General features: G+C 38.6%; 1 protein-coding gene across 1 annotated transcript; it reads left to right on the top strand.

Annotated features, from left to right (window-relative positions):
* The first annotated feature begins 41,130 nt into the window (after positions 1–41,130).
* AGR3 (anterior gradient 3, protein disulphide isomerase family member) lies at positions 41,131–55,979 on the top strand. The gene is given in 8 exon segments (XM_047754239.1): positions 41,131–41,239; positions 44,862–44,925; positions 52,401–52,453; positions 52,966–52,989; positions 52,992–53,041; positions 53,711–53,774; positions 54,465–54,548; positions 55,930–55,979. Coding segments are annotated over 8 exon segments (498 nt in total).
* The last annotated feature ends 16,110 nt before the right edge of the window (positions 55,980–72,089 follow it).

Below are 72,089 nucleotides of genomic sequence, written 5' to 3'. Positions count from 1 at the left end.
TCCTAAATTACTTGACCTTGGAGCTCTCTTTTGGTGTATCCACTTTGAGAAATGTGGCACCTTTCTATTTAATTCAGTTTGGTAGAGCCCAGTAGCTTTACCTACTTGAAGTAGAGAAGGCAGAAATCAACCAAATCTGCCGAATTTGAAAGGAAAATAATGTAAGTACATCACATTTGGAAAAAAAAAAAAAAAAAGAGTTCCTGTTGTGGCACAGCAGAAACGAATCCAACTAGGAACCATGAGGTTGTAGGTTCGATTCCTGGCCTTGCTCAGTGGTTAAGGATCTGGCATTGCAACGGTGCGATCCTAAAAAGATTTTTTTAAAAAAAGACAGGTTTAGGCGCATACATCACACTTTTTTTCTTTCTTCTTCTTTTTTTTTTTTTTTTTTTTTGTCTTTCTAGAGCCACACCCACGGCATATGGAGATTCCCAGGCTAGGGGTTGAATCAGAGCTGTAGCTGCTGGCCTATGCCACAGCCACAGCCCCGCCAGATCTAAGCTGTGTCTGCAAACTACACCACAGCACAGCAACATCAGATCCTTAACCCACTGAGCGAAACCAGCGATCAAACCTGAGTTCTCATGGAGACCAGTCAGTGACAGGAATTCCTTTTTCTATTATTTTTATAAATTACAGATTCACTGTAAAACAATTTAGTCAAACACATTTCAAGTATTGACCACCAATTAAACTCCCTTCCCCAGATATCTTCAGATAATATCAGATATAATTGGGTCCATTTACACCTTGGTCCTACGTTCTTTGCTTGACACAGTGTGTGAATTAGACATGGCATGTGTGCCTTCCTAAAACCAAATGGTAAGGAAGGCAGAGCTCATAAACCACAAGACAAAGTCCGGCACACACCTGCAGCAGTTGAGGGGCCAAATATAGAGGTGCAGAAGGCAGACAGAATAACTCAATGGATTCATTTTTAATACTAGCAAAAAACAAAATCCTGATCACCTTGTTCTGAATAGAGCAAAAGAGCTTCAATAATTCAGGAGAGTAGGGATGTCATTAGAGGGATAAATTTTCTTATATACATATTTTTTTATTTTAAGCAATATCTTTATTTGATAAGGATCCTAAAAGAACAGTCTTTCACAGTTTAATTTTTTTTTTGTCTTTTGTCTTTTTTGTTGTTGTTGTTGTTGCTATTTCTTGGGCCGCTCCCGCGGCATATGGAGGTTCCCAGGCTAGGGGTTGAATCGGAGCTGTAGCCACTGGCCTACGCCAGAGCCACAGCAACGCGGGATCCGAGCCGCGTCTGCAACCTACACCACAGCTCGCGGCAACGCCGGATCGTTAACCCACTGAGCAAGGGCAGGGACCGAACCCGCAATCTCATGGTTCCTAGTCGGATTCGTTAACCACTGCGCCAAGACGGGAACTCCTAATTTTTTATTTTATTTATTTTGCGGCCATGCCTGCAGCATGTGGAAGTTCCCAAGCCAGGGATCAAATCTATGCCAAGGCGGCAATCTGAACCAGAGCAGTGACAACACAAACTCCTCTACCTGTTGTGCCACAGAGAACTTCTATAGTTTAATTTTTTATTAAAGCAATATGTGTATGTGGTTTTAAAAAAAACAAGCACTATAAAAGGATCTTAAAATAAAAAACAACAGTCTTGAGCTCCACCCCACCCCACCTCACATACCACTTCCCACTTCTATTAGTTTTTCATTTTTGTCATGGTTCCCTATCCCACTTACAGCTTAGAGCACAATTTTTTTTATTTAAGTATTTAAGTCACAGTTTCTTCTCTGAGAAAGAATGTTCATTCATTTTACTGTTAGTTACATTTGTATCTGTTCATAACACCCTTAAATATTTTGTTATTCTATTTACCTTAAACCTTGATAATATTTACGTTCTGTTCTAGTCCCATTTTTTTTACACCTTCTCTATTTTGCCTGTAGGTTGATTCTAAAGGGTGGAAATAAATGATATCCTTAGTGGAGGATTTTGCATGTAGGTAATCCACATGTATTCTCAGTCTAAATCTGCCTGTTATTCCAGAGGTGAGACACCTCAAACCACATGTTCCTGACACTCCCTCACCAAGAGGGTTCTAGAATCAATTTAGACTGGATCAGTGAGATGTATTTGGAAAAACATTGAAAGGCAGAAAGTAGGAAGAAGTCCTTTCTCTGGCAAATGTGATAGCCGGTGCACTCAGCCTGGCTCACTTGAGTTTGTAGCAGGAGGCTAGATGCCCTGTGCCCTGCCAGTCCCCAGCTCTGGGGCCAGCAGAATGCCTAGTAACTTCCGTGATGATTCCCTAGAGCTTTCTCTCCTCTGGAGCACTTGCAGCTTCCAGACCTCTAGATCCCACCTTTGAAGGTGAGACCAAAGATTCAACTTGCGGTGGCTTAATTTTCACTCTACCAGCCCTTTCAATGATTAGGTAAGCACCTAATGCCCTGCCTTAAAAGCCATTCCCCTTAAAAGACTTCAGTGTTTTCTTCCCAAGACGAGATCCAAGTAGTACATGTTTATGTATATTTAATTCTCAGGAGAACCAAGTAATGTGTTAGGAGTACGTTTTCTTCTCCATAGGTTTGCTGTCATCACCGTCAGGCCTCTCAAGAGAGAACCTTCTATTCCTCCACGTCAGGCACTGAGTATCACCCCCCATTTATGCTTGCTGCACACTTGAGCTCCGGATTTGTTTATCATGAAATTGGCCTGTTTTCTTGTTGAGGAAAGAACGTATGCTTTGGTACCATGTTATCACTATCATCTAGCATCTAAATCATTATTTGTTTCAGTTTTCATCTTTAAAATAACACAACCTATTTTTCAGAACTGCTGTTTTCCAGGCCTGCTAATACAACTGCAATCTTAGGATTAACCCACACCAAACTCCCTGATCCTCATAGCCTTTGCTAGTCTCCCTTCCTCTCTCCCTCCCTCCTGTCTTCCTTTTTCTAGTCCTTTTCTTTCTTTCTTTTTTATTTAGGATGTTTCTTTGTGCAACCTCTTCTAAATAAAGGTACGTGGAAACTACGGTTTCTAAATCTCTGTGTTTGGAAGACATTTTAGTTTGCTTCCCCACATGATTAATAGGCTGGTTGATCATGAGCTTTTAAGCTTAGACTATTTTTTTTTCTTGGAGTTTTTATGGCATTTGGTGTTGTTCTCTGGTATCCAAGGATGCCTAGGCTACTCTGGTCCTTCCTGATGTATATGAGCCTCTCCCTGCTGGGTCTCCAGAAGCATCTAAGACCTTCTCTTTCTCCTTAATATATGAAATATCACAAATGTAAATCCAAGTGTCTTTTTCTTATTTACCCAGGCCATCAGCAGCCTTTACTTTGAAGACTCAGTTCTCTCTTTAGCTGTGGGAAATTTCTTTCTCACATTTCTTTGAAAATTTCCACCCCGCACTTTTCTTTGTCCCCCTTTTCTGGACCTCCTATGTTATAGTGTTTAAATGAGTTTTTCTCTGTTTTATCTTTTCTTTCAAGTTTCCTTTATTTTTGTCATTGCTTTATTTCCTAGACAATTTCCTCGGTGTTTTCTTTGAAATCTTGTATGGAAGATTTTACTTTACCAATGATATGTTTAATTTCTAAAATTTTTGGTTTAATTTTTCATATATTCTTGATGTTTGGGGTTTTTTATTATTATTTGGTTACATCATCCTTTGTTACTGAATTATGTTTCCATAAAACCTATTCAATTTCTTTCTCTTGGTTTTTCTCTTTCATGCTATTGATGTTCGTCATATTATTTTGCATGTTTTTCCAATTTGAGCTGAGGGCCTGTGTTATATTTTCTGTATTTAGTAAGGATACTTTGTCTGGGCTGTGTTGACTCCCTTTACTTGGATATATAAATATATGCATTTATATTTTAACTTTAGTTCTTTTCAGTGTGTACAAATGTGTGTACATGAACAGGACTTGGAATTGTCTGACTTTGCTTGGGTTCTCAGATCAGAAGTCAAGCTTTAGGCAAGGAAGTCCTCCAAATGCCAGAATGGGGAAGATTTCGATCTAGAGCAGAGGTACCCACCCTGGGAGACTTACATTTTAGGACAGAAACATATTTTTTGCCTGCTCTGAACACAATGACAGGAATGAGGGGACGGCAAGAAATGCAGGAAGCAAATAGTTGGACAAAAAATTGAGATCTACCTCATGAGGATGTTTAGAGGGAGTGTGGGTTGGAGAGAAAACCACAGCAAAAGAGCCTCAGACATCTTCAAGAGATATGGATAAGAAGTGATGTAAAAGGAAAAGCAATGTCTCGATGCAACAAAATACACTAAAGTGCCCAATAATTTAAATATTCAATAAACAATAAGTGCATACCTCCTCTATGCTTAGCCTTGTTCAATTGTTATCTGTGCTTTCTCTTGATTGTTTCATTGCCTGTAGGCAAGTAACTCTCTTTCCCAAACTCTTTATCTATCAAAATAAAGAGTTTTCTTCCTGCTTCCTGCCTCTCAGAAGATACAGCACAGCTAAATGTAGCCTAGACACGTCCTTACTTGCTGGAATGATGCTGGCATGTAGGAGAGGCAGAATCTTGACACAGTTGACTTTTATATCACCAGGGCTTTAGAAAATGAGTTGTACGAGGAAGTTGCAAAAATCAGAACCAGCCTGGGGACTGCTCCTGATTTTGAACATGTTCTGTGTACTTCCAATTACACATGTTATTTACATGGTATTGTTTGAAATTACTGTAACAGCATGTAAATTTAGTCCTTGATTTTTATGAGCTTTTTCATATACAGGAGGTCTCCACGTTATATTTTTATTATCAGTGTGTGTCTGTATTGCCTTGGTTACTCTTTACTCCCTGGAAAAATCAGATGGATTTTTTTCACCTAAAAAATTTTTTTCCAAAGTTCAAGCTTTCATAAAGTGTGACCTCTGACTCAAATCACCAAGGGGCTTGGTAACAAAGTCATCTTGGGGAAGTTACTCCAAACTCAGGCTAGTATAATTGGGCCTCCTGTGTGTATTTTAATGTGTTTCCTTGTGGTGACACAGTGGTTCTTGAGTCTTTGTGTGCATAATTAAGTACTGTGGGGGAGGTGAAAGAAAAATGCCATGAGCATCCCATGTGCTGTGGGAATGGGACAGTGTCAGGAAGAGCCCATCAACACCTACTGTCACATGCAGAGGGAGTGGCAATAACAGCTGTACACCCCCTGGCATCAATGCCCTTAGGCCTTTGGAGTGCAATAGCTGGTGTGGAAGTGTGAGCTTGAAGAAGCTCAGGGGAAATGAGTAAGTGTTGAGTCCAGGTTTTGTCAAGGATAAGCCTGGACAGGAAGGAGAAAAAGTGGTTGGTCAGCATTAGCACTGGCAATTTCTTAATTAGGAAGTCACTGTTTCCCTTTACTGCTTTACCTTAGTATAAACTATACACACACAAAGCAAAATCCCTTCCTCCCTACTTGCCAGGTGATTGGCATCTTACTAATATTTTCCAGAAGGGGCATGGGTAGTTCAGGACTGCAAGTGTATATACATAAGGAGAATTAATTAGCCATATACCAGTGTGGCCAAATCCCCAGATGACAATAAACATTTATAATTTTTTTTTTAATATGGGGATGTTGATTTTCTTCCTTAAAGAGCAGAAAATAGGTTTGTTTTGCTTATGACTGTGGAAATGTAAAGATGCATAAACTGGTAGGCGTTTTCATGGTGCTCCCCCCCCACCACCACCTTCACAAGCCAAATGTGTAGTCCTATTTCCTCCCATGTTCCAAAAAAAAAAAAAAATCAGCAAATATGGTAGGTTATTTTAAGGCAGAATCAAATGGAAGTGAGTGGGCATTTTAGTGTTCCCACAACAACCACCTTATAAATAACTAGTCTTTTGAAAGCAATGGACTTCCCAGTTAACAGGTGTGGATTCTCATGAAACAAAAAAAAATTTTTTTTCAAGTTTTCATAAAAGATGAGTCACAAACATTTTGGATGTGGGAAGGGAGGAATTATACTGAGGAGAAGAAGCCATGAGGGAAGAGGAAGCTGGATGTCAAAAAGGGAAGCAGCCTGGAAGTTCAGAAAGATGGCCGGATGAGGAGGCAGGGCAGAGGAGGTAGCTGTGCAGGGCCCCAAGCCCACAGTCATTCATCTAAAAGACAAACATCCCTCCAGCCAAGGCACAGAGATGTAAAAAGGGCAGCCATTTCCATGCCTTCCTCTCAACATCTGGTTTATAACCTGAAAAAAAAAGGCACCATGAAAATGCCTACCAGTTTGACAGTTTTCGGGCTCAGATGAAAACATATAGGAGCCCTTACTCGAAGACCCGAGGTGTTCTTAGTTGCTACAGTTTCATTTTATTGTTGGCAGGATACAAACAAACACAGCTAAGGCTTTCTTTGCTCAGAGGGTTGGGGCACATATTCCAATCTCGTCACTGTGGTCTCCAAAGTTGAGAAGCGAGAAAAGGCAACATGAGGACAGAAACAGGGATGTAAAAAGGTCCAAGGCTCCAGGTCCCAAGGAGTCATCTCTCATCAGGTCTCACCAGTGATTTTACAATAGTCTAATCCACTGAGGAATTTACTTAAAGTTGTTTTTGTGTCATCTAAGGTAGAAGCCATACCTCTGTTTTATGTTTCTGTTTTTTTCTCTCTCTTGTGCTCAGAGAGAAACCAACTCACACGGTCCTTTTTGAGAAATGCAAGCCACATTCCTCCTGAGACAAGTAAAGAAGAAATGGATTTTTTATTTTTAGCTCTTGTTTCTAAAATAAAACAGAGCATTATAGGACTGTTGGCAGAAAGAAAGAAAAGGTCAAGCAACAGTTAACTCACAACAGATCCATGCTACCTCTTCCCATCAGTGTGGACAACTGTCCCACCCCCCACCACACACCTCACCACCCTTACCCCCTTTCCCCCCCCCACTCCCTGTGGACAATCTTCACAAACTAATAGCAATACTAGTCCTCTTACTCATCCAGCTCTATCTGGTAGCAGCACAGAAAAATACCCTCCCATTTGTAATAGTGAACCAGTTGTAAAAAATATCAGCAAAAATGCAAACCTCTCCCTATAAGTTCAAAGCATTCTGTACTGAGTGGTAATACTTAAATACAAAAGAAATTATGTGCTTCATTTTGTTTCAAGCATGTATAACCATAACCAACTTATAAACTCAGAAAATGCCTATCATCGCCACTGTTAAAAAAGTAAACTCCCCTGAAGAAGAAAACTAAGGCATTTGCCATCTTAATCTAGACTTTTAAAAATGTGAATATTATTATTTGAATTTTAAATATACATATTTATTATAGAACATTTTAGAAAATATTTTAATTTCTTGCAAAAGATTTTGTGTTTCTGTCATATCTCTGGGTAGTTTTTTTTTTTTTTTAATTCTAAATCCTCCCCATGGCAAAAATAAAGCATTCAGAAAATCATGTTAAAATCAGAAAACAATGATTATTTAATTTTGAGACTCCTAAATGAATTGAATGGTTCTGAAGGAGAAGAAAAGCTCCAAAAACCTTCCTCTTGATTAGCATTACATTTCTTAATATAAGGGGGAAAGTGTTTGCATTATTTTCTCATGAGATTTCATCCTAGTAACAGTAAAATGGGTTATGTTAGTCAGATCAAGGCCTTTAGGGGAAAAGTAAGGATGGAATTTGCAATAAACACCTCAAATAAGAAAAGTAGAAGTAAACTCATATTTAGGATGACAAGAGAAAGCTTGGAATAAAGGTAGCAGAGGGCTGAGTAATAAGAAATTACTGGAAAAAAAGTTCCTGTAATGTTGTTGGCTCTTCTGACGTAGTGAGAATTTAGAGGACAACCACACTGGAAAGATGATCTCAAAGAGCAGATAGGGAACTCATGAATGAGATCCCAAACCAGCCTGGACACTCAAAATGCTACATGTAGGAAAGTTAGGAAAAGCATGAATTCTTCATGGAATTCAAGGAGCAGGTCAGGAAGTAGCACCACCTCATTTATAAAAGAAGTTCTGGAATTTGTGGAATCAGCAAAATACAAACATTGGGTGCTGGCAACTCTACTTGAAGTTGGCTTCCTATGGCCCAGAGAATTGATGGACTGCTTCTTTTCCTGAATGTACAGTGTCTACTTTCTCTGCACCCTAATGTGCCCTTCTTGACATGTTTAACTGTCTTGGACAGGTATCTAAACTCCTACCAATAGACTTGTAGATTCTAGGGGGAAAGGATATGTCTTCAGTTTCTGGACCATCAGCCTTTACAACATAGAGATAAATGTTTGGTGTTAGTGGTATCTCTTAAAGTGTTAATGGAGAACATTGTGTCTTACTTGTAAAGACATCTTTAAAATTAAATGCTTGATGTTCAATAGATATCCAATGACTGGACTTCCTACTTAGAATAACTCTAGTTGAGAGATTTAAAAAACTAAAGAGGGCGATGGGGGAAAGAACATAGGTAAGTGCATTGCACCAAATTCTTGGTAAAGCTAATGTGATTGGATCATTTGATAAGTACTATATATATTGTGTCATCTCTCATTCCAAGGGTGTAAAAATAAAGGGGGGTGCATTCTCTGTATATACAAACTGGACTGAAAGGGAATGCAAGAAAATAAAATTGAGGTGATAGGATTTTAAAAGTTAATATACTTCTTTATGAAATAGATTTGATCACAAACCATCACAATTACCACTAAGAGATGAAATGGTAATAATCACTAATATATTTATTGCTAAGATTTCCTATGTCTATGGTTTTGGCAAAGCCTCAAAATACTGCTTTTCACATTTTTTTAATTCATTGCTTTAACCAACTTTTGCAGAGCACTTTTTGCTGGGCATGTGATCCATACCAGGTACCTATGGAGAAGCAAAACAGACACAATTCCTGCTTACTTGTGAGAGAGGGAAACAGAAGATGATGGTAATGATGTCTTAATTCCTCACTCATGCAACAGATAGTCATTGAGTGTCTAATACGTGCCTCGGTTCGACCTTGAAACACAGTGAACAAACTCCTTGCATTCATGGAACTTAAATTACAAGTGAGAAAGAGATACCATCAATAAAGAGATTAACTATATAAAATGTTTTAAAATGCTATGAGGATAAACAGGTCTGGCCTGAATTTCAGGAGGGAAACCCTCCTGAAGTAAAGGAAAGAGGAGAAAGCAAATGTACAAGGGAAGAACGTTTCACTACCCAGAGATGGTGATGGTGATAGCACTAAGAATGACTGACAGGAATTGGGGTCTTATTATATGCCAAGGGCTGTCCCATACACATCACATATACTAACGTGTTTATTCTTCACAACGACCCAAAGATGTAAATAGCATGCCCACTTTACAGATGAGGAAACTGAGGTATGGAGAGTCACAAGATTAATCGAGGTCCACAGTTCACAATATGTACAGCAATAATTTGAACACTGAGAGACTAAGACAAAATTCCTTTTAAAAATAACTAAACAGGAGTTCCTGTCATGGCACAGTGGTTAACAAATCCGACTAGGAACCATGAGAATGCAGGTTTGATCCCTGGCCTCCCTGAGTAGGTTAAGGATCCAGCGTTGCCATGAGCTGTGGTGTAGGTCACAGATGCGGCTCTGATCTGGAGTAGCTGTGGCTGTGGTTAACAAATCCAACTAAGAACCATGAGGTTATGGGTTTGATCCCTGGTCTAGCTCAGTGAGTTAAGGATCTGGTGTTGCAGTGAGCTGTGGTGTAGATTATAGACACAGTTCTGATCTGACATTGTTGTGGCTGTGGCGTAGGCCAGCAGCTACAGCTCCAGTTTCACCCCTAGCCTGGGAACTTCCATATGCTGCCTGCGCAGCCCTAAAAAAACAAAAATGTAAAATAAAACAAAATAAAGAGGAGTTCCCATTGTGGCTCACCAGTTAACAAACCCAACTAATACCTATGAGGATACAGGTTCGATCCCTGGCCTTGCTCAGTGGGTTAAGGATCTGGCATTGCCCTGACCGGTGGTATAGGTGGAAGATGTGTCTCGGATCTGGCGTTGCTGTGGCTGTGGCATAGGCCAGCAGCTGTAGCTCTGATTCTACCCTTAGCCTGGGAACTCCACCTATGGCCCTAAAAAGACAAAAATTTAAGAAGAGAAAAAATTAAACATTTAATTTTTTAAAAAAACTAAACACAACAAAAATAACTACAAACTTTGGTAAGCAGATAAATGTTGGAGGGTGGGGCTCAAAAACAAAGCAAATGTCTGAAAATAAGAGGGAAACCACTTAAGATAGGGGTAAGGCCTCTCCAAGGAGATTGCATTTTACCTGAGAACTTAAAGATGAAGAGGAGTCATCTAAAGAAAGACCTGCAGCAGGGCTTCCAGGAAGAGAAAAGAGCACGTGCCTGTGTCCTGAGGCCAGAAGGACATGGGCAAATTGGAGGAGCTTGAGGAAAACCAGGGAATCTGGAGCCTCAGGAATAAAGAGAAGTGTTGCGAGAGAGCAGGCAGGAGAAATAGGCAGAAGCCATGCAGTGTTGGCCCAATAGGGAGCATGGCTTTTATTATGTCATTAAAAAGCCATTTATTTGAGATTTTATCTGGTCTTGCTTTTTAAAAAATATGACTTTATTTCTTTGTGAAGAAGGAATCAGATTTTCACAGAGAAAATGTGCTGGGAGGAGTTCCCATCATGGCTCAGCAATAACGAACCCGACTAGGATCCATGAGGATGCGGGTTCAATTCCTGGCCTCTCTCAGTGGGTTAAGGATCCGGCCATTGCCCTGAGCTGTGCTGTAGGTCTCAGACACAGCTTGGATCTGGCGTTGCTATGGCTGTGACTGTGGTGCGGGCCGGCAGCTGCAGCTCCAGTTCGACCCCTAGCCTGGGAACTCCCATAAGGAAGATGTACTGGGGGTGGTGGTTGAGACTCACATTTTCTTTATACAATATAAGGGCAAATAAAGGACAGGCATTAGCTTCGTAAGTGTATATAGAGACACACATAAGATATGAACCCTGGTGTCCAGTACTGACTTATAAATAAATCAAAACTATTTTAGGAAAACTGCCTGGTTGTGCTCATCTTGTGCTTTTTAAACAGACCTCATGCAAGAGAGATATCCTGCCTATGGATTTCTGAATCCTTGTCATCACTGGATTTCATAAGTGAGGAAAAGAATACTCTTTGTTCCCTGTGAATTTGATTCTTTAATATTTTGACCATTTTTCTAACTACAGAAGGTCATTAGAATTCCAGTCATGGTTTGCTTGGACTTGACATGCTAAAATAACTTTTAGCCACAGCTTGTATTTATAATTCTCTGTTGTGCAAAGAGGCTGTTGACAGGAGATCATTCTGGAACCATACAAACGAACTCCACCTCAAACTGTTTTCTCAGGAATGTTCAAGGTTTTATAGTATACTGTGGTTTCAAATTTAGGATCAAATTTGGAAATGAACCACTTTTTGTTCAGTAAAGCAGAACTAAAATGTCACAGCTGTGAAGATGTGTGTCTTTTCTTTTTTCTTTACAGAGAGTCATCCTGTCACGAGCACCACCAAGTGGCCTGTGCAGATTTTACAAACCTCCCAAGATGTCACTTGATTATAAGGTTCCATCCAAAGACCTCTGACCATCTGTTTACATGGAGAGTAACTAGTTTTTAAAAATTTTTTAGTTTTTATACATTTTTAAAGGTTACATTCCATTTACAATTATTACAAAATATTAGCTATATTCCCAGTGTTGTACAAGGCATGCATACCTTTTGAGAGTGAATGACTCAGAAATCCATTTGTTAGACTTCCTCAAAATTTAACCACTGACTAGTAATCACTGCTGTGGCACTAAGCAGAGCTGTGTAGTCACTGACTGTATTATCAAAAGTAGATGCAATGATAGAAGGGGGTTAAAAGTAAACGCAACACTTTAGAGGGCGTTGACGTTACTGATGCAGGCTAGCCCCCTTCACACACATGTAGCTACACATCCCTATGGGTTCCTGGGGCAAAGCCCACCTTCACTGAGCAACTCTAACCTAGGAATAGGAAAGAGATGAATTGCTGTATTCTCCTTTTCACATTGTAACAGTTCTCATCCCAAATACCAACCCACATAAGGTTCAGAGATTTTTCAGCTGATATCCCACCTGACCTTTTTTTAACCTATTCAAAATCAAGGTTTAGCAGTACTATAAAATGAGAAAATGATGCTTAGAGGACAGTGCACCAATGTCATCCCCTTCTCTGGTTACTGATATAAACCTTGTCTGTCCTGTGGGGGGGGGGGGAGGAGGGTCACCCTGGGTGGCTTTAGGTAGAGTATTGACTTGAAAGCAACACCTTGAAGAATGTCTCCCAGAGCCTCAAATCCTCGGCCCTGCCCAGGCCATTCATGCCTCACTTCCATTTTGACAAACAAAACTAAAACAGATTTTAATGGATCAGGATTTATTCAACACCTAGGAATTTGGTTTCACTTTAAGTTCAAGGAATGTTGCCTGGAAATCATTTCTAACAAAAATTAAGATTTCATGAACCAATTAAAAGCAAATGTCAATACAGTTGAAGAAATCATGTCACAACACATTTGCATAGTATTTCTGAGTCTGAAGTATTGCTGTTATTAAGAAAAACACATATGTGTATATATGTATCTGTATAAACAGATTTCTAAATAGATGGTGATTAATTGTTGCCTCAGGTCCCAATAAGGAATTAGAGGCCTAACAAGTGCCTGATTTGCCTGATCACACAGAACAAGGAAGTAGTAGAATCCTCTGGTGTCACTTTCACACTCATGGGGTATTTTGCAGTTTATAGGATGCTTGCAGCTCCTTTTGTCCCTTTCATTTGAACCTTAGAAAAAAGAGTGATATATCACCCCAATTAGAGTTAAGGAGACTGTGATTCAGAGAAAATAAATGACATGTTAGTGGCTGGAAGCTGCAGGCTAGAACCCAGCCAGGCTTGTTCCATTCTGCAATAATTTGCATTGATTTCATCATTTTCAAACACTAGAGTCTTTCATTTTTTTTTCTCCCAAGAACTGAGCAAGATGGGTAAAGCAGACATCATTCCTAATTAATTAGTAAAATGACTGGTATTACAGGGTTCCCACTGTGGCACTGTGGGTTAAGGATCTGACTGCAGTGGCCCTGGTCACTGCCAAGGCTGATTAGATCCCTGGCCTGGGAACTTCCATGATGTGCCACAGGTATGGCCAAAAATAAAATAGAATAACTAGCATTAAAGGGAGGAAGTGGTTTGTCCAAGTCAGGCAGAGCTAGAGCTGCGAACATAACCAGGTCTCCTGGATTCTCACTCAGTTTCCTTCCTAAGATTCTCTACTGGCACCTTTTATATTCTAATAATCATCTACTATAAGAATCAAAGCTGAAGTGATTGAAACCCAAAGAAACAGGAAAACATATTGAGATGAAAATTTTCCAAAGAAAAAGTGAGTTCAGAAAAGGAGATTACTTACCTTAAAAGTTTTTACTTAATTAAAAAAAAGGTTTTACTTACATAAAATCATCAAGAGGGAGCAGAAGAGGCATAAAATGCACAAAAGTCATACTTGAAAGAAAAATGTCTGAGAAGGGTTCTAAGTTAGAAGATGGTGAAAAAGAGAGAAGTGGGGAAGTCTGAAACTCTTTAAGTGGTTTTTGGACTTCAATTTCTACGTGTCACTTTAATCGCAAATACTGACCTGAGAAAACACCCCGGTCTATAAAAAGGCAAACTTGCCTGGAGATTTTAAATTTAGTAGCAAAAGATTCAAAAGAAATGGATATCCAGAACTGTGTCTTCCAGTCTGATGGATAATCAGGTTTGAAAGTTACATTTGCACTTTCATGTAAGGCAAAGTAGGCTGATGACAGGCAGCCCTGGACAGTGGAGTGACCCTCTTAGGAAGCCCACCACGAGACCCAGGGCTACAAAGTTCTTTCAGAAATGGGGTCAGACATCCTGGGTCCAGGTCTGTTGTAAAATGGTGTGAATAATGAGCTTCATCACGGTGACCCCATTTAAACCAACCAAACACTTACCTGCATTCTCCCCATCAATTTGCTTACAACCCCATTGTGTAGGTACCATGCTGATTCCCATTTGATCAAACCAAGGCCTCAGACCAGAGGCACTGCTTTAACCTCTCCTGTTGGAAACTAAAATGTTTTTCATGCTAAATGATAAACTGGCTTTCAGGTTTTGTTTAATGAGTCTTTCATGAACTTTATTTATAAATCCATCCCTACAAGTTCAGTTCCAAGAGTGATATCCAATATCTGACACGTCAAAGCTCCAGATGGAATCCCAGATATGGTAACAGGGAAGCACTTATGTAATTGGCCGGGGAGCCAGTCACTGGAAGCAACCCTCTAGGCCTATTTCCAGTACACATTTTGGCATCTTTCATCACACTGACATCACCTTTTATAAACTGTAATGGAAGGGGGGAAAGAGGTGGGATTCCAGCTGAGTTCCCATTCCCAGGCTGGGTATGCGCAAACCCAGATTTATCATACAGAAACTGCTAGAGTGAAGAAACTCAGCCCCTTGAACTTACTCTGATGAAATATCCTTGAGACCGCAAAAGAGATCATTGGAAAGATAGAAACTCAAAGACTTATTACCAGAAAGATAAATTTGAACTCAGCTCTGGTAGCATCCTGTATTCTGTGTTGCTTGGAGATGTGGAACTTGGCTAAGGAAAGCAGAACAAATGCTGGTTTTACAGTGAGACGTGCTCAGACTATTTCAGGCTGAGGCCACCAGCTCCCATTTGCTCGTGACAGACAGGGATCTAGAGACCAAACAAAGCCCCCACCCATTTTTCCAATTAAAGCAGAGAAAAATCAAGGTTTTTCATGCACAGGTTTGGGGTTATGTAGGCGGGGGTGTGGGGAGGAGAAATGTGATCAAGTTGAAATGAAAGGTGTTATATGTGTTTGTGTATGTTTATATGCATGTATGGTTTGGTTTGGTTTGGTTTGGTTTTTTTGTTTTTTGTTTTTTGTTTTTTGTTGTTTTGTTGTTTTTTCCATATGCACCCACGGCATATGGAAGTTCCCAGGCTAGGGGTCAAATTAAAGCTACAGCTGCCGACCTGCACCACAGCCATAGCAATGTGAGATCTGAGCCATGTCTATGACCAATACCATAGCTCACGGCAATGCCAGATCCTTAACCCACTGAGTGAGACCAGGGATCAAACCCACATCCTCACTGATATGAGTCAGATTCATTTCTGTTGCACCACAATGGGAACTCCTGTGTATATATTTAAAAAACATTTACTGGGCTAGAATTTGGGTAGTTCTGGAGAATCGAGGTGGGGTGATATATAAGCAGAAAGAAAAATTCGTCCACTAGAGAAAACTTTTGAACTTAATTTCAGGTAAAACACATTTCCTACTACTCCATAGGCAAATATTTAAAACAAACAGAAAAAAAAAAAAAAAGAGGTGCTTTAATCTGCCTTGTATAGATAGATAACACTACACCCCATTTCTCCAAGACAGGTTGGCGATAGAAAAGGTCTAACTAGTCAAACACCGATGGAATGCTGTACAATTTGTATCATTTCACTCCTCTCTTCATGTCTTTCGGGGTTTGGACTATCAGGTAAAAAAAGAAAATTATGTGGGAAATGATTTGCTTGAGAAACCAGCCCTCGTTCCAAGCGTGACTTCTGAGACCCATGATTATTTAAGCTCTTTCAGAGAGAGCGGACAGTCTTCCATTTGTCAGCTGATCTAGAGTAAGACACTGTGCCTCCTGCAGTGACATTTGTTAAATATTAATGAATCCGCAAGGTATAAAGAACTCCTGGGGTGGCCTAATTGCTTTTAGAACTGCTTAATTCCTGTGAGTAATCCACTTCATTAATTTTGCCAAGCAATATTTACTGTGTTTGACTTTCCATGGCTCACTTCCAAAATGTGAACATTAAGGCAACAATAGTGTTTGCAAACCAGAGTCTGGCAAATAAGGCACTAAAAGAAACACCAGAAACTGGAATTACTTTCACTTGCCTCAACTGCTTTAAACACTGAAACCCTTTGGTCTAAGCTGTCTAGTTTTTCCTTACTATGGCTCCATGGTAGAATGAAAACTAACTCCTTCAAAGACATCCACCATTTAATCCCCAGAACCCTTGGGTGTTACCTTATGTGGCAATAGGGACTTTGCAGACATGATTAAGCCAAAGATCTTGTGACAGGGAGGTTGTCCTGTATTATCCAGAGGGGCCAATATAATTACAAGAGTCCTTGTAAGAGGGACACAGGAAAGTCAAGTAGAGGAGAAGGCAAGTTAATGGTAGAAGCAGAGACTGGAGTGTTGTCAGGCCAGCAAATACAGCAGACCCTGGAAGCTGGAAGAGACAAGAAGAATTCTCCCTGAAACCTCCTGAAGGATCCAGCCCATCCAACACCTTGATTTTGACTCCCTAGAACTCATTTCCGACTTCTGACCTCCAGAAATGCAAGACAAGAAATTTATGTGTTTTGAAGCCCCTACGAGAATGGTGATTTTTTTCCACAGCAATAAGAACATTAAGCCAGATGTTCTTGAAGATGTCTGAAAAATTTGAAACCTTATAGTAAACAGCCCATGAAACACCCTCAGCAACCTTTTGATCACAGTGCTCAGTCAGTTCCTCAGGTAAAACTGTACCCTGACTGGGCTACATCTGATGAGACCACCTATAATTGTCCTAAAGTAGGCTGGAGGCTATGAGGAAGCCTGGGATGAGGCGTGATTCTCATGCCCAGAGAGATGTTCCATTATGGATGGTGACCAAGCAAAGAAATTAGATCCCCTCCATGATCTGAGTTTTTGGGGGGTTTTTTGTTTGTTTCTTTGTTTGTTTGTTTTGTCTTTTCTAGGGCTGCTTACCGTGGCATATGGAGGTTCCCAGGCTAGGGGTCGAATCGGAGCTGCAGCCACTGGCCTACGCCAGAGCCACAGCAATGCCGTATCCAAGCCGTGCCTGTGACCCACACCACAGCTCATGGCAATGCCAGATCCTTAACCCACTGAGCAAGGCCAGGGATCGAACCCGCAACCTCATGGTTCCTAGTCAAATTCGTTAACCACTGCACCACGACAGGAACTCCCTGATGTGAGTTTTGAGTGCAAGACACCAACAAGGCAGTCAATGTACATGGAAAAGAATAGGAGTGAAAACACAGAGATAAAGGGAACAGAGAAAGAAGAGCTGAGGAACAAAGAGGACAGAGTGAGGAGAAGAAGGGGCAGTGAATGCCAAATTCTGGGGACCAGGTCACCATACTTCTCCATGGTTCCCAATGCCCACAGTGGTTCTGTACCAGGAAGGGGTGGGGCCCTCAAACAATGGTTGAATGGATAAATGTAGCAAACTGCCTTCCAGTTCTTCAGGACACCTGGATTGCTGTTGAGGTTCCTATTTATGCTGCCTTCTTTCCCCAAGTAGCCTTGCAATTACCACACTCCACCTGAAATAACCTGAGTAGACTCATCCTTTACAATTGTGTTTTGCTGTTGTTGTTGGTCTCTCCACAGCATGTGAAGTTCCCAGGCTAGGGATCAGCTCTGAGTCACTGTTGGGACCTATGCCACAGCTGCAGCAACACCAGATCCTTAACCCACTACACCAGCCAGGGACCAAACCTACATCCCAGGGCTCCAGAGATGCCACTGATCCCATTGCACCACTGCGGGAACTCCCTGTCCTTTACAGTCTTAAGTCTAATCATGATTTTCTCTGACCTAGTCTCATCTTTTGAAACAACCACCGAAGGCAAAGGACTAGACATTTTTTCAAAGAAAATATGCAAGTGGCAACAAGTACTTGAAAATATGCTTCATGTCATTAGAGAAATCCAAATCAAAACCACAGTGAGATACTGCTTCATATCCATTAGGACAGCAATACTAACAATACTCAAAAAAAGTTGGTAAAGATGTAGTAAAACTGGAACTCTCATACACTGCTGGTGAGATGTAAAATGGCACAACCATCGCAAAAAAACAGTTTGGTGAATGTTCAGTAAGTTAAACAGTATTACAGTATGACCCAGCAATTCCACTCCTAGGTATGCACACAAAAGAACCAAAAAAATAAGGGTTCAAAATAAACATGAACATTTACAGTGGTATTATTCAGGAGTTCCTGTCATGGCTCATCAGTTAACAAACCCAACTAGGATCCATGAGGAAGCAAGTTCAATCCCTGGCCTTGCTCAGAGGGTTAAGGATACGCGTTGCCGTGAGCTGTGATGTATGTCACAGACGCGGCTTGGATCCCACGTTTCTGTGGCTCTGGTGTAGGCTGGCAGCTACAGCTCTCATTCGACCCCGAGTCTCAGAACCTCCATATGCCGTGGGGTGGCCATAAAAAGACAAAAAAAAAATTCAGTGGCACTATTCATAATAGTTAAAAAGTAGAAACAACAATAAAAATGTTCATCAGTGGATGAAGAGATCAATAAATTTGGAATATACACAGAATGGAGTATTATTAATTCATAAAAATGAATGAAGAACTATAGATGCCACCACATGGATGAACTCAGAAAACATTATGTGAAGCCAAAGAAGCCAGAACCAAAAGGCCACATATTATATGATTCCATTTGTATGAAATATCCATAGTAGGCAAGTCCCTATGAAATGGAGCAAGACCCTGTGGGGCCCTCCTGGTGCAAATCCCTTCCATGGCTTCCATTTCTGATAGGTAGGAAATAGCCTTCAGTCAGCCTCCGTGACTTTCCCTGAGTTCCAAAGGGCAGTTCAAATAGTTGTTAATCAGGGAAGGGAAGGAATGCAGAAATAAGGGAGGAGCAGTCAAGAAACAATAGTGCGGTCTTGGGGCAAGGACCTGGTTCCTGCTCAAAGGAGACATGTAACAACATCTTTAAGTTCTTCTGCAGGAACTAAGGCCCCCACCCAGGTGGAGGATGGTAACTTCAGGCTGAGCACCAGATTCCTAGAGCAGCGCCCTTCTGCCTAACCACTAGCCAATCAGAAAAAAGTCACGCACTCTACAGCCCTCCCTTCAAATTTTGTCTAAAAACTTCTTTTCCCAAAACATGGGGAATTTTGTGGTTTTTGAGGGTGAGCCATCTGCTTTGTAAAATATTCTGGAGGTGTTTTTTTCAATCAGCAGATGGCGCTGCCAACATATTACGGAAATTAAAATGGCAATGGCCACTTTATTTAATCCTTGTATTATATAGGAAATTTGGAGTAAGTTATTAATTTTTTTGGTCAATGTCATGCTTGGAGTAATTTTTTGTCATTGCTATACTTCACCACTCTTGGTACTAGGAGACCACCTCCAAAGTTCTAAAATCCTAAGAAATTTAATCAAATTACTACATAGAAAGGATCTTTAAAACATCATATTTTATTAGTAATAGGGGAAACTGGATATAAGGTATGGGGAACTCTCTGTACTAGCTTCACAATAATTTTATAAATCTAAAACTGTCCTAAACTAAAAATTTTTGAAGTCCATTTCACAGAAACATCTTTCTTATTATTAATATTAACTAACATGTACTGGGTATTTTCTGTGGGTAAGTACTTCACTGGGTCTTCACACAAGCCTCTTACTTAATCCTAACAAACTGAAAAGATGTTATTTCCATTTTACAAAGGAGAAAACTAAGGTTTAGGTAAGTTATATTCTTTGTTCAAGATACATATTTCTGTAAGAGATAGAAACAAGGTTCAAAATGAGTTCTGACCCCTTCAAAGTCCATGTCCTTACCCACACTGCCCCCAAGTAACACATAGTGTCATAGTGCTACAGTATTGCCAGCATTTTGGAAAAGACGTCTCAGAGACAGGCTTACTAGATGAATATAGAGACAGGAAATCTTAAACCACCCAACATGCAGATGACCCTAATTCACACCATTTAAAAAGCTAATTTATCTTCTAAATCCTGCTTGTATCCAGAATCCATTCAAAGCTTAAAATGAGTTTGACCTTATTTCTGTTTTAAGAAAATTAGGAATAAGGAGTTCCCGTCGTGGCGCAGTGGTTAACGAATCCGACTAGGAACCATGAGGTTGCGGGTTCCGTCCCTGCCCTTGCTCAGTGGATTAAGGATCCGGCGTTGCCGTGAGCTGTGGTGTAGGTTGAAGACGCGGCTCGGATCCCGTGTTGCTGTGGCTCTGGCGTAGGCCGGTGACTACAGCTCCAATTCGACCCCTAGCCTGGGAACCTCCATATGCCGCGGGAACGGCCCAAAGAAATAGCAAAAAGACAAAAAAAAAAAAAAAGAAAATTAGGAATGAAAAGTGATATCCCATTGAGTGGAAGGAGACAAAAACTTTGAAGCATTCAGAATAAAAGGCAACCTGAAAAAGAAATAACGCAAATTCCACTGAGCGCATGAACAGAAAGGAGATGAGTTAATGAGACAGTCTGTCTAGTTGCAAAGAAGCAAAGAAAAGGTAGAGAAGTAGGCTGTCTGCATACTCAAAATTTGACCTTTGTATGATCAGATATTTTGCTGAACCATTAACGGGGAAAGCCAGAAGTTTGCCTGTTATGACGTTACTCTGAGTCAAAACTTAGATGGGTAACACCAAAGGTGAAGAAAAAGCTGGTAAGTCGCATGCATAAGCATTCAAAGTTTTCTGATAGACAAATCCTCTGTGTTGATTTATAAAGGTTATCTGATAAAAATAAACTCAACATATTAGGAGACTTCTTCTTTCAATTGTAAAAAAAGAAAAGTTAGTCATGTCTGAAGTTAAGTTGAGGACTTAGAAGCCAGCACTTCATATTTCCGTTAAATGGTTTAATGCTACCACCTCTGGGACAGGAAAGGACTCTCCAGGGTGAGGCTTTCTCCCCAGGCACCTGGAATGGACCCTAGGCAAGGCCCTGTTGTTGCTCTCATTATTCTCTGTCCTAACACAAAACCCAAAGGACTCCCTTTACCAGCAGCTGTACTTCAACATTGGCTCTTGACATTTGCCTTTTCGGGAGCAAATCAGGACAGACCTGAGATGCCAGAAGCTTCCCTGGGGCTTTCCCAGGACAGTGAGGCTCTTCCATGCCTGACAGGTCACAGAAGCTACTTGGGAGGAACCCAAGGACAGGGCCCCCCCACCCTGCCCCCCGCCCCAGAGGCCTTGCCACAAAAGCACCACTTCTGATTTATTCATTCCTCACACTGGCCTCCACATGCCAGCTGCAACAGTCAGTTTTCTTCCTTTCGATGGTATTTCTGGATTGCTGACCAAGCATAACTCATGTTGTAGTCACAACACAACTTGATTTGGGGGGCTTCTCTCACTCTAAAGTGTACTTAGTGGAAAGAACCCTTTCCTGTTCCTGGAAAAATAGAAGGATAAAAGACTGGGCTGCTCAGTCTTAGGTCATACGCAGTTCTGTGTACATTGGAAGTTGCCAACAGACTATTAAAATTAAAACTTCCAGCCCCAAATATTAATATTAATGTTCATTAATATTAATACATGATATTAATAAATGATTAAACATCAACACCTTCTCCCTTCCCCTCACTTAAGCTAGCTTCAGACAAAGCCTATGATGGGGAGAAAAAAAAACACAGTTGGAGCCTCTCTTTCTCCCACATCCTCATTTCTTCCTCCTTTCTCCTTCCCTATTTCCTAGTTCGTTTCATCTTCCTTCTGAGAGGGGGAAAGCATGGGGGAGTGAGGGAGGATGGGGGCAAGATGAGAAAGAGGGAAGGATAGAAAATGGCTGGGGAAGGAGTTCCCATTGTGACTAGGTGGGTTAAGGACCCAGCATTTTCTCTGTGAGGATGCACATTCGATCTCTGACCTGGCTCAGTGGGCTAAGGATCTGGGGTTGCTGTGGCTGTGGTGTAGGCCACAGCTGCAGCTCTGATTAGACCCCTGACCCAGGAACTTCCATGTGCTGTAGGTACAGCCATAAAAAGCAAAAAAAGAGAAAATGACTAGGAAATATTTCACATGAACTGGCGCTGTTTTAAGCTGGTTTCCACACTCTGGCCCTAGCAGAAATTTAAGACTAACTCTCTTGCAGCAACACAGTGGTAGGAGCTTTTGGAGGGGCTCCTCACTGGGGACTTCTTTCCTACAAGAAATATCCCCTGACTATGCAGATATTTCTACGTGCTGTGTGGTTACTTTGCAAACTCCTTCCTCAGCCCTTTTAGTGCTGGGTTTTTCTCCCAGAAACGTGCTGTTCCCCTCCAAGCAGCTCTCTTTGGACACAAAATGTTGCTGTCAGTAGAGCCCACACCTAGACCACAGGAAACAACAATGCATCCCTTGTCCTTCCAGCAAACTTTGGAGTGAGGCTCTCAGCACATTGAAGCAGAAGCTTCATCGACAGCAAAGATAGCCCATCCAAATACTTTATATTCATGAAGATACTAGGGCTCCAAAATCACAGAGCCAGTTCTGACCTATTCTGAACCCATGGCCTATGAATACATCACCCATTTTAACACTTTGTGATAATGCTTTGAAAAATGTTTTAACCAGTTCTATACTTCTTCATAGTAAAGAGTCATGGCTTCTAAGAGTCTGCTGAAGTAACACGGTGAACCACTCTGACTTGCAGATTCAATTTTTACTTACTTCATGACACAAGCTGGCATCACCAGAGCAGTAAAGGAAATATCTTAATTTCAGCTCAAATAATAGTATTCATGAAAGTTAGTATAGTTTAAACTCTGCTCCACTTTACAGTACCTTTCACAAAACACCTTTCCTAATAATTTAGACCCTAAATAATCAAAATCTTAAAATAGAGACTCTGAGAATTATTTTACCTCAGGAGTATTTTCTGGTGATTATGGAACCCTTGATATGTTAATGCAAATAGCAAAAGCCAATGAACACCTGATAGCTGAGTGGATCTAGGTACCCCAGCTTTCTTGATGATAGAGACCTTACTCAGAGCTAGAGGGCTTTTCCCCAACATCAACAGACCCTGCAATTGTGGAGCAATGTGTTCACGGGGATGGGGTGGAGAAGTAGTGGCTCTCATGCAGTATATTTACCATTGCTAGTCTAGGAGCAGAGTACTGAGTTAACCATATGCAATAGAAGAGAGCCTCTGTTGTCTGAAAGAAATGTTCAGAGAGAAAATAGAAGTGAAAAAGGAGCAAAGACTAGGTTTGGGGGTTTTACCAGTTTAGCAATAAATCTCAGTTTTCCACAATCTCCCATCTGTAAACTCAAAATGAACTTGGAGAACTCTATCAAGAGGTAAATGGAAGATTCAATACAATTCCTGTCAAGATATTAAGGGCATTTTTCACAGAACTAAAACAAATCATTTTAATATTTGTATGGAAATCCAAAAGACCCTGAATAGCCAAAACAATCTTTAGAAGAACAGAGCTGGAAGAATCATGGTTCCTGACTTTAGACTATACTACAAAGCTATAGTCATTGAAACAATATGATACTGGCACAAAAAAATAACACATATAGCTCAATGGAAATGAATAGAGAGTCCAGAAATAAACCCTCATACCTATGGTCAATTAATTTGTGACAAAGGACGCAAGAATATAAGATGGAGAAAAGACAGTCCTTTTAAAAAGTGGTACTGGGAAAACTGGACAGCTCTATACATACAAGAATGAAATTAGGACATTCTCTAAGACCATATACAAATATAAACTCAAAGTGATTAAAGACCTAAATATGAGACTGGATACTATAAAACTCCTAGAAGAAAACATAGAAAATTATGATTAAATCATAGCAATATTTTTTGGATATGTCCCCTATATCAAAGGAAATAAAGGGGAAAAATAAACAAATGGGGCCTAATTAAACTTTTAAAAAAGGAGGTGTACTTCACTTCATGGCTTAGAAGTTAACAAATCCAACTAGGATCTTAAGGATGCAAGTTCAATCCCTGGCCTTGCTCAGTGGGTTAAGGATCTGGCATTGCCATAAGCTGTGGTATAGGTTGTAAATGCAGCCTGGATCCTGAGTTGCTGTGGCTGTGGTGTAGGCTGGCAGCTGCAGCTTCAATTAGACCCCTAGCCTAGAAATTTCCATATGCCATTGGTGCAGCCCTACAAAGACAAAGAAGAAAGAAAGAAAGAAAGAAAGAAAGAAAGAAAGAAAGAAAGAAAGAAAGAAAGAAAGAAAGAAAGAAAACTAGTAATGAAACAAAAAGCCTATTTAGTGAGAGAAAATATTTGCACATGATATATATGACCCATAAGGGATTAATATCCAAAATATGTATACATAGCTCATACAACTCAACATCAAAAATGCAAACATCCAGATTAAAAAAAATAGGCACAGGGAGTTCTCACCATGGCTCAGTGGGTTAAAAGCCCAATATAGTGTCCATGAGTATGCAGCTGAATCCCTGGCATCTTATGTCCAAGATTTAGTGCTAAAGAAGCCAACAAGCCAAAAATGCCAAATGGCATGGAGCAAAAAGAATCCCAACAAAAGCCAGCTCACCCTAGCCAAAAACAAGAAAGGGGAAAACTGGTTATAAAGAAAACGTTTAGACAATATCGACTTTACTCCACAGAAAAACAAACAAAAACAATTCTACTCCTACTAGCAGAAGTTGAGTGAAGAATTTAGACCATATCAGGTTGGAAAAAAGGTACTTCACCTCATTGTTAGAGTGATGTCAGAGAAAGCCAAGAAGGCATCTGGATTTTGAAGTGAATAAGGCCCAATCCTGCAGTGAGAGAATATCATAAGGAAGTGTTTACCTCCACACCCACCTAAAACAAACTCTTCCCATTCCCTACTAGATTAGTGTCAGAGGCCCAGAGTTATGACATTCACCATCACCCAGGGGTAATGAGACCATCTCCCTGGTGCATAAGTGGAAACCACATGGGCAGAAGAAACAAAGCCCTCCTACTCTTCCAAGGCAGAATAGTATTAGTGAAGGTATAGCAGGGAGCTGGTATGCCTAACTCAGTTGTCAACTGGGGCCAATTGGGGAAACTGGACTTCCATCTTTCCCTAGAAATAAGGGACATTATTCTGTAATTCCTGGCTCTATTAAAGTGGAGTCAGAGGACAACAGCTAAAACAGAACATTTAATAAATAAAACAAAATTCTCATACAATACCAAACATGTCCAAGTTTCAATGAATAATCACACACCAAGAAACCAGAAAATATCAACCTAAATGAAAACAAAAAATCTAAGGATGCCAACACTGAGATGACAGAGAGCATAGAGCTATCTGACAAGGATTTTGAAGCATTAAAAATTATTTGATGTGCAATACCAAATATGAGAAAACAAGTGGAAAAAGTAGAAATCCATACCAAAGAAAGTCTCAGTAGATAAATAGAATGTAGAGAAAACCAAACAAAATGCTAGAGTTGAAAACTGCAATAGCTTGAATAAGAACTAATTGGACATACTCAAGAGCAAAATGGAGGGAACGGAGGAATAAGCCAGTGAGCCTGTTGATAGAATAAAAGTAACTACCTAATCTGACATGCCAAGAGAAAATGAACTATAAAAATAAAATAAATAGAGCTTCAGAGATCCTTGAGACCATATAAAAGATCTAATATCCATGTCATTGGAGTCCTGGAAGAAGAGAAAAAGGGTGAGGCTGAAAAGTTTTTAAAGAAATAATGGCTGAAAATTTTCCAAAACAAGTAAAAATCATAAAACTAACAATTCAATGTTTTGAGTGAACAACTAACAGAACAGACCAAGAAAAATTCACCCTAAGACATATAGTAAAAGCTCTAAAACTTAAATACGAAGAAAAAAAAAATCTTGAAAGAAGGAGAAATTACACATTAACTAAAGGTGAAAAATACAATTGAGATGACAACAGATTTATCATCAGAAACCATGGAAGTCAGAAGGACATGGACATTTTCAAGAGTAAAAGCAAAAGAAAATTATTAGTCCAAAATCCTATACCTAGTGATATAACCTTTCACAATTAAGGAGAAATCAAAATATTCTCAGATAAGTGTAAATTAAGAGAATTTGTTGCCAGTATATTTACCTTAAAAGAATGGCTAAAGGAAGTTCTTCATACAAAATTGAAATGATAACAGAAGGAATACCAACTAGAACATCAGGAAGGAAGAAAAAATAACAGAAAGAGTAAGACTATGTGTAAATACAATAGACTTGCCTTATATTGTGGAGTTTTCTAAATTATATTTGAAGGTTAAAACAAATATTACAATACTCTGAAGTAATTTTCAATTTATATAGAGGAAGTATTTATGATAATTATAAATAGGAGAGAATAAAGGACTATAAAAGGAAATTAGTGATTGTCATGGGGTATGGATATAGATGAGAAGAGGACAGGTTGTGACTACAACGGAAGATTTTTGTCTTTTTAGGGTTACACCCATGGCATATGAAGCTTCCCAGGCTAGGGGTCGAATCGGAGCTGTAGCTGCCAGCCTACGCCACAGCCACAGCAACACAGGATCCGAGCCAAGTCTGTAACCTACACCACAGCTCACAGCAAGCCAGATCCTTTACCCACTGAGTGAGGCCAGATATCAAACCTGCATCCTCATGGATATTAGTTGGGTTCGTAACCACTGAGCCACAATGGGAACTCCATATTTCTGTATCCTGATTGCAGTAATTGTGACACAAATTTACACACATGATTAAAAATTACACAGTACTACACTGCACACTTTATAAACCATGTCAAATTTGTGGTATTTACATCATACAATATAGTTAAGTAAGAAGGTATAACCAATATGGGAAGCTGGATGAAGGCTACACAGAACCTCTCTGTACCATTTTGCAATTTCTTATAAGTGTACAGTTAATTCAAAATAAAATTTTTAAAACATTTTTCAAACTCTTCACTAAAAAAATTCCAGATATAGATGGCTTTATGGTGAGTTCTAATAAATATATAAAACAAAAAAGTTTCAACACTCATTCATTATTTTAAAAAAAAATTCTCAGAAAACTAGTACTAAAAGAGTAATTTCTCAATCTGATGAAAAGGCACCTATAAAAATTTATGGCTAACATCATTTTAATTATGAAAGATTATATGCCTTATCTTAAGGTAAAGAACAAGTTAAACAGCTCTGCTTTCACTACAACTCTACAAAATTGTTTTGAAGACATAATAGGAAGAAAAGAAACATCAAATTACAAATAAATAAAACTATATTTATCCATAGAATCATAAATACATACATGGAAAATGGTGAACTATCTACAAAAAAGCCAGTAAAATTTATAAGTGAATTTAGCAAGGTCACAAGCGTATAAGGACAATATCCAAAATCAAATTGTATTTCTTTTTTTTCCTTTTTTTGCTTTTTAGGGCTGCACTCAAGGCACATGGAGGTTGCCAGGCTAGCAGTCTAATCTGAGCTGCAACCACCGGCCTACACCACAGTCACAGCAACACCAGATCTCAGCCGTGTCTGCTACCTACACCACAGCTCACAGCAAAGCCGGGTCCTTAACCCACTGAGGGAGGTCAGGGATCAAACCTGCAACCTCATGATTCCTAGTCGGAATCGTTTTCCACCGCACCATGATGGGAACTCCCAAATTGTATTTCTATATTCTAACAAGAAATAATTGGAAGAGGAAGGAAGACTTGAAGATATGCAGAGATATACAAAGTTTGTAGATTAGAAGACTCCTTTTTTAAAATGACAGTTCTTCCCAAATTAATCTGGAAAATTAATATTAAATTAATATTCAGTGCATTCTCAATCAAAATAAAAAAACCTGTTATTTGCAAAGTTTTTCAAGAAATAAAGGGAAAACTTTAATTCTTTTTATGTTTTACTCCATGACAATACTAAAAAAAGACATTATAAGAAAACAAAATTACTAACCAATATATGCTGTAAATATCGATGCAAAAATTCTTTAAAATATATTAACAGGAGTTCCCGTCGTGGCGCAGTGGTTAACGAATCTGACTAGGAACCATGAGGTTGAGGGTTCGGTCCCTGTCCTTGCTCAGTGGGTTAAGGATCCGGCGTTGCCCTGAGCTGTGGTGTAGGTTGCAGACGCGGCTCGGATCCCGTGTTGCTGTGGCTCTGGCGTAGGCCAGTGGCTACGGCTCGGATTGGACCCCTAGCCTGGGAATCTCCATGTGCCGTGGGAGCGATTCAAGAAATAGCAAAAAGACAAAAAAAAAAAATTAACAAATTGAATCCAACTATATATAAAAACAATAATGTTTCATGACCAAGTGGAACTCATACTAGGAATGTAAGGTTAGCTTAGCATCTGAAATTCAGTCAATGTCATTTATTATATTAACAGAAGAAAAAAAAACACATATGGTCATCTCAATAGATGCAGAAAAAGGTGTGTGCTAAAGGCTCTCGAATAACCAAAACAACTTTGAATAGAAATAAGACTTACACAGCCTGATTTCAAGACTTACCATACAGCCATTACAATCGAGACCATTACACAGGTATAAAGATAAATATGTAGACCAGTGGAGCAGAACAGAGAGTCCTTAGACAGACCCACATCTATATGTTCAATTAATCTATTACAAATGTGCCAAAGTAATTCGAAGGAGAAAGACCAGTCATTTCAACAAAAGGTGCTGGAACAACTAAATAGTCATACGTAAAAAGAACAGAAACATCAACCCTTTCCTTCTAACAACTCAAAAAATTATTTCAAGATGGATTATAGGGAGTTCCCATCATGGCTCAGCTGAAACGAATCTGACTAGTATCTATGAAGACGCAGGTTCGATCCCTGGCCTCACTCATTGAGTTAAGGATCCAGTGTTGCTATGAGCTGTGGTGTAGGTCACAGACGTGGCTGGAATCTAGAGTTGCTGTGGCTAGGCAGTTACAGCTCCAATTCAACCCCTAGCCTGGGAACTTCCATATACCACAGGTGTGGCCCTAAAAAAAAAAAAAAAAAAAAATGGATGATAGACCTAAACATAAAAGTTAAAACTATATAATTTCTAGAACTAATATAGAAAAAATTACAATAATTTCACAATAAGAATAATTTGTATAATTTCCCAAGCAAAAATTGGCAGCAGGGACCATTATCAAGAGAGAAACAAGACTGAACTTTGATACTAAGTATTTGAAGTCTAAGCTAGAGCTCTTATGGGCCCTTGATAAGCCCAGATATATACACACAAGGCTGATATTCAGTAAGTACTGATACAGCCATTTCCGCTGTTAAATTGCAGAAATACTTCTTCCCTGAGCTGATAAATAGATGCTGTCGTCATTGCTCAAGTCTCCTCCCACACACATATGAAGCACATTTGTTTTCCCCTTAAACACCTAGCCAGTACTAGGGTTAGCGTTCATTTCGTCTGTCAGTACCTATGGTGTATCAATTGTTAAAACTCCCTGGCTCTATTCCGTCAGTGTGTGCCAATTCACACATATAGGCAAATATTCCTGGGAGGATGGACTTTTCAGTTCACCCTGTGGCCTAGTAATAAAAGGAAACAAGAGATGTGTGCCATTCTCTCCTATTGTTTGTAGATATTTTGCTCAGATAAACAAATGTAGGCATACCTGGTAACGATACACTTAACACACAGATGCTACTAACAGGGAAGAAACAAAAATGACAACTTCCTTCCAAGTATGAAATAAACGTTTAATTTAAGCTCATTGAATCATTTGGCGCTTCACATTTTTATGAGGCAAAGGGACTTTTGCAACACCTGGTTTAAGTTCTCTAAAAATATTTAAAGTTGAAGCTTTCACCTCATTAGAAGACCTAAACTGTCAGTGAACTAGTCTGAAAATCTCATTTGTAACCTATTGGGATCATTCCCCTTTAAGAATCCTCGGCGTAGCGCAGAAATTATCACAACATCGTAAATCAACTATACTTCAATAAAACTTATATTTAAAAAATCCTTGGGGCCATCTATCAGTTTTATCATCTGTTAGAGGAAGAAAAATGGTGATGTGCCAAGTAGGTAGTAGTTGTTTCTAATCAATGTTTAGGAAAACGGACACTGTTGCCACATATATATATTAATACAAATTAAGATGTTCCTTTTTCACCATGGCAATGTGGATATGGAGGTTCTTCTCCAGATACTTTGTACAACAATTTAAATTTTTTCTTTTTCTCTCTCCAGGTTCAAGGTCCACTTCACTGCTCATTTGCTTGCTTTGTTTTTCTTTGACTGTAGTGACACCTAATGTCAGCATCAGAGAGTACCTTCCTCTCAGCCTGACAAACTTCCCAGCTGACTGAGCTCCTCTGATTATAACCTCACTTTCTCTGCATATGGAATTCACCAGAAAAATTTGTTTGGCCATGAAAAATATGACTGAAACCGAGATAAAAGTGTTTAAAATGAAAGTAGAATTAGTACTTAAAACTATAAGAATCATACATTTTCAAAATGAGCTGTTTCTTGAAGGAAATCTCACCTTTACACAAGTATACATTTTTGGAAAATACCTAAAACACTACCATAAGTCTATCCTATTGATAGTGCTTCCTTACTGAGTTTCTGGGTTTAGTGGGCTCATATGAATAATAGTTATAATGAAAAATAAAGGAATTAATATTTATGGGAAATTAATAAAGCATAATTTTTAAATATTTACTTTCTCTTCCAAAAAAAGAAAGCAACTCTCTATACTGTCTTTTTTAATTTTAATTTTTTATTATATTATAGTTGATTTACAATGTTCTGTCAATTTCAGCTGTACAGTCTCTATGCTGTCTTATTTCTAGGAACTCTAAGAAAATTCGTCCAGAGTAGCCACATGTTTGAAAAGACACAATGCATTTTTCTGTCCCTTTTCATGTTTTCTTTGATCTAATTTTCACAGTTCTTTAAGATGAGCATTATCATTATTTCTATTTACAATAATAATTTGTCTAGCTACAAGTCAAGTATTTGAATTCAGACAATTAGAGGCTGGGAGCAGAGGACAAATGGCCTCATGATTACTGTTTCTTAAGTGACTCCTATAAGTAATAAGATATGATGATTGTTAAAGCAATGATAAAAATGTTCGACTAGGCATTATAAAAATATGTGATTGAAATCAGTGATCCCATTGTGAAGCATATAATATTTTTTTAAATTCCCTTTCATTGAACCCTATTCCACCGTTGGTGGGATTGTAAATTGGTACAACCACTGTGGAAAACAGTATGGAGATTCCTCAGAAAACTAAAAATAGAACTACCGTTTGATCCAGCAATCCCACTCCTGGGCATCTATCCAGAGAAAACCACGACTCACAAAGACACATGCACTCCAATGTTCACTGCAGCACTATTTACAATAGCCAAGACATGGAAACACCATAAATGCCCATCGACAGAGTAGTGGATCCAGAAGATGTGGTACATATACACAATGGAATATTACTCAGCCATTAAAAGGAATGATATAACAGCATTTTTAGCAACATGGATGGACCTAGAAATTATCATGCCAAGTGAAGTCAGTCAGACAATGAGACACCAACATCAAATGCTATCACTTCCATGTGGAATCTGAAAAAAGGACATAATGAACTTCTGTGAAGAGCAGAAAATGGACCTAGAAATTATCATGCTAAGTGAAGTCAGTCAGACAATGAGACACCAACATCAAATGCTATCACTTACATGTGGAATATGAAAAAAGGACTCAATGAACTTCTTTGCAGAGCAGACACTGACTCACTGACTTTGAAAAACTTATGGTCTCCAGAGGAGACAGTTTGTGGGGTGAGGTGATGCTTTGGGGGTGTGGGATGGAAATACTATAAAACTGGATTGTGATGATCATTGTACAACTATAAATGTAATAAGTTCATTGAGTAACAATAAAAAAAAAAAGATTTCCCTGTGGGCTGGCTATGTATGAGGCCCACCTCCTCCAAATATATAGCAGCACAAAGACAAGGTAATATCTCCACTAAACCAATGTCTTTCAGATAAGAGGCCTATATAAAAGAAAAATAGTAAGCAACCAACAGTATTTAGTTCAATAGTTCTGTGACGGATATAAGCAAACGTAAAATATGAAATTAAAATCCTATAGCATCTGAAACAAAACAGAGGAAAGATGAATGAGGAGCTTTAGCAGGACTGAGCATGCTAGAACATTGTTACTCATGAGGCAGGCAAAATTATGCAAAATTATTCCCCTGTACTTAGAAGAATTATAAGATGCAATTAACTTGACTTCTAGAAATAGGTCTAATGAACATTAATTTTCATTATGGATCTGTATGTACATTATTCAGCCCCTAAAAACACTAACCAAAATTGCATTTGGCTGTGTGAAGGGGAAGACCTGCCGGAAGAGCTGTAGCCTCTTTCAGGGAACATGCTTCTACTAAGATCTTTTGAAGTTATACACAAAGACATATAATTTCTCTAGAAACATAATTTATTCTTTGTCTTGGTGCTTTCACATCTGCAGCTTACGAGTATAATTTAGTTTTTACAGATTAAATCATAAGCTTTGAAACTCAAATGTATCTCATTATGAACATTTTATTTGCCATCTTAAAATTCTCCATCTTCTAATCTCATGACAATAAGGCCATATCCTACACTTCCTCTAGCTCTTTAAATGGAGCCTGCTGACACACGATCATCCAAGAGTCCTGTCCCCATTTACCCCCAGATTCCCACTTACTTCTCTCCCTCCCCTGGATCTGTGATCACTGGCTCCACTTTCTTCTTCCTTTTGCTCTTCATCCATTTGCAAACTATTTTTACATTGCTCTGAAGACTTGCCATGGCTGCATCCCAACTCTGCACACTCCATGTTAACTTTACTTACAATTTCCAAAATAGGCTCTCCCCAAACTGGGTCTGGGGAATCTGGATGGTAGTCTAGGTCCCTGATCTCCCTCCATCAGAGGAAAAATGTGTTGCCTACTGGTAAGCATAGGAACATTTTAATGGATAAAAAAGAAAAGTTACCCCCACACACAGGCTGCAGGTAAGAGCCTAACTGAACTAATCCAAAAGCTACCTTTGCAATTCTGTTTAATCTTCATAGAGCCCACAGGGCATGTACCAAGGAGTAAATCACATTTATGTACACACTATAAAAATGCTAAACATTTACCAAGTGTTTAGTTGTAATACCCTGAAGATTCAGAGACTTGAAATGCTTGATAGAAATAAAAGGGATATTATTTTGCATTGGGGGATATAGTCATTATTGACAGAGCAAGAATCTGTAGATTGCAGACAATGAATATGAGAAGCTTATAAAAAATTATGAATACATATATATATATATGTAGGTATGACTAGATCACTTTCTGTACAGTAGAAATTGATAGAACACTGTAAATCAACTATAACGGAAAAAATAAAAATCATTAAAAACTATGCTTTTAAATGTTTGGCATAAAATTGTATTGCTCAATAACAAACTCTGGAGATATCTATTCCTTTAAACAAAAGATGCTTTTTTCCCCCCAGAAATTAATAGTTTTAAAATAACTATTTGTCTCTACAGGATTTAGAAAAATAAAGGCAGATAAATATTCCCTACAGTGTATTCTTTCTCTTTCATTTACTGAATGCTTTCAAAAATCTCCTTTCTTATATGGTACAATATTCAATAGCATTAAATGAAAAAGGGAGGGTCGGAAATATTGATTGAATGGCACCATTTGTTTTTAAAATAAAAAATAGGAAGTTCCTGTAGGGGCTCAGTGGAAACAAATCCAACTAGTATTCATGAGGACAAGGGTTCAATCCCTGGCCTTACTGAGTGGGTTAAGGATCCGGCATTCTGTGAGCTGTGGTGTAGGTCGCAGACATAGCTCAGATCCCACCTTGCTGTGGCTGTAGCTCCGATTCAATCCCTAACCTGGGAACTTCCATATGCTGGAGGTGTGGCCCTAAAAGGCAAGTAAATAAAATAAAATAAAATAAAATAAAATAAAATAAAATAAAATAAAATAAAATAAAACAAAACACAGATATATACAGAGATGATGATGATACATAGATAAATAGACAGATAATAAATGGATAGGAACATGCTGAATATAGAAAAAATGTTTCCAGACAAAAACTGAAGTTAACATTAATTATTTCCCTGAGGAAAGAGACTAATACATTGGAAGATGGAAGGAAACCTACTTTCTACTACTGATATTTTTATACAGTTTTTTTTAATATATAGTCTCAGTGAGAGACAAATTGAAACACAGATGGATGCACAAATATCTGCACATACAAAGTGAATAGGTAATCATAATCCTCAATTCAATTTATGGTTAATATGACCTATTAATCTTATAAAAATATGAGTCACTGCCCTTGAAAGAATTAACCCCAAGTATGGACTATCTTGACTTATTAAAATTATCTTTAATTATATGAATTTGTATTCTGTTCCCAAATTGAATGAAATAGGAAAAAAAATCTATAATTTTGTAGCTTGGAGATTTATGTAATTACAACCAGTTATAAAGAGGAACAATTTTCTTTTGCATGTTTCACTTTATATAATTTTCTGGAGAATGACTTTAAACAGAAACTTAGAGAGGAGTTCCCATTGTGGCTCAGTGGCTAACGAATCCGACTAGCAACCATGTTGCTCAGTGGGTTAAGTATCCGGTGTTGCTGTGAGCTATGGTGTAGGTCGAAGACATGGCTTGGATCCCGCATTGCTGTGGCTCTGGCGTAGGCTGGTGGCTGCAGCTCCGATTAGACCCCTAGCCTGGGAACCTCCATGTGCTGCAGGAGTGGCCCTAGAAAATGGCAAAAAGACAAAAAAAAAAAAGAAAGAAAGAAAGAAAAGAAACTCAAAGGTATTTGAAATAATTTTTCATTAAGATTAAAATTCATTATAAGATTAAAAATACTATCCTCCATGAAATAAATTTTCTCAAATTTAGCAGATAAACAAGCAACTGCAGAAGGAGAATTTTCTTAATTTACAGTATCATCTACAGAAAATTATGAGTTGAAGGTGATGACAATTCCAAATATATTAACCATAAGAACAACTTTGAAGATAACTGCAGGTTAATTTTATGGAAAAAAATAAATAGAAGATCACATTAAGATCAAATAAATAGGAGTTCCCGTTCGTGGCGCAGAGGTTAACGAATCCGACTAGGAAACATGAGGTTGCGGGTTCGGTCCCTGCCCTTGCTCAGTGGGTTAACGATCTGGCATTGCCGTGGGCTGTGGTGTAGGTTGCAGACGCAGCTCGGATCCCGTGTTGCTGTGGCTCTGGCGTAGGCCGGTGGCTACAGCTCCGATTCAACCCCTAGCCTGGGAACCTCCATATGCCGCCGGAGCGGCCCAGGAAGTGGCAACAACAACAACAACAAAAGACAAAAGACAAAAAAAAAAAAAAAAGATCAAATAAATAAATAAAGACCAATGGTATCAGAAATATCTTCAGAAAAACACCAGCCACCTGGTATAGGAGGCAAGTTTAGCAAAGAAACTGATTAACATTAATACACACAAAGAATAATTTTTAAAAATTTGCTATGATGTGGACTTCATATTGTGGCTCAGCAGTTAATGAATCTGACTAGCACCCATGAGGATGCAAGTTCAATACCCGGCCTCACTCAGTGGGCTAAGGATCTGGCGTTGCGTGAGCTGTGGTGTAGGTCGTAGAAAAGGGCTCAGAACCTGCACTGCTGTAGCTGTGGTGTAGGCCAGCAGCTACAGCTCTGATTTGACCCCTAGCCTGGGAACCTCCATATGCCATGGGTGTGGCCCTAAAAACCAATAATAATAATAACAATAATAATAATTTGCTATGATGTATATGAATATATTTTGAAGATTTTTACTTTTGAGAATAATTTTTAATAGAGTATTTGTAATCTATTGTACAATAAAACCAATTCTGGTTCACAAATGTGTATTTCAAAAATTATTTAAAACTATATAATTCCAATGGCTTTCAGGACCTCCTTTTACTCTCAGACTTGTCCTGGTTTAAAGGACATAGTACATGGTTACGCTAATGGGAAAGAACCAACAACACTGATCAGCTCAGACGTAATTTCACTTCCCCTTTAGGACTTCACTTTCTCTTTCTCATCCTCACCCACTATCGAAATAGATGATATGCAAAAAGTTGAGCAAGGATGTCCTAATATTCTGAGATTTTTCTATAATCCACTACAAGTCAAGAACAAGGCGAAAGCTTTTCCACTCTAAGAGGAAAACTTAAGGATCAATGCCCAACTGTTTCTTTGCTTTGTAAGTGCTGGATTTAAAATTAAAATTTTAAGTTCCTTGGGAGTTTCTGTCATGGAGCAGTGGAAAAAAATCTGACTAGGAACCATGACGTTGAGGGTTTGACCTCTTACCTTGCTCAGTGGGTTAAGGATCCAGTGTTGCCAGGAGCTGTGATGTAGGTCACAGATGTGGCTTGGATCTGGCGTTGCTGTGGCTGTAGTGTAGGCTGGCAGCTATAGCTTCGATTCTACCCCTAGCCTGGGAACCTCCATATGCTGTGGGTATGGCCCTAAAAAAGAAAATAAATAAATAAATAAGTAAATAAAATGAAAAATAAAATAAAATAAATTGTAAGTTCCTTAAACTGCAGAGGGAAGGATTCTATTTCAATGTTATATTCCAACAGGTTCCCTTTGAGAATCCTACAGATGGGAGAAAGCACAATTGGACAAACACACAAATCAGTACTATAGAAAAAGAAGAATACAACCTGGCTACATGGGGGCTCCCTCAGAATCACAAGGAAGATTCAATGGGAAAACCATAAATTTACCATATCAAATGAAAAAATTACCATATAAATTTACTATATAAATTACCATATAAATTTACTATATATATATATATATATATATATCCATTTTTAAAGAACAATCGAGTTTTCGGAGAACAGTGAACAATGGCAACCTTCTTCACATAGCAAATTAACCAGCACTATGTTTAAACTAGGAAAAGTACTCTGTCTTTTAGGTCAGAAGCAAGATAGTCACTACCTCAGCTCTTTAGTAGTGCTTTTTAAACATACTGAGTATTTAGACAAAAAAAGAGAAAGAGAGAGAAGGGAGGAAGGAAGGAAAAAAATGTGTTGAACAATCCCCTAGATTTGAGATCAGCCAACCTCTTCTGTAAAAGGCCAAAGAGTAAATTTTTTTTCTTGTCTTTTTAGGTCCACACCCATGGCATATGGAGGTTCCCAGGCTAGCGGTCTAATAGGAGTTGTTGCTACCAACCTACACCACAGCAACACCAGATCTGAGCCTCATCTGCTGCCTACACCACAGCTCACAGCAATGCTGGATCCTTAACCCACTGAGCAAGGCCAGGGATCGAACCCTTGACCTCATGGTTCCTAGTCAGATTTGTTTCCACTGCGCCATGATGGGAACTCCCAAAGAGTAAATATTTTGAATATGGTCCCTGTCTTGGTACTCCACTTGGCTATTAGAATCCAAAAGTAACCATAGAGGGTATATAAGGAAAAGGACATGGTTGGGCTCCACCCAGTAATTTCTATCTATGTACACTGACATTTGAATTTCATACAATTTTCATATGCCACAAAATATAATTCTTTTGATTTTTTTTTCCCAACCAATTCAGAATGTAAAAATCATTTTTATCGCTTGGGTTATACAAAAACAGGTGGGCCAGACTTGGTGACCCTGCTATAGGTTACTTTAACAATAATTAAGTCCGAAAATAGAACTTGGAGTGTGTGTTTGGGTGTGTGTGTGAAAGAACATGAGTGTGTGAGAATATGAGTGTGTGTGTGTTTGTGTGTGTGTTCGAAGTGGGGTGAGCAGAGAAAGGCAATACTGGTGAAGAGGAAGAGAGTTTTCCCTTTTTTTTTTTGACACAACTCCACACTTTAAAAATATTCTATCATAATCATGGATTAATTATAAAATTTAAAAAACTAATTATTAAATAAATATAATCATATCTAATTGCCTTTTTTCCTGTTCTTTTTTTTTTTTTTTTTGCATGGTAAGGTCAAGGGTTTAATAGAGAGACTATAAAGAGTCATCAAATTATAAAAGTGTTAAATTTTAAAACAACATTTTTATTTCTCTCCTATCTCTTTCTCTCAGAAAAATAAAAGGCTCTTTAGTTGTTAATTATATTCCTGTAAACAGAGTAAACCTTAGGAATTTAGATTTGCTTTCTATCTAATCTGCAAGCTTCACTGACCTTTCATCAGGAACAATGGTGTACACACAGTTCCTACATTCATACCAGTTCCCCTCTCCCCCTCACCTTTTTGGGTGTTGAACTCCAGCCAAACATTAAATTACCTTGGGAAGAAAAAGGTAGAAGAGAAAAAAGCTCAAAGATGGCATTGGGCCTCATTTTGTGAGGACACTCAATCTTAATTTAGAGAAAAAGAGAAGAGACTTTTTATTGAGTGTAAGAAGCATGAGAACTGGAAAGAACAGATTTTTCAGACAAGCCTAGTTTTGTAAGTTTAAAGGAGAATCATGCTTGTGTTTCGATGCAGGTGGCACCGTCGATCAGGTGTATGTGTTTGTGTGTCTGTTTGTGTCTATAAATCCACACCCATTTTTCACCAGAAACATCCAGGAATACACTTCTGGCAAGAGCACAGACTAGTTCAGGTAAGTAAGCAAAATTTCCAAATGATTCAATCAGTGATCAAACTGTTATATTTAAAGGATCGAATTATCGCTGTTCAAAATTAAGGTCTTGAGTAAAGCAAAGGGTACATTCAATACAATGAAACGTTTCTTCTTTTAATGAACTAGATTTCCTGGTTGCCTTCATATTTTTACTTTCTCCTTATGTTAATGATGTTATAATCAACAACGACCAAAAATAACCCTTTAAATATTATACTGCAAGTAACAATTTTTTCTTCTTGTTTTCTTTTGTAGAGGATCTTCTACGTAACATTAAGTAAGTGACTTCTGTTATTTTTGAAAAAGAAAACAGTAGGGTCAGAAAATGCTAGCTACCAGTGTTTATAACACCTAACCATAGACATTTGTTTATTTGCCTCCTGAATATACTGTGGGCTGCTCCAGGGCCATGACCTTGACGAAAGTCATCTGTGTCCCCCAAGTAGCTTAACCAACGTGTCTGATACTAAAGGATCATATGTAATTCATGTTCTATTTACCAATGAAATTCCTATTCATCCAAAAATAATAATAGATAAATGGATTGGCTTTGTCATAGAATACATTTAATATCTATTTTACAATTTATCAGTGTCATCCATAAAACAAAGATCTTGACTTTTTTAAGTAGTACAATCTGACAATAATACATTATAACCTGAAATCTGAAAAAAAAAATTTAGTACTTACTCTAAATTTGGCACCTATCAGATAGGAAATTGGTGAAGTTATACTTTCTCTCTTTTGATGTAGATTCTACCTACTTATCTCTATCACAGAGAACTTTTCCTAGTGTTTCCTCTAGATTAGCTTTTTCTTAACTCTTTACTTCTAGAGATCCCTGGAATAATCTTAAGGCAATTAGGGGATCTCTTTCCCAGGAAAGAGAACAAAGGCAAATAAAATTTGACATACAATTTCAGAGATTTGTTGAGACCCCAACAATTCAATCATAGACCTTCTAGAAGCCCACAGGACCCAAGGCCCCACACTAGGTGACTGCTTCAATTTCTTCACTGCAACTTTCAGCCCAACAGTCTGCACTCCTCACAGTGGACTCCGAGTTCCAGGTTCAGCTGCCTTTATCGTCTCCTGAAATCTACCCTTTCTGTACAGTACAAGATGACGTCCCTAAGGTAAAAGATGGCATTCTGAAATGCTTTATGGTATTAATAAGTTATAGGAACTCAAACTGCTATCCTTAACAGTACCCTGTTACTGTTAAACAGTGTTTGTCAATGCAAAGAAATTTATTTACTTATTTTTGTCTTTTGTCTTTTAAGAGCCAAACTGTGGCATATGGAGGTTCCCAGGCTAGCGGTCGAATCAGAGCTGTTGCCCCAGGCCTACACCACAGCCACAGCAACACCAGAACTGAGGCACATCTGCTACCTGCATCACAGCTCACGACAATGCCAGATCCTTAACCCACTGAGCAAGGTCAGGGATCGAACCTTCAACCTCATGTTTCCTAGTCAGATTCAGTTCCTATGCACCATGACGGGAACTCCCCGGAGAAATTTAAAAGTGGGTCCTTTGCAGATTAAGAAGGAAAACAATTTAAATAGGGCCAAACCAACCATTTTCAATCCAGAGGAGGGCTGAAGGGCTGCACCGCTGGCAAGAAAAAGATACTACGATGAGGAATGATTTTTAAATAAGATAGGGCTATAAATTTATAGGTAAAAGGCTGAGTAAATGATGGAAGGAAAGAGGGTGACTATAAAGGAACCCAAGAACTAGAATCCTCCATATTCTATTTTCCTCTCAGTTCTACTTTCAACAGTATTTATGCATGCCTAATCTCACTATCTTGGCATACAGTTAAAATTCTGTTTTACTCTATTAAATCAAGAAGAATCAAAAGGCAAAAAATACTTAGGTGCAACAAATGTCACCTTTCCATTGCACTTAGCAGTGGCAAGGCCATTAATCAACATGGTCTTATGTGAGTTTTAACGCAGTGCTGTGAACACTAGAATATAGTCAGAAGAAGGCTTTGTGTGCCCTGGTCCAGTTCTCTTTTGACATCATTGTACTGCTTTCAGAATGCCCAGAATGCGGCTTTTCATCAAGTGGACATTTAGTGAGTTGATTGTACTTCCACAGTATTTTAAAAATAAAATGTAAGGAGTTCCCACTGTGGCACAGTGGGTTAAGAATCTGACTGCAGCAGCTCAAGTGGCTGCAGAGGTGCAGTTTCAATCCCCAGCTTGGTGCAGGGGGGTTAAAGAATCCAGCACTGTTGCAGCTGCAGTATAGATCTGTATGCTCAGAGTTGATCCCCAGCATAGGAACTTCGATATGCCACAGGTGTGGCCATGTAGATAGATAGGTAGATAGATAGATAGATAGATAGATAGATAGATAGATAGATAGATAGATAGATAGATAGATATAGATAGATAAATAAATAAATAAAATGTGAACGTTCTAGGCGGTTGTACTATGTCAGCTCACACAAAGAGCAATCTGCCAGCATGCATTTGGTCTAATTCTTTACAAATGTCTTAACAACAGCCTCAAGTAACCTACTGGATTCTGGAAAAGTATATATATATATATATTTTTTTTTTACCATCCAGCTTCTTCTGAGGGACTCTCGAGAAGACATGTTGTTCCCCTCAGCTTTGGCCCTCTTTCTCTTACTCATCACAGTTTCTCCCAACCTTGCCATCATAATCAACAAGGACAGGAGACCTCCTCAGACACTCTCAAGAGGTACTGGAATCTTGTCTTCCTTTCTAAACTCAGTCATTTGGATTGCTTTAAAATTCCTCATCTCTTGCTCATAGTCTAGTTATAAAGCAAACTCAATTAACTGAAATGTTTTGTTCTGTACCACGGTAAAATAGGAAAAAACAAAAGGATCAGTTATTTTAAAGAGCGAGCCAAATCAAATGAAAAACAGTAACAATCTGCTGCATCTTCCATAGAAATAAATAGAGGAGAACAGGTTTCATTGCCTCTATAAGTCGGGTAACCAGAGTACTAGAAAATAATACTGATCAATATGTCATATTGATATCCTAATGCAATCAGGAACCCTAACAATCTGTTCCAGTTCCCTGTGCTCTACTTATTCAGGCAAAAAAAATAATAATAATTTGAAATGATTTTATAGTGGGATCCCCAGATAATTATTCTTTATCTCCCCCCCTCCAAGAATTCTGGTTGACCCAGCATTTGCTACATTGACCCCAGAAAACAGCTGTAGTAGTTTTAGACAACATAATCTAGATTTTCCATTGACTACATGTTTAAAAAAAATTTCTATTTTGAATATACTGCTTTACTTTGGCCTAAGAAACAACTGTATCTTCATCTGTAAAGAATATTTCATGAAGAAGATGCTCAAAATTGATCCCTACATCCCCAGGTACAAGAAATGGAAAGAAAACCATTGGTCTTCACAAAGCTAATTCCAAATTAACACAAACCAAAAAACACTTGACTTGCATTGCTGCACCTGCAGCCCAGATTCAAGCCCTGGTCTGAGAATTTCCAAATGCCATGGGAATGGCCATTAAAAAAAAACTTTAAAAGTGACCCCCAAAATCTTAACTTCCTTTTGTATCCCAAGAAGTGCCCCATATCCAGCACCTGGCCCAGCACCTGGCATAGAGAAAGTACTCAAATAAATACATACTAGAGAACAAATAAATTCTTAGAAGACAAGTAAGCATAGCCAGTGCCAGATTATGAATTATGGTAATAAACAGAAACCCTGAAGAGAGTTTAAATTCTGTATTACCTTCAGCTTATTGTGATTATGAGGTAAAGTATATAAAAATAATTATAATACAATGTGAGTACCACACAGAGCTACAAATGGATTGTTTGAGAGCAGAGAATGTATTGTCTTACCTTTGTAAGTGCTAAGTGGAGCAAGGCATATAGCAAATGTTCCTTTAATGTTTGTGGAACTAACTTAAACAGGAGCAGAGAACAGGAATTCTTTTCCATTGCTGACACTCTGGCACTTAATGATACTTGCCACAGAATAAGGAAATTAAGTAGAAGCCTGGTTTCACTGGTTATTTCCAAAATAAATTTTACCTAAGGCGAAATGTGGCATGAAGTTACTACATGTGTATGAGCAAAGTTGTAAAGAAAATCCTTCAGGATTATTACAGATAGGAAGGATTCCTGCTAAGGTGGGGTACTAAATTAATATAAGATGTCTTTAAATGTTAAGACCGTAAAATCAGACAAAAACAAACTAACAACACTTCTGGAAAAAGTGTAAAATAATGCAGTCACTTGGAAAAAGTCTCACAGTTCCTCAGAAAGTTAAATTCAGCAATTCTACTTCCAGGTATACACCCAAGAGAAATGAAAATATATGTTCACACAAAAGGTTGCACTCAAATGTACATAGCGTCATTATTCACAAAAGCCAAAAAGTAGAAACTACTCAAATGTCCAAGTGATCAATGGATAAATATGGTATATCCATACAATGGAATAATAATATTTGACCAAAGAATGAAGTCCTAATACATGCCACAACATGGATAAACTTTGTTTTTTGTTTTTTGGGGGGAGTTTGCGTTTTCTAGGGCTGCACCAATGGCATATGGAGGTTCCCAGGCTAGGGGTCAAATCAGAGCTGTAGCCAGTGGCCTATACCACAGCCACAGCAACATAAGATCCAAGCCGAATCTGTGACCTACAACACAGCTCACGGCAATGCCGGATCCTTAACCCACTGATCAAGGCCAGGGATCGAATCCACATCTTCATGGATGCTAGTCAGGTTCATTTCCCCTGAGCCATGAAGGGAAATCCTGGATGAACTTCGAAAACACTGTATTATATGAGAGCATCCAGTCAGAAAAGATCACATCTTATATGGTTCCACTTACATGAAATATCTGGAATAAGAAAATTTATAGAGACAGAAAGGAGATTAGATGTTTCTTAGGGTTGGGGGAGATGAAAGGATTAGGAGGTGATTACTAAAGTATATAAGGTTTCTTTTCGAGGTAATGAAAACTTTCTAAAAATTAACTGTGGTGATGGTTGAACACTATGAAAATATGCCAAAAAAGTTATACACTTTCAATGGATGAATTGTGTTGGTATATGAATTATATTTTAGTAAAGTTGTTAATACAAAACCAACCAACCAAAACCTGATAGACAAAAATCACAGAATCCTATTCCCTGCTTAATAATCCTGCTCCATAATTTCTGGCCTTTTTTTTTTTTTTTTTTTGGTCTTTTTGCCTTTTCTAGGGCAGCTCCTACGGCATATGGAGGTTCCCAGGCTAGGGGTCGAATTGGAGCTGTAGCCACCGGCCTACGCCAGAGCCACAGCAACGCAGGATCGGAGCCACATCTGTGACCCACACTACAGCTCACAGCAATGCCAGATCCTTAACCCACTGAGCAAGGCCAAGGATAGAACCTGCAACTCATGGTTCCTACTCGGATTCGTTAACCACTGAGCCACGATGGGAACTCCAATTTCTGGCCATCTTTAAGCCATGGTATCAAAACTTGAAACAGCAGTCTGACAATATTTGAAACATACAAGAAAACCTGGGTCCAAACTAGCCTGCAGATATTTCTATTTTCAAATTAATTCAACTTTTTTCATCTGTAAACTGAGTCGTTTCCTCAAAGTACTTTGAAATATTTCTGGATGTTTGGTGCATTTTTCGCAATGTCTTCAGTCCTACAATCTCTAATACACATTCCCAGCTACTTGTATCACTCCTTTCAAGGTTAATGGGTTCCCTCTCTACACAAGGTGTTCTGTTTTCCTCTCCTCCACTTTTGGATGCTTCCAAAATGACTAATGTTTTATTGTAGCAACCGTTGAATTCCCATGTCAGAATTTTTTTCCTGTTAAAACCCAAAGCAAAATTTGAAATTCCTTTTTCTCATGATGTGTTCTGACTTTAACGGAGTCAACATCTCTTGCCATGCAAAATTCAAGGACATTGTATGGTCCAGTCCAAAGTATTCCTGATAGATTTATAAAGTATGCAAAGATTAACTGTTACTTCCTCCTCTATGTTCTGAAAGCCAGAGCTTTTGCATGGTCCAGAGATGTCCTTTCAATCACCACTAATCATAATAGCATCTAATGAACACTTAGTTGATTCCAAGCCATGTGCCTTGAGATTTGAAACAGTCTCATAACCTCAGCATTATCATCTGAAAGGACACAACCTCTTCCTATCTAGTTATAATTATGTATCCTCTATGCCATATGTCATACAACTGCTTGGTAGCTTAAATATCTGTAGATAGATATCTGCTTATCATATGCCTACTTCAGAAGTCTTTGGTGCTTCTGAGTTAATATATTGATTTCTCTCTTCTGTTTTAGGATGGGGACATGACATCACTTGGGTGCAGACATATGAGGAGGGTCTCTTTCATTTTCAAAAAAGGTAAAATACCTCTCAATTAATTTCGACAGATGATATAGATACCTATTCATCAAAGAGCCAAAATCTAACATGTTAGCTTTTAAAAGGATACAATAAGAATTTTCTCTGATATTATATGCTGTTTTGACTAAGAGATGCTATTAAAATTCTTTTATAAAGAAATTCATTGTATTAATTTCTTAGTAATCCAAACAAGACTTTTTTTTTTTTTTTGGTTCTTTTTGCCTTTTCTAGGGCCACTCCCACAGCATATGGAGGTTCCCAGACTAGGGGTCTAATCAGAGCTGTAGCTGCCAGCTAAGTCACAGCCGCAGCAACTTGGGATCCGAGCCGCGTCTTCGACCTACACCACAGCTCACAGCAACGCCGGATCCTTAACCAACTAAGCGAGGCCAGGGATCGAACCCACAACCTCATGGTTCCTAGTCGGATTCATTAACCATTGAGCCACGATGGGAACTCCCCAAACAAGATTTTTTTTTTTTTATGTTGAGGAGCAACCGACTTACCATTATATTAGTTTCACCTATACAGTGTAATGATTGGATAGCTGTACATATTGCCAAATGATCACCACAATAAGTCTAGTTAACATCCACCAAGCAAACTTTTGAATGTAAGTTGCATAAGCAAAATAGCATCATTCACTGGGCAGAATACAAGCTTAAATGGGAAACTGGTTTAGAGCAGCACTTCTCAAGGCTGTCATCATCAGAATAATTTGGGAAGCTTTCTTTAAAATCCACATTCAGGGTCAATCAGTCAAGTACTTACTAAGTATCCGTTGCTATGTGCCAGACACTGTTCTATGTTCAATGACCAAGAGTGACACAAATATTTATCTTTGAAGATCTACTACTGAGAAACTTGCATGTTTAAAAGCTCCTCAAGAATCTATCAAACAGGAGTTCCCGTGTGGCGCAGTGAAAACGAATTCGACTAGGAACCATGAGGTTATGGGTTCAATCCCTGGCTTTGCTCAGTGGGTTAAGGATCCAGTGTTGCCATGAGTTGTGGTGTAGGTCACAGACACAACTCGGATCTGGTTATGCTGTGGTGTAGACCATCAGCTGTAGCTCAGATTGGGCCCCTCGCCTGGGAACCTCCATATAGCATGGGTGTGGCCCTAGAAGAACAAAAACAAACAAACAAAAAAAGAATCTGTCAAACATCTAAAGAGCATTCATTTAAAATTTAAAGAAAAAGGAAAGATTCCTCATAAGAATTGAGTAAAACACTCTCAACAATGGAGAAATCGTACCAAAAAAAAAAAAAAGTCGATAGAATAATCTTATTTCAAATAGAAATGTAACAAACAAACAACATATTAGCAAAGAGCAACCCCCAGAACATTTAAAGAACATACCCTGATAAAGTGAGATTCAGTTTGGGAATGCCAAAAGAGTCAAAATTAAGAAATCTATTAATTAAAATCATGTAATTATTTATAAGGATACAAATCATACAAGAATCTCATATCCACAAATGCTGAAAACCCATTTAATATAATGCCAAATCCATATTTTAATTTTAAAACTTTTTATTTAACAATATTAATGTATTTTTATTTATCCTAACAAGGAAATATCCATCCCAGCAAAGGAAGTCAAAATCAACGCTTACTAGGAAAATGAATCAAACCATCTATCTCACTGAAGGATTTTTTTTTAACCACCACAATTACTAGCATTGTTCTAAAGATACTAATCAATGCAAATACTTGAGAAAAACTTGGAAAGGAGAGGGTGAAAGAACCTTCATCTGCAGATGACAACTGTGCAAGGGAAAGACTTGAGAATCAGCTCAAATTATTCAGAAATATGAAGATACAGTTAAATTATGAAACTAAATTAATACCTAAAAATCAACAGCACTTCTATATTAAAAAATTAAAATAGTTAAAGAAACTTATAAAATATCCTATATAAAATAGCAGTGATAAAGATTAACTAGGACTTCCCACTGTGCTGCAGGGGAAACAAATCCAACTAGTATCCATGAGGTCTTGATCCCTGGCCTTGCTCAGTGGGTTTAGGATCCAGCGTTGCCATGAGCTGTGGTGTAAGTTGCAGACACAGCTCAATCTGGCATTGCTGTGGCTGTAGGGTAGGCTGGCAGCTTCAGCTCTAATTTGACTCCTGCTTCCATTTGACCCCTAGCCTAGGAACTTCCAAATGCCTCAGATATGGCCCTGAAAAAAAAAAGTCAAAAAAAAAAAAAAGGAGGTTAATTATCCCAGGAAAAACTTGACAGAATATGCACAAAATCTGCATGAATTAAATGTACCACTGAGGAAAAAAGTGACAAACCTATGAGAAGGGATATCGTACTTGTAGATAGGAAGACTCAATATTGTAAAACTGTCAATTCTCTCTATACTTAAAATTTTAAGACAATCACTGATATTGAAATGGAAACAGAGACCTAAATAGTTAGGAACATTCTGAAAAGACATCAGTGGGGACTTAACCAATTTTACTAAACCTGTAATACAGCAATATGTTACTGGTAAATAAATTGAATAGAATGGAGAGTACAGAAATAAAATTGGCTACTACAGAAACTGTTTACATGATAAAGTGGCCTTTTAAATCAGGAGTAAGTCAGATAGAAATATAAAATAATTATTGTTAGACTTTAAAAGCCATTATTGAAAAATAAACTTTGATCTACACCTCACATTTTATATCAAATTACAAAAATTAATTATAAGGATGAACCAATTAAGGTAGTAAATGATCCTACTGTAAAATGGTATATTTTTAAATTCTCTGAGTAAGGGAAGGCTGACATCTGGGTAAGGCATGAGTGATGTCTAGGATGTGAAAACAAAGCACTTAATTTTTGTGCCCTAGATGCTACTCTTGCCTCACCCTCGTCTTCCTTTAGGCTTGAGTATGGCCAAAGAAAAGCAGTGAAAAGAAGAAAGAAAAACCCTAAAATAAATGACTAACATTTTTGATGGTATGAATTTCTGCATAACAAAAAACTTATCATAAGGAAAGGAAAAAGATTAAAAAATACAAAACAAATAGAAAACTATAATATGTATTACAAGAGTGAATTTCTCTAACATGTAAAGTACTCATATAAACTAATAAGAAAAAGGTCAACAAGTCAATGGAAAAAAATGAACCTAAGATGTGAAAGATAGTTTACAGAATAAAAAAATTAGTAACCTAATGTATGAGTAAAATGGACTATTTTTTACAGCTTTACTGAGATATAATTGACATATAACATTGTACAAGTTTAAAGTATACAATGTGATGATTTGATATATGTATATATTGCAGAATGATTACCACAAGGTTAATTAACCCCTCTCATACTTAATGTTTGTATGTGTGTGTGGTGAGAACTTTTCAGATATACTGTCTTAGCAACACTCAAGTACACCTTACAGTATTGTCAGCTCTAAGCATCATTCAATTCCCGGGATTTGAGTTCCCATCATGGCTCAGTGGAAGTGAATCCAACTAGTATCCATGAGGATGCGGATTGAATCCCTGACCTCACTCAGTGGATTAAGGATCCATCGTTGCCATCAGCTGTGGTATAGGTTGCAGATGCAGCTTGGATCCCACGTTGCTGTGGCTGTGGCATAAGCCAGCAGATGCATCTCCGACTTGACCCCTAGCCTGAGAACTTCCATATGCTGAGGGTGCTGCCCTAAAAAAAAATAATAATACATTTTATATATGTATTATATATATAAAATAATACATTTATGTATATATACATTTATATATATAATACATTTTATATTTATACACACACACACACGTAAGTTCTTTCCCAGGGCTCACTCATCCTTTTAACTGGAAGTATGGGCCCTTTGAGAAATTACACCCATTTTCCCCACCTCTCACCCCCAACCCTGAAGCCACCAGTCTATTGTACGGTTCCAAGGGTTCAGATTCTACTTTCTTTTAGATTCCAGATACCACAAGTGAGATCACGTAGTACTCATCTCTGACTTATTTTTCTTAGCATAATCTGCTCAAGGTTCATTCATGTTATCACAACTATATTGATAACCACCAAGGTTGTTTCCATGTCTTGACTCTTATGAGTAATGCTGCAATGAACATGGGGGTACAGATGTCTCTTTGAGACAGTGAGATAGTAATTTCATTTCCTTTGGCTATAAACCCAGAAGTAGAGTTGCTGGATCATATGAGAAAGTAAAACCACATTAACTTCCCTCTTTCACCTATTAGATAAGAGAATTAAAAGCTTAATAACCAGTTTTAGTAAGAGTAAACAGTTACCTCTCACATTACCAGAGAGAATATAAATCGGTACATCTTCTATGGAAAGTATAGACAGTACATCAAAACTATAAATGCACATACTCTGACCCAGAAATTCCACTTGTGGCAATTTATTTACAAATATACCCACCCATGTGCAAAATTATATGTAAATAACCTCATGTTCACCAAAGCAGTCTTTTTAAATGTCTGAAAACAGTCTAAACATAAAAGGTTGAAAACAATTTAAATATTTTAGGTAGACTGATAAAGATGATTCATATAATGGAATATTATTCAAAAGCACAAGGGAATAATATCCAAGATATATCATTACGCTTAAAGAGCAAAATACGAATACATGTGTATGGTGTGTTGGTATTTATATTTTTAATAAAGAATACATGCATGTGCACATACATACATAGGAACATATATAATTCACAGTCATAAACATATACATTTACATAGGTATACATACAAGCACATACACACGCGTGTGCATATTTTGTCGTATGACCTGAAAACCTCTGAAAGGAAACTTAAGACATGGTAACCCGGCTTACTTCTGGAAGGCAGGATGGGAGGAGGAATTTTCACTTTTTTAACTTTTGAATTTTTAACCATCTGAGTATTTATTTTCCATCTGAGTATTTATTTTCCACAAAAAATACATAGAATTTTAAAAGAGAATTCTCATAGAAATGGAGAAGAGATTGGTGGCTTCCAGGAATTGGGATTGCGAAGTATGGAAATGGGTGAATGTGCTCAAAGGGTACAAACGGGCAGTTATGATACTGATGAGCAGCTAGGCTTGGTGAGCTCTGGTTTTAGAGCATCTCAGAGGTACATGTCACCCAAATTTTTAACTCTTTATCACAATCTGATATGCTAGTTCATGAGATTTTAGACCAGGGACCCCCTGTTTTATTTGGTCTGCAAGCTAAGGATGATTTTTACATTAAAAAATATTTTTGGAGTTCCCGTCGTGGCGCAGTGGTTAACGAATCCGACTAGGAACCATGAGGTTGCGGGTTCGGTCCCTGTCCTTGCTCAGTGGGTTAACGATCCGGCGTTGCCGTGAGCTGTGGTGTAGGTCACAGACGCGGCTCGGATCCCGCGTTGCTGTGGCTCTGGCGTAGGCCAGTGGCTACAGCTCCGATTAGACCCCTAGCCTGGGAACCTCCATATGCCGTTGGAGCGGCCCAAGAAATAGCAAAAAAAAGACCAAAAATATATATATATATATATTTTTAATCAAAAGACTTGTGTGACACATGAAAGTTACTTGAAATTTAAATTCCACGTTTTAAATTAAGTTTTACTCTAACATAGCCACCCTCACTTTGTTGGCCTACATCCATGGCTGCTTTCGTGCAGTAATAGCAGAGGTAAGCAGCTGTCCACAAAACCACATGGTCTGCGAAACCTTCAATATTTACTACCTGTCCCTTTGCTTAAAAAGCTTCTGAGCCCGTTTTCAGGCTTCCCTACTTCAGTGACTGCCAGAAATAGAAACATTTCTTGCTTTTCCTGAAATGGAATACTGTCTTGGTTTGAATGTCTTAACAACCCATTCAAGGCTGAACTGTTGAGACTGAGTATTTTTTATGGTCTTGATGCATTTTTCCTTGGACTCCAGTTGGTCAGAAATCTGATGCTGAAATTAGTTTTCCAAGAGTTACGTCAATGTCTTTCCCTACACATAGCTGTCCTTGTTTCCAGCTGTTGCGAGAGAAAGAAATGGTAGCAGTTCAGTTCCACCTAAGTGCATTCAGGGAAAGAATTATGTAGTAGAAAGATTGCTACTTGATGCTTAGGAAGTCTAAGTTCTTTATGTGTCTCTAAAAAAGTGTTAATAAATATTTTTAGATTTATTTTTCTAGTAAAAGAGGTAATACCTAAAAGAGGTAATAATAACATTTCATTCATCAGGTATCTAGTCTGTTTTTTCACCACCAAATGTAGAGTTGTTGGCAAATATTAGCTTTCTATGTTATAAATTTTTTGAGATAAATTGTACAACTTATTCTTAAAAATAACTTGCATTCTAAGTTCGAGGATTAAATGAAATTAACAGAAGTGTTAAATAACAAAGTTTAGAATTAAGACTAAAGTTAAAAAAACAGAATTATTCAATAACAAGGATTTCATGATTATTTCTGTTGATTTTTAAAAGATTTATGTTTAATATGTGCACATTAACCTATCTCTTTTTGCACCAGCATCCTCTCAAAATTAAAGGAACATTTTTTAAAACTTCTTAAATATCCAAATCATAATTATTTTACCTTTCCCTATAGTTAACATTCTAATTTTTTTTTCTTATCCTAAAGAGCAGGGAAGTCAGTTAGCTACCCTAATGACTTTTTTTCAGAATTAAAATCAAAATGACACTGAAAAACACATAGGAAGGGAACTCTGACTGAGATTCTTTGTATATTATGAGTTGTAACAAGAATGAAAGGATGTAAAAAAAGCCAAACACCAATAGCCTTTCTGTAAAAACCAAAAACAAACCAAAAAACCTAAGTAAAAACTTTTTGACTCTCCTAAAATTTTCTAACATGTACGTGTTTGAAATGATTATCTTGTTCGTAAGATTCTTTCACCTTCATTTTTCTAACTGAATCACATTATACATAAGAATGACCTGGTAAGCTTGTTAAGCTATGGATTCTGGACCTTACCACCAGACGTTCTGTTGAGTGAGCCCAGGAAAGAATCTGAGAATTCATATTTCTTTTTTTTTTTTTTGTCTTTTTTGCTGTTTCTAGGGTCACACTCGCAGCATATGGAGGTTCCCAGCTAGGGATCTAATTGGAGCTATAGCTGCCAGCTAAGCCACAGCCACAGCAATGCCTAATCCAAGCCACGTCTGAGACCTACTCCACAGCTCATGGCAACGCCGGGTCCTCAACCAGCTGAGCAAGGCCAGGGATCAAACCCGCAACCTCATGGTTCCTAGTCGGATTCATTAACCACTGAGCCACGACGGGAACTCCAGAATTCCTATTTCTAATGAGCTATATTTCTGGTGAGGCTGATGCTTCAGTTCTAGGGCCATGTTTAACACTACCACAACTGCAGTGCTGTGGTTTGTCAGTCTGAGAGTTTTACTATGTCCTGTTGGAAGTATGAAAAGCTTATGTCTAATTTCACTGGCCATTTAGACTCAAAGTGAATCACTGGGTTTAATTCTACACTCTTTCTGTTTAGTAACAAGCCATTGATGGTTATTCATCACTTGGAGGATTGTCAATACTGCCAAGGTAATTTTTGCCCCGAGATTTTATTGTATCTCTAATATGAAGTAGAAAATGACGTAGTTACAAATTGTTAAATAGCCACTCAAAAAAATACTATTTGAAAAAGAAAAAAGATAACTAACTGCTAGAATACCATCATTTTACTAAGGTGCTTAGAGACTACAATTTCATATTTTCTTTCATAAAGACTAGAATTTCATATCTCTCTTCCTCCCCTACCCCCCTAAAATAACAGGAAAACCTGATGAAAGATGTTGTTTTAACCAATGAGTCAATGAATTGCATGAAAGTATAAAGCCAGTGGCTTCATCAATGTGACTATCTATTGATGCCTTCTGGGATAGATTCTGTGCCTCATTGCTTTCCAACCAGAGACAAAATGGCAACTGGTCGATGATCTATTATCATTCAAGTTATAGATACAAACAAATATTAAATACTAGCTTAATTTTTCCATATTATATTGACAGTGTCTTGGTCCTTAAAACTAACTGCTGTTATGTTTTCCCTGACAGCATTAAAAAACGTGTTTGCCCAAAGTAAAAAATACAAACAATGGCTCAGAATAATTTCATCATGCTGAATCCCATGGTACGTGACTTCTACAATGCTCTTTTTTTACCCCTTTTGGCCATATCCAGGGCATATAGAAGTTTCAAGGCCAAACGGAAGTTCCCAGGTCATGGATTGAATCCAAGCTGCAGCTACGACCTACATCACAGCTATGGCAATGCCAAATTCTTAATACACAGTGCAAGAACTCCTTACAATGCTTTTTTTTAATATCACAATTCAATAGAAAAAATGAATCTATTTTGTCTTTTTAAGACGAAAAGAGCTATAAAGTATTAGTGTATATAGAATGTTATATAGAATTGTAAGAGGCCAAAATATACAATTTACAAGTATTTTTAAAATCAACTGTTAGGAGTTCCCATCGTGGCACAGTGGTTAACGAATCTGACTATGGAACCATGAGGTTGCAGGTTCGATCCCTGGCCTTGCTCAGTGGGTTAAGGATCTGGTGTTGTTGTGAGCTGTGGTGTAGGTTGCAGATACAGCTCAGATCCCACCTTGCTGTGGCTCTGGCATAGGCCGGTGGCTACAGCTCCGATTAGACCCCTAGCCTGGGAACCTCCATATGCCGCAGAAGCGGCCCAAGAAATGGCAAAAAGACAATAAATAAATAAATTAAATAAATAAATAAATAAATCAACTGTTAAAAGTCCAATCCAATAACATTTTTTTTTCTTTTGATAGCATGAGACCACTGATAAGAACTTATCACCTGATGGACAGTATGTGCCTAGAATCATGTTTGTGGGTAATTGTGTAATCTCCTTACATCAGATTTACAAAATCAGCAGCCTTCTTGCTTTTATTTACTTTTAAATGCTAGTTCTAATACTATACCTTTTAAAGGGAAGTCATTAGTAACCTAGTCAATAACAGCTCTGATTAGTTCAACAATCAAATTCACTGTATCTATAATTTGCAAATTATAAATATTAAAATTTTAATTTTTTAAACTATCTGATGCTATTTAATCAATATCCCAAAGTACTCTTGGGGGGGTGCTTTTTAGGGCCACATCTGCAGCATATGGAGGTCCCCAAGCTAGGGGTCCAATCAGAGCTACAGCCACCAGCCAGTGACACAGCCACACCAGATCTGAGCCGCAACTGTGACCTACGGCGCAGCTCATGGCAACACCAGATTCTTAACGCACTGAGCAAGACCAGGGATCGAACCGCAACCTCATGGTTCCTAGTTGGATTCATTTCCGCTGTGCCATGATGGGCACTCCCCAATGTACTTTCCTCAGAGTTCTCTAAGCTATGTTGACAGAGAGCTATGACACACCAAAATGAGAAATCAGATTAACTTATCATGAATTACCATGTATGAAAACTGATTTTGCTTGTAAATTTGCTTAACATTTGTTTTAGATTAAGAGGAAAGAATGATTTTCAGAACGTTTTAAATAATATATAACTCATTTTTTCCTTGGCAGATCCTTATTTAACAGTCAGAGATGATATAACTGGAAGATATTCCAACAGATTGTATACATATGAACCTCAGGACTTGCCACTGTGTAAGTACTCACCAATTATCTTGAACAGTGATACTAGTAACACATGACTTTTAGAGGGGTCAGTGCTGCCCTCTATCAGTGCTTCCCCACAAAGAGTGCTACCTACACATAATCATCACTGGGGTTAGGAGTGGTGGTATTGGTTAAAATGAAGACTCTTAGCTCTCACCAAAATCAGAATTTCTGAGGTACTTCAGAATCTCTTTTTAACAAGGATGTCTAATGATTTTTATGATTACTAAATATTAAAACTAACAAAAATAGAGTACACATTAAAATTAAACCTTAAGAAAACCAGTCCATATTCACAATAGCCAAGACATGGAAACAACCTCACTGTTCATTGAGAGATGAATGAATTAAGAAGATATGGTACATATATACAATGGACTACTACTCAGCCATGAAAAAGAATGAAATCATGGCATTTGTAGCAACATGGATGCAACTAAAGAGTCTCACACTAACTGAGGTTAAGTCAAAAAGAGAAAGACAAATACCATATGTTATCACTTATATGTGGAATCTAAAATATGGCACAAATGAACCTATCTACAGAAAAGAAACAGACTCACAGATAAGAACAGACTTGTGGTTGCCAAGGAGGAAGGAGAGGGAGGGGGTTGGACTGGGAGTTTGGGGTTAGTAGTTGCAACCTATTACATTTAAAATGAATGGGCAATGAGGTCCTACTGTATAGCACAGGGAACTGTGTCTAGTCTCTTGGAATAGAACATGATGGCAGATGATATGAAAAAAAGAATGTGTGTGTGTGTATACATATATATACACACACACATATATATATATATGTCTGGGTCACTTTGCTATACAGCAGAAATTAGCACATCATAAATCAGCTATACTTTAATTTTTTTAAAGTAAAAAAAAAAAAGAAAGAAAAAAAGAAAGCTATCCAGTCCTCTCTTCTGGTATAAAAGAGCCTATGTGATCTCCTCAAAATGATAAGAATTTAATCTTTTTCTCTTCCTCTAATGCCTATAGGCAAGGAGATACAGAGTCTGACTTCGGACTTTAATTTTTACAATGTTCACTATGAATGAAGCTTAATAAGATAACTATACCTATCAGATACAGAAATACTGATGCAAAATAATCAGTTAACAAAATAGATATTCCCTCAAAACGTCTTTGATAAAATTGTTTAACATCAAAGAAAGTTGGTCAACAAGTTCTGAATGATATAATCCCTAAATTTACCTGTACACTGTTAGTATAATATTCTTTAATGTTGCAGATAAATCCCCATCTTTATAGCTGTTAATTTAAATAGGCCAATTGTAGATTCAGAGGCTAATTGACTATAACATTTTACACTCTCATTTACTAATAGAATAACATAATTTACTTTTTGTTACAGGGATAGAAAACATGAAGAAAGCATTAAAACTTACTCAATCCGAGTTATAATGGAGTACCTCTTAAGATCTTGAATGTTACAAAGAAACACTTCTAGTTAAATGACTAATATTCAAAAGGCAGATATATGGCTTTTGCAACATTACCATTTAGATTTTTAACATATTTGCAATAGTCTTATGGAGGTATGGTGATATTTAAATAAATGTCAAAACATGCACATGACAATGTAGTAGTTTGATTTCTGCCTGCATGGGCAGCAAGGAAAGTTTGTCATGAATTGATAATTATAGTTGATGCAAGAAGACCTACACTGGTTGTTTCTACTTTCTTCTCTATCATTCATTCCATGTAATCTTAACTCTTCCCCCTCCTCTGTATGGAACCTACAAGTTAGGTCATACATGATCTGCATGTTGCCAAAGCAAATGGATGCATCTCTGATCACTTGTTATTTGAACAATGAGCAGCCTAACTTTTAGAGTTAACTATTTACTTCTTTTTATTTCAACTTTAAAACAGACATTAAAACACTAATTACAATAGATTAAAATATATTATAAAACTTTAAATATGTTTTGCTTAATTTAATTCTTGGGTGGATTCTTAACACTATTAATAAGTTTACGAAGAATGTAACTGCCTCCAGACTATTCAATAATTTCTCCAGTTAATTAGGAGAGATGGGATTAAGATGGCAGAATAGAAGGACTAGAGCTCAACTTCTCTCCTAAAAACAACAAAATTCACAACTAAAGACTGAGCATTCTTCACCCAGATGGACTGGAAACCTAAAAAAAAAAAGATATCCTACTCCAGAAGAAAAAGAGGAGGCCACATCAAGAGGTAGGAGGGGCAATTTCGTGATATAAACAACCCCATACCTCCTGGGTGGGAAGCCCCACAGACTCGAAAGTAACTGTATCACAGAGACTCACCTATAGGAGTGAGAGTTCTGAGCCCCACATCAAATTCCCACGTGTGGGGATCTGGCACTGGGAGAAAGAGCCCCTGGAGCATCTGGCATTGAAGGTCAATGGGGCTTGTGTGCAGGAGCTCCATGGGACTGGGGGAAACAGAGACCCCATTCTTAAAAGGTGCACACAGACTTTCATGTGCACTGGATCCTAGCGCAAAGCTAAGTCTCCATAGGAACCTGGGTCAAATCTGACTGCAGTTCTTGGAGGACATCCTGGGAAAACAGGGGTGAATGTGGCTTGTTGTGAGGGAAGGACATTGAAAGCAAAGCTCTTGGGAATATTGAGCAACCGTGCCTTTCTCTGGAGGTGGCCATTTTGGGAAAATCTGGCCCCACCCATCAGCGCTGAGAAGCCCCAGGCTAAACAACAATCCCACCCCTCCATAATCAGGCTGCCTAAAGACCCCCAGACACTCAGCCACCTCTAATACAATCCAGAGACAAAGCCCCACCTACCAGAGGGATAGGAATCAGCTCCACCTACCAGTGGGCAGGCACCAGTCCCTCCCATCAGGAAGCCTACAGCAAGCCCCCCATACCGACTTCAGCCGCAAGGGGGGCAGACACCAGAAGTAAGAGGGGCTACAACTCTATTATCTGGAAAAAGGTCACCACACCAAAAACCTATAAAAATGAAAAGACAGAGAACTATAACTCAGATGAGGGAGAAAGGAAAAACCCCAGAATCAGCTAAGCCATGAGGAGAGTCTCAGCCTCCAGGAAAAAGACTTTAGACTGTTGATGCTGAAGATGATGCAAGACATTGGAAATAAACCGGAGGCAAAGATGGATAACTTACAGGAAACACTGAGCAAAGAGATACAAGATATACAACTTAAACAAGAAGAGATGCAAAATACAGTAACTGAAATAAAATAACTCACTAGAAGCAGCCAACAGCAGAATACAGGAGGCAGAAGAACAAATAAATGAAGTGGAGGACAGATTAGTGGAAATTACGGATGCAGAACAGAAAAGAGAAAAAAGATTGAAAACAAATGAAGAGAGTCTCTGAGAACTCTGGGACAACATTAAACACACCAACGTCCTTATTATAGGGGTGCCAGAAGGAGAAGAGAGAGAGAAGGGGACAGAAAAAATATTCCAAGAGATAATAGCCGAAAGCTTCGCTCACATGGGAAAGGAACCACTCACTCAAATCCAGGAAGCACAACGAGTACCATATAAAATAAACCCAAGGAGGAACACACCGAGACACATATTAATCAAACTGACCAAAATTAAAGACAAAGAGAAAACCTTGAAAGCAGCTAGGGAAAAGAAACAAATAACATACAAGAGATCCCCAATAAGGTTATCTGCAGATTTTTCAGCAGAAACTCTGCAGGCCAGAAGGGAGTGGCATGATATACTTAACGTGATGAAAGGTAAAAATCTCCAACCAAGATTACTTTACCCAGCAAGGCTCTCATTCAGATTTGAAGGAGAAATTAAAACCTTCACAGATAAGCAAAAGTTGAGAGAATTCAGCAACACTAAACCAGCCTCACAACAAATACTAAAGGAACTTCTCTAGGCAGAAAAGAAAAGACAGCAACAGGAAACAAAAATTCCACAAATGACAAAGCTCACCAGTAAAGGTATATATACAGTAAAGATAGGAAATCATCCATGCACAATTAATGCCACCAAAATCAGAAAGCATGAGAAGAGGTGGGTGCAAATGCAGGACACTGGAGATGAACTTGCAATTAAGAGAACAACAACTTAAAACAATCTCATATACATATAGACTCTTACATCAAAACTTCAGAATAACTGCAAACCAAAAATCTACAATTGATACATAAACAAAGAAAAATCAACTCAGATACAACGCTAAAGATAGTCATCAAACCAGAAGAGGAGAGAACAAGAGAAGAAGGAAATAAAAAAGAGCAACAAAAACAAATCCCAAGCAATTAATCAAATGGCAATAAGAACATACGTATCAATAATTGCCTTAAATGTTAATAGACTAAACTCCCAACCAAAAGACATAGACTGGCTTTCATAGACTGGATACAAAAACAAGGCCCATATATATGCTGTCTTCAAGAGACCCACTTCACTTCTAGGAGTGAAGTGAAGGGTTAGGGTTAGGGTTAGGGTCAGGGTCAGGGTCAGGGTTAGTCAGTGCTACTGTTAGGGTTAGGCTTAAGCGTAGGGTTAAGCTTAGGTTTAGGGTTAGGTCTAAGTTTAGGTTTAGGCTTAGGCTTAGGTCTAGGGTTAGGCTTAGTGTAGGCTTAGGGTTAGGCTTAGGTTTAGGGGTAGATCTCAGATTAGGGTTAGCGCTAGGTTTAGGCTAGTGTTAGGCTTAGGTTTAGGGCTAGGTTCAGGGTTAGTCTTAGCTCTAGTGTTAGGGTTAGGCTTAGGTATAGGGTTAGGCCTAGGTTTATGGTTAGATCTAGGGTTAGGGTGAGGGTTAGGGCTACGCTTAGGCTTAGGGTTAGGGTTAGGCTTACTGGTTAGGGCTAGGGTTAGAGTCAGGGTTAGGCTTAGGGTTTGGGTAGGCTTAGGCCTAGGGTTAGGCTTAGGCCTAGGCTTAGGCTTAGTCTTAGGCTTAGGGCTAAGTTAGGGTTAGGGTTAGTGTTATGCTTAGGGCTAGGGTTAGGCTTAGGGCTATGGTTAGGCTTATGTTGATGTTAGGCCTAGGGTTAGGCTTAGGTTTATGGTTATAGCTAGAGTTAGGTATTGGGTTAGGCTTAGGGCTAGGTTTAGGCTTAGTGTTAGGCTAGGGTATGGTCAGGATTAGGCTTAGAGCTAGTGTTAGGGTTAGGGTTAGACTTAGGTTTAGGCTTAGGGTTGGGTTAGGCTTAGGGCTAGGGTTAGTGTCAGGATTAGTTTTATGGCTAAGATTATCTCTAGTGTTAGTGTTAGGCTTAGGTCTAGGGTTAGGCTTAGTGTTATGTTTAGGCCTAGGCTTAGTGTTAGTCTTTGGCTTAGGGTTAGGCTTAGTGATATGGTTTAGTTCAGGTTTAGGCTTAGGGCTAGGGTTAGGATCAGGTTTAGGGTTAGGCTTAGGTTAGGCCTAGACTTAGTGTTAGGCTTAGGTTTATGGGTAGGTTTAGGCTTAAGCTTAGGGGTAGGTTTTGTTAGGTTTAGGGCTACAGTTAGGGGTTAGGGTTATGGTTAGTGTTAGGGTTATATAAAATCAATAAAATAGAAACAAAGAAAACCATAGAAAAGATCAATGATATGAAAATCTGGTTCTTTGAAAAGATCAACAAAATTGATAAACACTTAGCCAGCCTTATCAAGCAAAAATGAGGGGTCTCAAATCAATAAAATTAGAAATGAAAAAGGAGAAGTAACAAGGGACATCACAGAAATACAAGGATCATAAGAGACTACTATATGCAACTATATGCCAATAAACAGAAATGGACAAATTCTTAGAAAAGTACAGTCTTCTTAGACTAAACCAAGATGAAATAGAAAAGATGAATGGACCCATCACAAGAACTGAAATTGAAACTGTGATGAAAAAACTTCCAATAAACAAAAGTCCAGGACCAGATGGCTTCACAGGTGAATTCTATCAAACATTTAGAGAAGAGCTAACACCTATCCATCTGAAACTATCCCAAAAAATTGCAGAGGAAGGGATACCCCCAAACTCATTCTATGAGGCCACCATCACCCTGATACCAAAACCAGACAAAGATACCACAAAAAAAGAAAACTACAGGCCAATTTCACTGATGAACAGCGATGCAAAAATCCTCAACAAAATACTAGCAAACCACATCTAACAATACATTAAAAGGATTATACATCATGATCAAGTGGGATTTATCCCAGGGATGCAAGCGTTCTTCAATAGCTGCAAATCCATCACTGTGATACACCACATTAACAAACTGAAGATTAAAAACCATGTGATCCTCTCAATAGATGCAGAAAAAGCCTTTGACAAAATCCAACACCCATTTCTGATAAAAACCCTTCAGAAAGTGGGCATAACGGGAATCTACCTCAGCATGATAAAGGCCATGATGACGAAACCCACAGTGAACATCATTCTCAATGCTGAAAAGCTGAAAGAATTCCCACTGAGAGCAGGAACAAGACAATGTCTGCTCTCGCCACTACTCTTCAACATAGTTTTGGAAGTCCTAGCTACGGCAATCAGAGAAGTAAAAGAAATAAAAGGAATCCAAATTGGAAAGGAAGAAGTAAAACTATCCCTATTTGCAGATGACATGATTCTATACCTAGAGTATCCTAAAGACTCTACCAGAAAACTGTTAGAGCTCATCCACGAATTTGGCAAAGTCACAGGATACAAAATTAATACACAGAAATCGACAGCATTGCTATACACTAACAATGAAAGAGCAGAAAAAGAAATTAGGGAAGCAATCCTATTTACCATCACATCAAAAGAATAAAATACCTAGGAGTAAACCTACCTAAAGAGACAAAAGGTCTGGGCTCTGAAAACTATAAGATGCTGATGAAAGAAATCAAAGATGACACAAAATAGGTGGAAAGATATACCATGCTCGTAGATTGGAAGAGTTAATATTATCAAAATGACTATATTACATATGGCCATCTACAGATTCAATGCAATCCCTATCAAATTACCAAGGACATTTTTCACAGAACTCAAACAAAATATTTTAAAGTTTGTTTGGAAGCACAAAAGACCCAGAAAAGCCAAAGACATATTGAAAAAGAAAAATGGAGCTGGAGGAATCAGGCTCCTTGACTTCAGGCTATATTACAAAGCAACAATCATCAAAACCATATAGTACTGCCACAAAGACAGAAATATAGATCAGTGGAACAGGAAAGAAAGCCCAGAATTCAACCCATGCACCTACAGCCAACTCATCTATGACAAAGGAAGCAAGGATATATAATGGAGAAAGGACAGCTTGTTCAATAAGTGGTGCTGGGAAAACTGGACAGCCACATGGAAAAGAATGAAATTAGAACACTCCCTAACACCATACACAAAAATAAACTCAAAATGGATTAAAGACCTAGATATAAGACCAGACACTATAAAACTCTTAGAGGAAAACATAGGCCAAACACTCTCTGACATAAATGACAGCAACATCTTCTCAGATCCACCTCTTAGAGTATTGACAATAAATACAAAAATAAACAAATGGGACCTAATCAAACTTCAAAGTTTCCGCACAGCAAAGGAAACCCTAAAAAAAATGAAAAGACAACCCACAGAATGGGAGAAAATCTTTGCAAGTGAATCAACTGACAAAGGATTAATCTCCAAAAGTTATAAACACCTCTTATCTCTCAATACCAAAAACACAAACAACCCCATCAGAAAATGGGCAGAAGATCTAAACAGACAATTCTCCAAAGAAGACATACAGATGGCCAAAAAAACACATGAAAAGATGTTCAACATCACTCATTATTAGAGGAACGCAAATCAAAACTACGATGAGGTACCACCTTACACCAGCCAGAATGGCTGTCATCCAAAAGTCTACAAACAATAAGTGCTGGAGAGGGTGTGGAGAAAAAGGAACCCTAGTACACTGTTGGTGGGATTGTAAATTGGTACAACTACTGTGGAAAACAGTATGGAGATTCCTCAGAAAACTAAAAATAGTGTTACCATTTGATCCAGCAATCCCACTCCTGGGCATCTATCCAGAGAAAACCACGACTCGCAAAGACACATGTACCACAATGTTCAGTGCAGCACTATTTACAATAGCCAAGACATGGAAACAACCTAAATGTCCATTGACAGAGGAGTGGATTCAGAAGATGTGGTACATATACACAATGGAATATTACTCAGCCATTAAAAGGAACGATATGACGGCATTTTTAGCAGTATGGGTGGACCTAGAAATTATCATGCTAAGTGAAGTCAGTCAGACAATGAGACACCAACATCAAATCCTATCACTTACATGTGGAATCTGAAAAAAGGACACAATGAACTTTTTTGCAGAGCAGACACTGACTCATAGACATTGAAAAACGTACAGTCTACAGAGGAGATAGTTTAGGGGGTGGGTGATGTGCTTGGGCTATGGGATGGAAATCCTGTGAAATTGGATTGTTATGATCATTATACAACTACAGATGTAATAAACTCATTTGAGTAATACAAAAAATAAATTTAAAAAAATAGAATTTCTCCGGTTAATTAGCAGAAGAGGGGTATATCCATTTTGAAATCATCAAACATTCAACTAACACTCGATTCTTTGCAAGAAGCTTCTGGAGGATCACAGTCATGTCTTTTGTTTCTTTAAATAACAAACACACAAATGTTAATTTTATTTTTATTATTTATTTATTGCTTTTTAGGGCTGCACCCATGGCATATGGAAGTTCCCAGGCTAGAGGTCGAAACTGAGATGCAGTTACACTGGGCTACACCACAGCCACAGCAACGCAGGATCCATGCCATGTCTGCAACCTACCCCACAGTTCATGGCAAAGCTGGATCCTTAACCCACTGAGGGAGGCCAGGGATTGAACCTACATCCTCATAGATGTAGGAGCAGTGGAGAGACGGCCCAGCCTTCGAGAAGGGCTGCCAGGCTCCACACAAGATGCAGCACCCATGAATTTTGAACAAGAATGCATTCCACCATTAAGGAAATCCACATGATGAAATAGAGAATAAAGCATATTATAGGAGCTAAAGAAATTCTTGCTGGTAGGATTATATCTAAAATACACAAGTACACAAGGTTTTCTTAGTAACACCTTTCAGAATTTTAGATTAGGCTTAAGATATTTTGCCAAGCTTCAGACAAACTTTTTTTTAACATATTAGATTACATACTACAAAAATTTAGAGATTTGCTTGAAGTATACAGTAACTTCTCTTAACCTTTTTTTTTTTTTTTTTTTTTTTGCTGGGGAGGCCGCAGGTGTGGCATATGGAAGTTCCCAGGCCAGGGGTTGATTCGGAGCTGCAGCTACCAGCCACCCCCACAGCCACCCCAGACACCAGATCTGAGCCACATCTGCAAACTACATCAGAGCTCATGGCAATGCCAGACCCTTAAACCACTGAGTGAGGCCAGGGATCGAACCTGGGTCCTCATGGATACTAGTTGGGTTTGTTTCCACTGACCCACAATGGAAACTCCTACAGTGGTACTTCTTAAAATACAACTGCACTTTAAAAGATGCATAATATACAGTCTGTGTATTCATGAACATCTTTACTGAGTAAAGAATAAACCTCATTTTCCCTATTTTTAAGAATTGTTTCTTACACAGTCTATCCTTTTTGCAAAAGGAAAGGCCTTTGGGAGCTGAAAGTCAACATCTGTCTTTCTCTGCCTCTGTTTCTCACTCTCTCTCTCTTTCAGACACAAACACACCTTACAAAATAAATCATTTTATTGCTCTGGGGAAGGCAGGATTGTGGCAGGGACCCAGAGTAGGATACCATTAAGTGTGTAACTCCCCTGGTATTTGCAGTGATGAATTTTATGAACACAAATTTATTTTTTCATAAAAGAGGAAATGAATCCACTGCCCACAGCTTTGAAATCAAGAAATTGGATTTTCAATGAGTATTGATTACTACTACTTCTTAAAGTATATTATAGTGTTTTCAAGGATAGGATGCTGTGGCAGGTTGAATTGTGTTCCCCAAAATTCATCAGTTGAAGTCCTAAACTCTCCTCCCACCCCAAGTACTTCAGAATATGAACTCATTTGGAAATAGAGTCATCGAAGAGAGAATTCACTGTTTTAATGAGGTCATACTGGAGTAGTAAGAATGACCATCATCCTAATGAAAAAAAGGGAAACTTGGACACAGTCATGCACAAATATACGATATCATGTGAAAATGAAGGCTGAGATCTAGGCGATGCTACAGAAGCTAAGGAATGTCAAGAGTTCAAGTGAACCACCAGAAGCAAGGTGAGATGCGTGAACAGACTGCCTGTCCTTCAAAGCTCTCAGAGGAACCAGTCTTGCCAACACCTTGATCTCAGACTTCTAGCCTCCAGAACTGTGAGACAGTAAATGTCTGTTGTTTAAGCTAGCCGGTGTGTGGTACTCTGTTAGGACAGCCCCAGCACTTCAACCCAGGCCTTTCCTCTCCCCCACCCCCAGTTTGCCTAAGTCCCATGGTGAGTAAGGAAACACCAAAACTCACACTTAAAGAGAAGGCTTGCTGGAACGGAAGAATCATTTCTCCCAATAAGCTCGTCTGGGTCTAGTGTACCCTCTAAACACATCTCTGCAGAATTAAATCTTATTTCAGCATTTAAAGAGGTTTTTTTTTTAATCATGAGTCAAGTTTATGACATAGCTACATGAAAATGCTGTGGTTTTAAAGTGGAAGCAAAAGTCATACCCAGAGAAAAGAGCCGATTATTATATTTGGTATTAATAGTTATTATTGAAGCAAACATATTGAACCATTTCTATGTTTCACATGCTGAGCTAACGTCTTTGCATAGATTATCTCATTAATATCTAACAACGAATATGAAATACCATGACCTTCATTTTACTTATGACTAACCTGAGCCTGAGGATGTTCAGTAACTTGAAAGAAAGAGAGAAAGAGAAAGGGAGAGAGAGAGAGAAAGACAGGAGAGAGAGAAAAAAATACAAGGTCACATGGCTAATTAGCAGAGCCAGTGTTCAAATCCAGCAAATTTGGCTCTAGGATCAACACATTTACCCACCATATTATTCTGCTTTGAATCTGTATGCTGTGAAAAATGTGATTTAGTCAAAACTGACAGCGTGCAATAACTGAAAACCTTTAGAGTATGCCTTCAAAAAGAAGGATGGTTCACACTGATTCCAATTAACATTCAACAGAAGAGCTGTAGGCAATCCCACCCTTGTCAGCCTTGAGCCTCCATCCCCAAAAAAACCGAAGGACAGGCATCTACCAGTTTTTGATGCCTCTGTAACTGAAATGCTCAATGTGAGCATCGAGGAGCCAGGAGAGGAAAGGACAGTGTGATTTCAACATGACAAACAAATCTCCTTGTTAACAATCATGGATCTAAATGACCCACTATTCTTACTTTATAATGCTGTGCACTGGACCCACAGAAACATTCTTGAGACGACAGCTCACCTTTGGCAGAATTCTTCACTTTCTTAAAGATCTCTTTTCAAGCTACACAGTGGCCCTCTTGAAATCATCCGCCATCCAGAGCCCCTCCGTGTAGGACCAGCTCTAGGTAAATTGTGACCTCAGTAACTTGTGCTCGCCTCTGTAAGATATTTGTGGTTAATACTTCCACCTGTGTTTCCATCTTTAACTTTAGCTGAGACTATCAAAGCTTTAGTGTTTCCAAGTACTAACAATAAGTGGGCTTTCAACTACCCCTTGAAACCACCTGTTCTGTATACAGAACCTGGAAACCATAACACCTGGACATCGAAAACCTGAAACCATGAAGTCACTCTCCTAACTTATTAATCGTAAGGTGCACTTAAGAACTTTATATACACTAATCCTATAATTCCTTGGTATCCTAAGGAAAATTGAAGAGTAAAGCAACATGCCCCAAAAGAGCAGGTGCGTGTAGCTTGATTTGCTTTCATACCTAGATTTTGCAAATAACTTGTATAAGTCACACAGGAGTCTTCAACAGTCATGTTTCTTGGGTCAGACATGTTAATACTTCTCTAAAAACCTTCATAAAAATTCCTTGGTAGCTTGTTTCCAAACTCTTAGATATTCTAAAATAGAATAACTAGGAGTTCCCGTTGTGGTGCAGCAGAAAGGAACCCAACTCGTATCTATGAGGATGCTGGTTTGATCCCTGGCCTTTCTCAGTGGGTCAGGGATCCGGCGTTGCCATGAGCTTTGGTGTAGATTGCATATGCAGCTTAGATCCTGAGTTGTTGTGGCTGTGGTGTAGGCCAGCAGCTGGAGCTCTAATTGGACCCCCTAGCCTGGGAACTTCCATATGGGGCAGGTGCAGCCCTAACTAACTAACTAACTAAATAAATAAATAAATAAGAATAGAATAACTAGTCATCTTTCTGTCCATTTTGCACTAGAGTCTTTCTGATGCTAGCAGGCAAGCCCTTCCTTCAGTGGAACACTTTATGTAACATTTATCACCCTAAAATTTTTGTTCTCTGGGGGCTTCTGTAAAGCAATGGCTCCTACTTATAGCACATGGAACTATATTCAATATCTTGTGATAAACCATAATGGAAAGGAATAGAAAAGATAGTGTATATATGTACACCTGAATGACTCTGCTGTACAGCAGAAACTAACACAACATTGTAAGTCAACTATGCTTCAATAAAACAAGTTTAAAAAAAAATCAATGGCAGCTGCCTCAAAGAACAATGCTCCACTAGAGATTTGTTTTTCCAGATTCTATAAAATTATTGTTTATTGTTAAGTAGCAAGAGCAAGCTTTTCAGGGACATCTCTAAGGTCAAACATCAACCAAATGCCCATCAGTTAAAATGAGGACTTCAGGTCATTTAAAAAAATAAATCACTGTGACCAGAGTGTCCATTTTTGCTATCATCCTCTCCAACCAAGAAGATCTCTTTCTCTCTCAGCTAATGTGGACCTTCCAACCTGTTGCTATGACAGAACAGGAGATGACTTATTTGCTTATTTCATTCCTTGCACTAGCTCATACTTGTGAAGAATTTACAAATGTGGAGTTCCAGTCGTGGCACTGGGGAAACTAATCCAATAGGAACCATGAGGCTGTGAGTTCGAACCCTGGCCTTGCCCAGTGGGCTAAGGATCCAGTGTTGCCATGAGTTGTGGTATAGGTCGCAGATGTAGCTCACATCTGGCATTGCTGTGGCTCTGGTGTAGGCTGGCACCTGTAGTTCTGATTAAACCTTAGCCTGGGAATCTCCATATGCTGCGGTGCAGCCCTAAAAAAACAAAAAGGAATAAGAAAAAGAAAAAGGATTCACAAGTGCACCCACACATGCAAAGCTGATGGTATTTGTTAGCCTCTGTTTGACCCCATTCCTGTAAAAAGATTTCTCTCAGAGAACCTGAAAGCAATCTTTACGGGTTGCACAAAAGTACACACCCTTTGTAATTTTATCAGGCAATCTTAGCATGGGGCAGCTCAAACAAACCAGGGCTGCATAGCGTCAGCTGCATTCACGTAGGAGCTGGGGGAACAGGATGCCAGCCTGTATCCGTCTCCTAGCAGGTGGGTGTTGGCTCACTTCAGCAGATGGTGGGTTTACGAGTCTAATATATTATACATTTCTCAGTAGACAAATATTTGCGCTAGACCAGAATAAACAACAAAAAAAAAATTCCTCGGCTTAGTTTCCAGAGTATATCTGACGTTTTAGGACACCTCAGCATTTTAACTGCTTCAGGTGGAGGAAGGAGCCCTTGAGTCCTCTCTTTCCTTTTTCTTCTGCTGAAAACCTTCTCTGGCCAGTAAAGGAAAGAGCATGAGAGGCAAAAGGGTAGTGAGGGGTATCAAGGACTTAGCAGCTTTTTCCCATTTGGAGAGCTCTTTGCTAGGTCAACGTATGCATACTTTAGCTCTAATAAAATGATTCTAGTCAAGTTTCCAACTTGAGCCGGAAAGTATAGCCTTTCTAGTTTTCCTTCTCTCGTAATTTATATCGTTTCTTGCCACAGTATGAGACGGTTATTTTTTTTATCTTAAATGTGAACCACACCAGAAATTTGAGTAAATGTTCAACAGGTTTAACAGAATATTAGTTTCACATTGCACCTTTAGAGCATAAGTGTACATACCTGTCTCTTCCCTGCAGGCCTGTTTTCTCACTTTTGCTTTTTATTTTTATTTTATTTTATTGTCTTTTTTTGTCCTTTTAGGGCCGCACCAGTGGCATATGGAGGTTTCCAGGCTAGGGGTCTAATTGGGGCTAGAGCCACCAGCTTATGCCAGAGCCACAGCAACACCAGATCTGAGCCATGTCTGTGACCTACACAACAGCTCACAGCAACTCCGGATCCTTAACCCACTGAGCAAGTCCAGGAATCGAACCAGCAACCTCATGGTTCCTAGTCAGATTCGTTTCCCCTGCACCATGACAGGAACTCCACTTTTGCTTTTTATATACTTACTGAAAAAGTGGAGATTTGTGTTAAATTTGGCTTCCCCACTGAAAGAGCTTCCCCACTGCAGGGGGAATGGGACAGATGGATTTCAGTGGGATGACAACATTAGGGAAAACACATAGCCTTCTCCAAAGCAGCAACAAAAGAACAGCAATTTCATTTCACTGGAATAAAAATTCATTTCATAAATTCAGCAAGTGCTCTAAAATGGGCTATCTTGACTTTAAAAAAAATTAATAACACTAGGAAAACTTATTTAAATGAATACTCCCCCCAAAGCAAAATAATTTGACTAATAAACTTTCTCACGCACCATGACTGGAAAATTAGATTTAAACCTAGGAAGATAATTTTTTTTTTTGTCTTTTTCTTTTTAGGGCTGCACCCACGGCGTATGGAGGTTCCAGGCTAGGGGTCGAATCCGAGCCACAGCCACAGCCACGCCGAATCCAAGCCATGTCTGAGACCTACAGCACAGATCATAGCAACACCGGATACTTAACCCACTGAGTGAGGCCAAGAATCAAACCTGTGTCCTCATTGATGCTAGTAGGATTCATTAACCACAGAGCCATAACAGGAACTCCCAAGAAGGAAGATAATTTGATTCATCTGATTTTCTCTACAAGGAAAAAGCAATCGGAGTAAGACATAGTTTCCAAAGGACTTCTTGCACTTCCCTCCAGAAGAAAGGTCCAGAGAAATGCAGTAATTGAGTTTCCCATCATGCAGGAGTGGTCTGAGATGATGTGTACTAGGACCACAGAGGGGCATCTGAGAAGATTTGGTGGAAATATTAGGAAAGAGTTATTCCCTCTTTTTCTCTCTCCCCCCCCTCTCTCTTTCTCCTACAAATTTAAGACAATTAGAGGAGCGGGGAAAGGGGCTTAAGAGAAGTAACCTATGACATGAACATCCATTAATCTTCTTTGAGTAGCTCAAGCAAAAAATAGGAATAACGCTTAATTGTTGGATAGAGGTTTGTAAGGCCTGAGAGTTCCTTGAGTTAGAATCATTACTTTGATCAAATATTCTGCTTAATTATGATTCATAATCCATGAAATATTTTGTTCAAAGCAAAGATATTAGAACACCTCTGGCTTATATAAATAATAAAATTAATCCTTGATTATTGAGAGTCTTCTAGTATCTCAAATTTTCATCATACCCAAACAGACAGATAATTCTCTCTCTCCCTGCTACTCAGATGTCAGGATGACTCCACAGAGTTGATGCCTCTCTTGAGATATCTCCCCATTTTGTTATTTTAACTCTCCATACTGCAGGCTTTCCACCTGCCTTTCTGGCTCATCTTCTCTACTGTCCTCCCCAAACCTCTAATCAACTTCCACACTTGGAAAGCACTAGGGCTCCATCCTAGGCCCTTTTTACTTTTTCTCTATAATCTCCCCATAAATTACTTCATCTAGTTCTATTTATTTAAGCCCATGGATAAGCTGACGACTCACAAATTTTATTTCCAGCCCTAAATTCCCCAAGTGCCAGACTCCCTTTTTGTAAATGGCACCATCTGAATTGTTCAAACCAAAACCTTCTCATGACTGGGGGGACCTCATCCATGATATTCCTATTCCTCATTCCCTACCACTCATCCTTCAACAAGCCCTACCGATTGTACAACCAAAATATATTTCTTTGCAAATGACCTTCCCTCTATCTCCAGTGTCACCTTGCAGGCTTATTCATTGTAGTTTTCACGTTGACTACTGCAGTTGCTTCTTAACTATTCTTCTTGCTCCAGCTTTTCCTTTTGTAAGTCAATAAATCTTTATTATTTAACCCAGAATAAAATAACCTTTTTAAAAAAATAGAACAAGGGCAAACAACTCCCTGGCATAAAACCACTTAATGATTTCCCAATGGACTATGTTTCTGCATGCTGAAATAAGAAAACCCATTTCAAACCAACTTAAATGAAAGGGAATTTACTGACTCACATGAAAATCCAGAAATGGAGAATCTCAAAATGTCATCAAAGTCCCACTTTATGCTTTCTTCTGCCATCCACAGTGTTGAATTTCTCCCAATAATAACTCATAAAATGCCCGCCAGAGACCATGAGGATAACAAACTTTCTTGTTCATGTCCTAAGGGAGGGAGCAACTATCCATGGTTCACCCTACTTAGATGTCTTGGGTCACAGACTCAACCCTCATGTCAATGACTATGAAAAGAGGGTTGAAACATGCTGATTGGCCTAAGCCAACTAAGACCCATTCAAGGATCTGGGGCTGGGATCAGCTTCCCACTGAAAAATAAGAGCAATGCATGAAGATGGGCAATGCAGAAAGTCAGAAAAATGGGAAAAGGATATCTTAGTGCGGAAGAATATTATAGACAAACTTAACAGTCATCTTTTGTTCACAGTTCTGGAGGCTGGAAATATGAGATCAGAGTGTCAGCATGAGTGGGTTTTTGGTGAAGGCTCTCTTCTTGGTCTACAGACAGCCGTCTTCTCCTTGTATTTTCACATGTCAGAGACAGACAGACAGGCAGACAGATGGAGGGCTCTCCTGGTCATCTTCTTATAAGGGCACTAATGCCCCTCATGAGGGTTCCATCCTCATGACCTAATTACCTCCCAAAGGCTCCACCTCCTCCTAATACTAGCACATCTGGAAGTTAAGATTTGAATTTTGGGGGAATACATACATATAGTCCCTAACAAGGAGGAAGTGAAAGTTAAGTAGGTAACCAACAATGATTCATGGCCAGTAAGGTGCCACAAACATTTTTCCTTTCTCCTGTTTTCCCTCCCACAATCTGCTATCAGTCTTCCTTTGTGTCCAGGCGCATTGGCACTTATATTCCCTCTCACACCAAGAAGCTCTTTCCCATCTCAGATTTTTTTATACTCACCACTCCTGCCTAAAACAATCTTCTGCAGGCAAGTTTTCAATTGGCTGGTTCATTTTTGTTCCTCTGATCCTCACTCAGAGCACTGCCTCTTCTGCTGTGAGCTATATGACAAACCATGACAGTTGTATACTCCCCCTTTTTAACTTTGTGGCCTTAGATGTCACCACATCTCCAAGGGATTTCATCATATACAGTATAATGACCTAAAAAGTCATTTGACTTTAATTACTACAATTTACATATTATGTACTGAAATAGAGGT

This window comes from Phacochoerus africanus, chromosome 11 (genome assembly GCF_016906955.1).
Source record: "Phacochoerus africanus isolate WHEZ1 chromosome 11, ROS_Pafr_v1, whole genome shotgun sequence".
In the NCBI taxonomy this organism is placed as follows: Eukaryota; Metazoa; Chordata; class Mammalia; order Artiodactyla; family Suidae; genus Phacochoerus; species Phacochoerus africanus.
The sequence above is the reverse complement of the archived record's forward strand: the minus strand, read 5'-3'. Positions and strand labels throughout refer to the sequence as shown.